General features: G+C 33.1%; 2 protein-coding genes and 1 long non-coding RNA gene across 8 annotated transcripts; 2 read left to right on the forward strand and 1 right to left on the reverse strand.

Moving 5' to 3' along the window:
• Positions 1–7,505: 7,505 nt before the first annotated feature.
• LOC8286637 (copper-transporting ATPase PAA1, chloroplastic) lies at positions 7,506–32,741 on the forward strand. 3 transcript variants are annotated; one of them, XM_048372074.1, is made up of 19 exons: positions 7,506–8,070; positions 8,194–8,247; positions 9,056–9,209; positions 13,159–13,233; positions 13,414–13,691; positions 14,807–15,040; positions 15,282–15,380; positions 15,540–15,689; positions 15,819–15,965; positions 16,840–16,890; positions 17,009–17,181; positions 17,979–18,111; positions 19,584–19,681; positions 21,354–21,594; positions 22,560–22,763; positions 28,918–28,998; positions 30,823–31,091; positions 31,421–31,465; positions 32,348–32,741. In XM_048372074.1, exons 1-17 carry the CDS (start codon positions 7,666–7,668, stop codon positions 31,087–31,089), a joined length of 2,844 nt encoding a protein of 947 aa, XP_048228031.1. In that variant the 5' UTR covers positions 7,506–7,665; the 3' UTR covers positions 31,090–31,091; positions 31,421–31,465; positions 32,348–32,741. The 3 variants fall into 3 exon arrangements, with proteins under 3 accessions (XP_048228031.1, XP_048228030.1, XP_015582290.2); XM_048372073.1 differs by lacking the exon at positions 32,348–32,741 and adding an exon at positions 31,979–32,326; XM_015726804.3 differs by lacking the exon at positions 32,348–32,741 and having other exon boundaries at positions 31,421–31,628.
• A 458-nt stretch (positions 32,742–33,199) lies between these two features.
• Positions 33,200–44,252, reverse strand: LOC8286636 (potassium transporter 7). The gene is made up of 10 exons (XM_002531443.3): positions 43,780–44,252; positions 43,391–43,619; positions 43,061–43,309; positions 42,871–42,921; positions 41,485–41,745; positions 39,143–39,195; positions 38,892–39,012; positions 35,773–36,027; positions 34,661–35,183; positions 33,200–34,102 (listed from the first exon to the last, which is right to left on the reverse strand). Exons 1-10 carry the CDS (start codon positions 44,080–44,082, stop codon positions 33,565–33,567), a joined length of 2,583 nt encoding a protein of 860 aa, XP_002531489.1. The 5' UTR covers positions 44,083–44,252; the 3' UTR covers positions 33,200–33,564.
• A 7,322-nt stretch (positions 44,253–51,574) lies between these two features.
• Positions 51,575–54,265, forward strand: LOC112536690. 4 transcript variants are annotated; one of them, XR_007214995.1, is made up of 9 exons: positions 51,575–51,820; positions 52,119–52,335; positions 52,431–52,561; positions 52,667–52,778; positions 52,855–53,016; positions 53,084–53,431; positions 53,508–53,650; positions 53,843–53,926; positions 54,007–54,265. It is a non-coding gene; the product is annotated as an uncharacterized LOC112536690 (long non-coding RNA). The 4 variants fall into 4 exon arrangements; XR_007214996.1 differs by having other exon boundaries at positions 52,491–52,561; XR_003080666.2 differs by having other exon boundaries at positions 52,119–52,561.
• The last annotated feature ends 17,824 nt before the right edge of the window (positions 54,266–72,089 follow it).

Raw genomic sequence — 72,089 nt, forward strand, 5'->3', positions numbered from 1 at the left:
TTACTCATAGCCTTAACCAGGATTTTGACTTTCCTTAACTCCGTGAGATTCGAAAGGAACAATAACTTTCATCACCGAGTTTTTTTTATAATTCTCTCGATATCTAGATTCAAAAAATAGATGCTTACAGTTTTCCCATGGTTTGATGAGATTTATAAATATATTAATGATTAAATAAATCAAGGATAAATAAGTTGTAGAAGTTACACTTCGTAGGCTCATGACATCTCGAAGACCACCCTCCAAGATAGATGTATGTATAAACTTCTTTCTATTTTTGATTTAAGGACAATGCCCGTTACAACTTGAAGACCACCCCTCAAGATAAATACACACATTGATTTGGGGACTACACTGGTCACATCTTGAAGACTAGCCCTCAAGATAAATACATGCCTTGATCTAGAGACTATGCCGGTCATATCTTAAAGACCATCCCTCAAGATAAATACATGCCTTGATTTAAGGACTATGCCCATCACATCTTGAAGACTACCCCCTAAGATAAATACACGCCTTGATTTAGGGGATACACCCATCACATCTTGAATATCACCCCTCAAGATAAATATACGCCTTGATCTAGAGACTACACTCGTCACATCTTGAAGACCACCCTTCAAAGTAAATATAGAAACTTCCCTTTGTCTTTTGATTTAAGGACTGCACCCGCTGATTTTATGGAGTTTATATGGGTCGATTTCCACTACGGGAAGCAAAGAACTGTGATTTTCGCTTCAGGATGAAAAATAATGATTTTCTAGCTCTAAGGACCAAATTGGTAATTTTTCACTTCCAAGTGTTGAACTAGTATATGCTTAACTCTCTTGGATAACTTCTACTTTGGGATGTGTGTTGATTCTTCAAAACTTAAACTGATTCTGTACTTTCAAAAAATAAATATGTTGGTGAGCTTTCGCTTCGGAAAGTAAACTGATGATATTTCATTATTTGTATTCCACTTCGGGATGATGATATTCCACTGATGATTTTCTACTTCAAAAAGTAAATTCGATAATCTCCACTTCGGGCAGTAAGTTTGAGTATAAATCAAGTATTTTCTGAAGTAAGTTTGAGTGTAAATCAAGTATTTTCTTTCTTTTGAATTTTTCTTCATTTTTCTATTATAAGTTAGTGGCATATACAAGTACATAGATATCGCATCAAGTGAATGTGCATGATATGCATGTTATGTATAACATATAATGCATTCCTAAAAATCATCCTTTAGTTAGGATAGAGACATTCTAATGCTCAGCAGCAAAAGATTGATGCTTTGACAAGTCAGTTGTCTACTCTTTGATCACATGGTATATGGAGTCTGATAGGTTGATAAAAAGAGATGAAGACGATGATGCATATTATAGACCTAAAGTTCAAGGTGACCATAGGAAGCATGGATCTACAAATAACGCAAGCATGCAACGACTAAATCATTTTGCCTTAGGTTATACTCACAATTGTGCTTTTTCCATAATTTCATGTAGATAACAACAAAATCTTTTCTTTTCTTGTACTTTGATTTTTGTCTAAGCTGTTTTTTCAAGTTTTTGACTTAAAATGCCTTTTTTTTTTTGTTAAATTTTTGTCTAAGCCACCTTTTCAGGGTTTTGACTTAGCAGGGTTTTTATTTTTTATTTTTTACTTTTTTCTTTACTTTTTCCTTTCTTTTTTGCCTTAACTTTTGTCTGAGCTGTCTTTTTAGATTTTCGACCTAGTAGGCTTTTTATCTTTCTTTTTTCTAGATTTGGTTGCATGAGAAATGTGAACTGGAGTACTCATATTCTTTTTTGTCAATGCTTGCAGATGATTTTACTGATTTTTAAGACTTTTCCTGAGAAAAAATCTCTTGAATAAAAGTTGAAAGACTTTGGCTCCACCGATTCATTGTACATGATGTCAATATTGATAAAAACTTGAATGCTACAAATCTTTGAATGTTTTTACAATAGACACAATGATCTTACCTTTATTAAATTTTATTAGATTCTGCTTCTTATTTTGTTTTTCTTTCTGGTAGTGTGCAAGCAATGAAAACTAATATGTAAGTTTAATAAAAACTCTAATCAAATTTTATTCATTTAATAAGGGCACAAACAAGTACGTTTTCTATTTCATATAATAGCACTCATGTTACTAACCAGTCTCTTTAGATTTTCTAATCGACTATTTTTTTCTCATTTTATTTTCTTAACTTTTGCTTGACTAGCCCATACATGTCTTCTAATTAGCAAGATTTGTCTTTCTATTTTCTTATTTTTTTAAAGATAATATATGAGATGGTCCAGTTTGACTTGTGAACTTATTGCTCCTGAGATTCAAACATCTTTGAGCATAATTTTTTCTTTCTTTGATATGGAAGTTTGCAACTTGATCTAAATTTCTTTTGGGAGTCAAATGCAATTGGCCTTGCATGTTTCAAGATTAGAGCACTCATCTTTAATCTCTTCTTTCTTCAGAAGTCCTTGTTATCCTCAAGGTTGTCATGTGGTGAGGAATAAACTCGGCCTTCTTGACTTGCCCCCAATATGGTTAATAATCCTATTACTTTGAATTCAATCTTGTACATAAAATACTATCTCCTTTTTTCTTTTTCTTTTTTTTTTCTCTGACTTGCCCCCAATATGATTTTTCTCTCTTTAAGAGTTATATCAGGTGCCATAAAAATGTACTTAGGATTATCATTTATGCCCAAATTAAATAAATCAATTCAAATAGAATTAATATAAAACATCCTCATTTAGTAGTCATTATAATGCAAAATACCATTAAGATAAACATTATAAAGTAAGCAAAACCGGATTATATTGTTGATCCTAGAAGCAAGATCATGTCATTATCTTAAAACAAATAAAAAAATTGACTCTTGTGAAGTTTCTTCATCTTCAGATGGTAGGTTTTCAATCCCTCTATCTTCATAGTTTCCCATGTACCCTCCAGCTCTAGCATTTTTAATTTTCTCATTCTTGTAAGCCATCATCATACGAGCTCGCAATGGTTTTAAGGATAATCATTTGTATCTTTTCCACCAAAGATGGGAGAGTATTTTAAATTACTATTTGAACTTGATCCTTTTTAGAAGGGTTGTTAACCCTGCTTTGTTTCTCCATTTAGTCAAGAAGTCGGAAAAACACTTATCAGGCTTTTTCTTTATTGATTCTAAATTCCTTATAGAGACATCTAGTCATATTGCTGCAAAAAAGCATCACAAATCTTTTTTCAATAAGATTTGATAGACCTTTCTAACTTATGGTACCTGTCACAACTAACCCTTCTAATTAAAGTACAAACATAATTTGGATCCTAGCCAAATGAGTAGCACTCATGATAATAGCATATTGCTTCGTGTGCACATTTAAATCTCCAGTCCTATTGAACTTTTGCATTTTAAGCATGTGAAATTTGAGAGGCAATGTGTTTTCTCCAATCAACATTAGTTCATCGAAATTATAGGTTGAATATAAACCTTGATCTTTCAATATATCCTGCATCTTGTTAAGCCTTTAGTCAAACTATGCACAATCTTGGATTCCATAACATCTTTTGCAGCAAGACTAAACTCATTCTTAGCTGCTTCTAGTATGTAGTCATCTAAGTTCCAAAGGTGCTTACCATGTGCTTCGACATCATGGGTAGTAGTTATAGGGCAATAATAGTCTTTTGGATAGTATGTTTTCCAAGAATCTCAACCAAAGCTTGTTCAAGTTTCTCTCGGATCATAATCCTTAGGTCGACTATTATTGTGGTCTTAATAGCATCAATATCTTGTGCTTGGGCCATCTTTATTTCAACTTATGAAATGCTACTTCTTGAGCTCTTGGTTTGGTTGCTGGTGAAATAGGTCTCTTGATATCCTTTTTGTCTTATCTAAACTAAGGATAATCTAAAATGGCTTTGAAACAAGGAGTTAGTATGATGCATCACATGCTTGATGCATGATATGCATATAATGTACGTGAATGCACAGGTTAGTAAACACAACAAAGACAAAAAAATATATAAGGCATCATACAATCATTCCTCCCAAACTTATTACTTTCACACACGGCTCGAGATGAGTCATTCTTTCCTAGAATTTTTAGTCTAGGCTTACTATTAACAAGGGATAGTACATACCGATGCACATGCCAATAACTCTCAAAGAAATAAACAAACAAGATGATATTTTTCAATATAAAGGCAAAGCTTACATATTTTGGGCCAAGGCCTTCCAAGATGTGAGCTTCAACCTCTTATAAAGGAGAACATCTCAAACAACAAATAGTTGGATACCTAGAGAAGATTTCTATTATCATTACCATTGGCCGAGCCTCAAAGAAAAAAGGCTCCCAAAAATAAAACATCATTCCTTTGCTCGTCTCCCCACTCAAGGGTCCATGCGAAGATAGTTAGCCAATGTCGTAATTCCAAAGTTCGAGTGGAGCTAAAGAACTACTAATTGACATCATCGGGACTATAAGGATCAATGTGCATAGTGTGTAAAAATGGTGAAATGATGCAAGAATGGACTATTAAGTGAGAAATAAAGGTAAGAATACATTGAAATCAACTTCTCTTATCCCTAGCGGAGTTGCCACTATAGGTGGCGGTTTTGGGCAAGCACCTAACTGTCCTTAGTAACTACGGCATTGCAAGCTTTTCAACATAATTAGAAATATGCTAACTAGTCATAAAGACTAGCACTAAAAAGGAGAGTCGCCACTGGGTAAATTACTAAGACAGTTTTACTACTTATGTGGCATGACTAAATTCCTTAAGGAAGTATCGTCACATCTAGAGATGGATCCAAAAATCAACTTTCTTAATTGTGTATTTCTACCTTGAATTTTATTATTTAATAATCCATTCTCTATAAATATGATAAGATATTTCTATACATAATAAATACAACATGGCAGCAATACAACATGGCAATAGTACAACATGGAAGGGGTCTAGCTAGTTCTAGCTTAATTTTATTTAAAGCCTTGCCCAAGCCTTACCTGTTATTTACTCTAATTTTCTACTCAATTACATGAATCAAAGCCCACTTATTCTAGTCCAATTTTAAAAAATATTTTTTTTAATAAAAGAACACTTACCAACAAGAGGGAAGGAGGCATGACGACATTGGGGAGACATGAGGCGCTGGGGGAGGAGGAGGGGGGAGAAGAGGACAAAGAGGAGAGGGAGAGGGAGAGGAAAGGAGAGAAAATGAGGGGATGAAGGCTGTAATATAGCCTAAAATTTAGCAACGGCCGCAATCTATTGTTAAATTTTAGAGTTACATATAAACAAAAGAAAATGACATCGTTTCAATAAAATGATTTAGGATGGATGTGTATCCGTCGCTAAATTTTAGGGTTATGAAGTTATAATTTTAGGCTTACTTTGATGATAGAGTGTGTCATCGTAATTTGGTTAGATTAGCGACAACGGTCAATTTGTTGCTATTCTAGCCAGTTTAGCAACAGTAAAGGATGTCATTAAACTGGCTGGAAATGTGCTAAACATTCGCGCCACTTTGGCACTAAGATTGAGCGCCAAAATTTGGCGTTACAAATAGCGACAGCTGTTGCGCCGTCGATAAACAATCGTTGCTAATCTATTGTTGTATTGTTGCCAACTTCAGCACCAAAAAAGACATCACTACTCTGTCATAATTACGTCGCTATCTAGTGACGACCATTATCGTCGCTAATAGCCGTCATTAAATGCATGAATCCTTATAGTGATCTATCCACTTTAGTACAAATATGTTTTAACGTAGTATAGAAAAATTTGTTAATAGAATTTATTATCATCCTAATAGTAACATCATCATGTACTAAAAAAAGGCCCATATTAAAATCCTTTCCAAAGTTTAAAGATAAAAAATATGTTTAATAATAATTACACCTACACCAACTTTATATTTTTTTTCACAAGGTTTATATATGTTAAATAGTGAGGATTATAATCTCCAACTACCTCAACCTCACCATGCATATATTGCAAACCAAGGGTATACCTTCATTCACCACCATAAATAAACCTCAAATCCATAGTATTATCCATGCTCATAATAAAATAGAAAACACAATTAACACATATCTTTTCCATATTTAATATTAAATCCATAAGTGTTAAATTAATCAATTACAAAAGTTATTTCTCAAATCCCTAATGAACTTACTTTTTCCATTAATGCCATTTTAGTGGTATAAACTCATCGAGTTATTGAATAGTTTATTGTACCTAAAGCAAAACCCTAACTAATGAAACCTAAACTTAGGACCACTTCTCAAGTTTGACCAAATACAGACACAAATTTTTTTTTTAATAATAAAAAGACCAATATGCAAGTAAATCATCAAGCTTTTACGAGTAACCTGGACTATAGATTCTTCTCCTTTCCATAAAGGATTCTTTACTTTGCTAATATCAGACCTACACATGTAATTCTAGTTTCCACTCTCTGAAGGTCTTTTGTCTACATCCAGTATTGAAGCTTTTCAATTGTAAACTTGTAATTGCTTCCTTACTTAAGGTTAAAAAGAGAAAGCACAAAAAACCGAGGATCTTAATTTTGTATAAAATAGTAGTTGAAAAGGAAAAAATGGATTTTTTAATTATGGAGGTAAAATTCCCTCCTAAACATTCTAGGTTATTAGAGACACGCTAGCTAATATAAGCGGTCATATAATTCATAGTTAATCACCATGAACGAAGGGGCTAATATTATTCTTTTTAAGTCAAATGTCCCAAAATTTAGTTTAGGGGTTTATTTGTACTCGAGGGCTAACATTAAGGGGTGAAAATATACCTTCTCTCAACAAAAATTGGAACGACAAAGGGTCAATTTGCCCTCGAACTTATGTCCAATAGTCAAATACATTCAATTTAAATTCTTTCAACAAATAACCCTTAAATTTATGTCTAAAGGTCAAATATATTCAATTTAAGCCTTTTTCACTAAATAGCTGCTTGAAACTTGTATTCAAGGGTCAAATATACCCACTTAATTTTTTTATAAAAAGTAAAAATAATATTAGATTTTTAAGGTTTTAATTGAATCATAAAAATAAAAAATAATATCTATTTAATTAATTTACTGATACAATATATAATGACGTACTATATAAGAGCGTGTTTGGTAAAATTTAAAATTTAAATTTAATTAATTTAAAAATAATAAGTTATAAGCCTATTTATTAAGAAAGCTGAAATTCGAATTTATTTAATTTTTAAAAAATTGAAATTTGATTTATTTAATATTTATCATAATTAAATCTAAAATTTAAAGTTTTTTAAATTTACTTTTATACAATACATTATTAGATATTTGTCTTAATAAATTAATAAAATAAATATTATTTTTAATTTTCATAATTTAATTAAAATTTAAAATTTTTATAAAAAATTTAAATTAGATGTATTTAATTTTTAAACATTTACTAAAAACTTAAATTCAAAAATTATTTATTAAAATATTTAAATTAGATGTATTTAATATTTTAAATGAAACGGAGCTGGCAAACTGAACCTTTGTCCAAATTGGAACCATGCTCCCGCTCCCGCTCCGAGTCGGTTCAGTAAATCGAAAGGCTGACATAACAGCAACTGGATATACTGATAGATACTCTTCTCTAACAATAGAAACAGATAAAATATATACGCTCTGTCTCTGTTCTCTCTTCTTCATCAATGGAGTCAACATTATGTATCTCAACAACCGCAGCTTCATTCACTCTCTTCAAATTATCCAAAGCCCTCAACCGTCATTTCACTCTCACCAAAGCTGCTGCTTCTTCTTCTTCTTCTTCGTCGCTCTTCACTCGCCGATTCACTTCCTTTCACTCTTCTTCTTCCTCTTTAAGGTCATTATGCGCTCTGTCGCCTCTTATACGACACCGTTTAGCGTGCGTCTCTAACTCTGCTTCTTCATCGTTTTCTGCCGGTGGAAACGGCTCTGGCGGTCCATTTGGTGGTGATGGAGGTGGAGGTGGAGGTGATCGATCGGACGCCGGAGATTCGAAGTCGAATTTGGCTGCCGGTGGGACAGAGGATGTATCGGCGCTGTCTCCTGATGTTATTATACTCGATGTTGGAGTATGCACCTCTTCTTTTTTCTTAAAATAAATTAATGTGTATTTATTTGTTTTAGTTTTTGATATGATAAATTATTATTTATTTTTTAATTTAATCTTTTATTTATCTGGCTGTGTATTGCAGGGAATGACATGCGGTGGATGTGCTGCTAGTGTAAAGAGAATACTAGAAAGCCAAGTATGACTTTATTTATTTACTCTATTTGAACTTTAATGTTGTAAATTTGTTCTGTATATATATCTTGTTTCGTTGCTTCATTTAATGCTCGGAAAGTGAAAAAGAAAATGCAAGATCTCAATCCACTTGAACTCTATTGTCCATTCTCATGTTTGGAGACTTCATAAATGCTAAAAGTTAATTCGCTCAACTTGAAATATTTTTTTTTTTGAAAGAAATGATATCATGCCTGAATTGACATGATATTGCAAGAGCTTTCAATTGAATTGAGTTTAGCATTTATGAAAATTATAACTAAATTAATTTTTAAATTGTATTTTCTTTCCAGCTCATATAAAATGTAACAAGTAATGAAAATTAATGCTCATCGTGCATTTTTCACTTCATTTATGAACACAAGAGAAGAGACATCTACTCCTTGTTGGAAGTTGTATTGGTCCCACATCACTAAGTTATTGGACTGTTATAATGTGTATTAGCCACTCCCTCCTTTGAGCTAGCTTTTGGAAATGAATTCTACTCAAGCCCGTTTATCACTCCTTTTGATAAATTTAAATTTATTTAGGAACCAACTAATTTGTTTATTGGTTATATGTTTTTGGTTTTAAAAGTAGTATTAGATCTTGAGGTATATTTGGTCAAATACTAAGATATTTTTGTTAAGAGTAATATTATCTTGTACACATAGTACCTAAGAGACGATTACCAATGACATTGATGCTGTACTTTTTCTAGATTTCTATGTATTTTGTATGATTTGTCTTGTTTCTGCATCTTGATGTTCTTATGTGATCATATTTATGTACAGCCACAAGTCTCATCTGCTACTGTCAATCTCACGACAGAGACTGCAGTAGTTTGGCCTGTATCTGAGGCAACAGTTATACCGAATTGGAAAAAAGAGTTGGGAGAGGCACTTGCAAAGCATCTGACTACTTGTGGCTTCAGTTCTAACCCTCGAGGTAAACATGTTACCATCACTGTTTTTTTAAAAGAAGAAAATTGGTTGCGACATACCTGTTTTATCATTGACACATTTAAATATGCTGACTGAGACTCTACTGTTGGTAGTATCCTAAAATTGATTTCCAGATTATTTTTCATATCTTAGTATAACATAAATGTACAAGAATTGTGGAAGACGGACCATCTTAGGTGGGGAAGAAAGAGTAGAACTATGGACTTTTTTGTATCTTTCTTCTATGTGGATAAAATTACACAGTAACTAGGCTATTATCTTTAGCACTGAGTGTTTGTGGCTTTCAGACATCCCCTGGTTCCTACTATCCTCAAACATTACTTTGAATGCTAGTGGTAGCTTATAAAAGTGCAGATGAGCCAAATCCTGCAACTTGCATACTGCTATAGCATTCTTGAATATGAGCACTGGATAAAGTAGAAAAGCAACTGGATATTTGACTTGGCACCCAAATGAAGGCTTCTTTTATATTGAACTTTTCAGGGAATTGCATTTATATATTTCTATCCAGTCTAGCTGACATTCATTTCTACATTTATAAGAGTTATTCTATAGTCTGCAGTGCCTAAAAACAATTTTGCTTGTGGGTCCTTCAATAGTCACAACTCACAAGTGTTGGTGCCATGCACATGGAACATTACTCACTGTCCGTTGATGATTTACAGGCACTGGCTCATAAATGGTCCATTCATCTGTTGTCAGATTTTTTTTTTCTCCATTATCTGATTATCTTCATTGCCCTTTGAATCTGTTCTTAAGATGTATATACAATTTAAATTATAGGGAACTGAGGTTTATTCTGAATATTGAGGTTCACTTGGTTATTTGGTAATGTAATTATAATTAATTTGCTAAATTTAATCCATATAGGCTATCAAGTATCCATTTTGGAAGAAGTTGGAATTTGGAAAAATTAATCCTCTGGAAATTATGATGCTATTTATGTAAGTTAGATCAAACAATATGTACGCTCAGGGTATCCATAATTCATTTAAAATTTGGTGGATTAGTGGCAGGTCAGGGAGCTACTGAAGGGGATATTTGACTGTAGAAATGCAAAAGATTTCTTATGAGCAACAATAATTATTTATGGTATGTCACTAATCCATTAAGTTCTCATGTGACTTGTTTACATGAGTGAATCTTATAGCTATCATCTTTATTCTATTAGATGCCAAATGACAAGTTTGTTAGTAATTGTTAATCATATGATTTCTCCCTCCAATAGGTGAGTGTCAGCGGCTACTTGTGGTGGATTAATTGGAGAGAGATTCTTCAGGCTGAGGAGCCCTTTTCTTTTTTGAGAATGTTGCTATTGTCCAATCTGAACTTACCATGTCTATAGTTTATTATAAGGAGGTTTAGGATGTTCATCTGTTATGGTTAATGTGAACAAGTGCAAGCTAGTTGCTCTTCTATTTCAAGTGCTAATGTATTATTTTGGGCACGTTTGACCTTGCTATTATATGGAAGAAGAAGAAGAGTTTAGTACCCTCTGTTCTTTCTGAGGTAGTTCCCGCAGACAATCTAGAAAGCCTTATTGTGTATCTTGCAAAGAGTTCAGAATTCATATTTGTGAAATCTGGTTTCCAGTTCTTCACAAATGTTATCCACCTTATATAAAGCCACAAGTTGTAAAAATCTCATTGGTTTAGATATTCTGGCCCGACTTTATTTTTTATGTCAGCTCTCTTATGACAATCATGTTATATAGTCGGTACTGGAAAAAAAAATTGCTGGAGTAATTTTATTTTTTGTTGGATTTTTTTATTTAATTAGTAAAAGAAGTTATTCATTTATATCCCATTGTTTGGAAGAAATGAAAAGTAAAGATGAAAGCATTCACTTCCAATTTTGCCCTTGTTTGATAAGAAGGAATTTACTTTAAGTAGGGGCATTTTGGGGTTTCAATTGGAAGTCTCATTAATGGGTGTAATTGATATAAAGTAATGCCGCTTTTGGCATGATTTTATTTCTTTGTAATGACATCCTATAGTTGAGGTGAAAGAACTGAATTCTAGTAATTATGAACTTCCCAAACATGAGAATTAACTCAGTAAAATTGAATAGAATTGAGTTCTTGCACTTCTCTTGCACTTTTAGACTTTCTGAAAACAGTCTTCAAGGAATTAAGTTAATTACGTTCTGATTATCAGTGTTCATGGTAACACATGTAGATTTCCAAAAAGTGGTGTCTTTACAACAAGAATGCCAACTTTGACATTTTTTCTAGATCTTTCGATTATATGTATTGCCACTATTTTTCAGTTTGAAATGTGCAAAAACATCGTTGGTATATATAATTTTTCGATGCACTATGCATGAACTGAAATTGACCATGGGTTGCCTTTGTTTCTGTATGTCCCTACTGCATCAACATTTTCTAGCCAGAGGGATCATCCTGGCATCTATTAGAAATGATTTTCCCCCCTCGTTTTTACAGTCATGATAGTGGCTTTTTTTATTAGGCATGATAACTCCAAGGGCAGTATATATTTTTCCATACTTCTCAAGAATGTATATGGTGAATATTGACTTTTGAGTCTATCTCTTCTTTCACTTGGATTTATTAACTTGTAGACTCGTGATTTTTCTTGTAATGTGGGATTCTATGATACTTGAGTGATGAAACAGAGTGAAATTTGACAGTAACAATTTTTTAATGCTTGCTAGTTACTAATAAACATGTGTTTTGTTCTTATTATGCTTAGAGCATTAATTTCTACTAACTAATATGGAAGTTGCTGCCATATATATCATGTTTTCAGTTTTTTATCTTCATGATATTGGACTTGGTTTTTTGTGAAAAGAGGGTGGAAGTAATTTAATGTCTGGATAGTTTTTGACCTAGAATATCACACCTTTGATATCATAAGTCATTCAAGATATGTCCCTCTGGAGTCTTGAAGAGAGCCATATTATTTGCATGATTTTGGTCTTAATCTCTGAAAGAGGATGGTAATACTCTCTTATCTCTAGCCGAGAAGTGATGGACATGACAAGAAACAAAGCTCTTGTGGTAGGGAGAGTTAAATATGAACTTGTCAGTAGCTTCTGCCAGATTTTCTTGTTTGGTGTAGAACATAGGTCCTTTCTCATGTTGCATTTTTTTTGAGTTTGTCCTAGTGGGAGAATTTTAATATTAGCTTTTATTATCTGTTTAGGAAATTAATTCGTTTGATTGTTTATTTCATGTGGGAGTAAAGAGATGAGGAACACTCTTCCTCTGTGTCTTTATAGTTTGCCACTGTCGTAGAGAGAGGTCTGCAAAGCTTGTGGTTAGAGATATGCCAGAGCTTAGTGAAGGAGTTAACTATAAACATATACTTAACTGGTTCTTGGGTTTTCTACTTCTAAAGGAAAATGTTTGGATTCATTTCAACATCTAATTGATTCTATTTTTAATTATATAAACATTAAAAAATGGTTTTTAGTTTCTATGTATTTTTAGTGCTCTCTTGTATATTTCTTGCATTGTGATGCAAAGGAATGAATATTTATACACGCATTAATTTACATATGAATACAGACAGATATATATACATTGATATATCTTTAATATGTATATTATCTTATATTTATTTATGCATGTGTATGATCCTACATTCCATATACCATATCTGTGTTTTTTTTGCTTCTGATAAGTTTGAACTTCCAACTAGATTTTCTTTTGGGTCCCAATTTGAATGAACTTCTACGTAATATAGATATGTTTCAAGTGAATAAATATTTCAATGAACTTTGATTTCCACACATAAAACTTGGTTCATGTTGGTTGTCTGTAGTCTAGAATAGAAGGATCCCTCTCTCTCTCTCTCTGCGTGTTGTGTGTCTATCTTTCTTTTTCCTTTTTCCATTTTCATACATAAATTATACCCTGAGTATCTGATCTCTGCAACACCTTGACAGTTCAACTTCTTGCTTGTATTCAGATGCAGGGAGACAAAAATTTTTTGATGTTTTTGAGAAGAAAATGGATGAAAAGCGTGCTCGCTTAAAAGAAAGTGGTATATCTTCTTACATCTTGCAGTTTAAAGTAGTTAGTTTTGGTCTATGCTGCAGTAGTTTGCTTTTCTTCTTACTTGTTAGATTGAAGTAGGAAATTGTAGTTATATGGTTGTATGGCTTTTCTGAATGATGATACATTGATCAAGAAACATGGTGCTAATTGCTTGTTTATTTTCCAGGTCGCGAGCTTGCTGTCTCTTGGGCTCTCTGTGCTGTATGCCTCCTTGGACATCTTTCACATATATTTCCACTGAAGGCTTCATGGATCCATTTATTTCATTCCACAGGATTCCATCTGTCCATGTCTTTGTTTACATTGCTTGGTCCTGGACGTCAACTTATCCTTGATGGCTTGAAAAGCCTTTTTAAGGGGGCTCCTAATATGAACACTTTAGTTGGTCTTGGGGCATTATCTTCATTTGCTGTTAGTTCATTAGCTGCCTTAATACCAAGGCTGGTAACTGATATTTCCTATTCCTCGCGAGTTTAGTTTCAGTTTTTGCTGCTTGACTACAAATGAAGGAATATTGACATAATGATATAGAAGTTGGTTTTGTTTTCTCTTTGGATTCCTGTCATCTTGGATATAATATGTATTTGCAGTCTTTTGTCTAGCTGCAAAGCTACTTTGGTCTGATATGATGCTTTGGATTGATGTATTACATATCATGATTGTTTGTTTGTACTTACAAGTGTCTGCCTGTGCTTGATTAGTTTGTGCGTGAAGCTGAACTGCAAAATAATAGGCTGTTAGGTGTTTGAATTTTTACATGCATTTGTAGGTAGAGAGGTGCCCTTTTGTGCTTGACCTAAGTGAAACGGAATTTTAGAAAATTTTAGAGTTGGACTTTATTGAATGGGACCATACACTCTAAAGTTGGTCTATTACATGTTAAAAAGCAGGAGGAGAAAGAAATAGCTAAATTAGGATTACAACTCTATTTTAATGCAATGGTCAATCGCTCAAAAATACAATTACTGCTACAATTTTCTTACTATCTTTAATATCGCATGGTATATATCTTTTTTATGTGAATATGCTGTAAAGATGTGTGCCTAACATTGGCTAGGCTTGCGCCTAGGCTCCACAGGACTTTGACGATTAAGCATGCTTAGTGCTTTGGACAATACTGTCTGCAACTGATTAGGATAGTGCCAATTGTTCAAAGAATGGGATAAATCAGCTTTCTGCATTTGTATGCACAATTGTAAATGTTGCCGCGCATAGAGAAAAGCTTGACATTTTAAGGAATAATCAAGTCTTCTGTTGATATATGTGTTAATCTAATCTAGCTATGGTTTTAGATGAAAGTGATTATATGATTGACTACTTCTTGAAGGAATTGTCATTGATTAATTATCCAAATGTTAAATACAGGTTTAAGTCATATGGGTTTTTCTTTCTTGAATGAAGCAATCCATTTACATATCCCAGTGCTTAATTTGATTCTGTTGTTCATTTTATTTTCTTATGAATGGCATATTTGTTGCTTTTAAAAGGTTGATTAGGCCAGCAATGCTAATGGCATACTTGACTGATTGATTATTGTTGAATGGGTGCTGTGTGAACAGGGTTGGAAGGCGTTCTTTGAGGAGCCAATAATGTTAATAGCTTTTGTCTTGCTGGGAAGGAATCTAGAACAAAGAGCAAAAATTAAAGCAGCCAGTGACATGACTGGACTTCTAAGTATTTTACCTTCAAAAGCCCGTCTTCTGGTTCAAAGTAATATAGAAGATCCAGGCTCAATTGTTGAGGTTCCTTGTACCAGTCTCTCTGTGGGTGACCAAATTGTTGTATTACCTGGAGTGAGTAATGGACCCTTGCTTTCTTCCTGTAATATTTTGTATCTTCTGTTTATTCAAATTTTTATTGGATGAATTAGACCTCCTTAGGTTCTTCTTTTGTTCAATTTTAATTTGATATGCTTTCCTTTTATTCCCCTTCTGCATCCTAATTTATGATGCCATAGCTGAGAATCTGGCTGCTTTCTGCCAAAGATATGGTCACTTTCAAGCCCTTAACATCTAATTGATTCTTGTATTTTAGGATCGTGTTCCAGCAGATGGGATAGTTAGAGCTGGTCGAAGCACCATTGATGAGTCAAGTTTCACAGGGGAGCCATTGCCAGTGACTAAACTACCTGGGGTATTACTGTCTAGTCACATTTAACTAATTTTAACATTACATTTTTGCATATCTGCTTCTGTCAGTGTTATATATTATAAATAAATAAATAATTAGGTAGTAGTCAGGCTTGTGCCTCCCTCTGAAATAATCAAGACACTGAATTTATTCCTCTGCCAGAGTAAAGTAGCAGCTGGAAGTATAAACCTGAATGGAACTCTAACTGTTGAAGTCCAGAGACCAGGTGGCGAGACTGCCATAGGAGACATTGTCCGTTTGGTAGAAGAAGCACAGGGCAGAGAGGCTCCAGTACAACGATTAGCCGACAAGGTTTCCTTTTTATGTCTTTCTTGCTTGTGATGTTATTTTATATAATCATGTCCCAAGTTTCTGGATAGTTGTGTCATTCTATTGATTTTGATTTCATTAATTCATACTTCTTCTCTCCTGCATCACCAGGTATCTGGGCATTTTACTTACGGAGTGATGGCACTTTCAGCTGCTACTTTTATGTTCTGGAAGTTGTTTGGAACACATATGCTCCCTCCTGCTGTTTACCATGGGAATCCTGTTTCACTGGCTCTGCAGCTCTCTTGCAGTGTTTTGGTATGGCACTGTGCATTCAGTGGTATCTGATTCTTTAGGGATCCTGCGCTATTTTCCTTTAGAAGAACTCAGATATGTGCTTATTGTCATTCCTTTGATAATTTTGAAGTGACACTGTTATTTGAGTCATTCAGCTTGCTTGAGCCGTATAAGTTCTAACTATTAACTATCTTTTGTGTGATTTAAGAAATCTTCCACTTCTCTCTCTCTCTCTCTCTCTCTCTATATATATATATATATATATATATAGGGTTTGATTTTTGAGATTTATTTGGTCTCTGTTTTCCTTGTGGCATCATTTGGCAAAAACCTTTTCCTTGAATTTGCATATAATTCTTCTTGTTTAGGGCTGGAGCACTAAATTTGGACTGGATACATCATTATGCCATTAGACACACTGGAACGATGCACCATAGATTAAAGAGTTAGTTTTAATTTGGTCGCTTGTCCTTGCTATGATGATGGTAGTGTTTAAGCATAATGCCTTCAAGGATGGCGGCACCACTCAAGTTTCAATTTGGGAAAGATGAAAAGGCCATGTTTCTCACATTTTGCATAAGATGAACCCAGCAATGTGATACCTTTGTAATTATATCAATGAATTGCTGATGGTTCTGTAACTATAGCAATGAATTGCAGTGGAGATTAATGTCACGATGGCACATTTCTACTTGTTGTGGTTGATTTAAGAATCTTGACTGCAAACTTTGTTATTTACCTCATCATCCAATCTTGACAAAGAATTTCTGGATTTACAAAAATAAAAGAACGATCATTTGTAATACTCAATTTTTATTTGGTACTTTTTGAGAATGCGTAGATTTTCCATTTGTTCTTTTAAAAGTAGTACTAAATATTTATTCTCTGAATGCAGGTTATTGCTTGTCCATGTGCACTTGGCTTGGCCACACCTACTGCTGTGCTGGTATCCTCTCTGTACACACAGTTCCAATTTAATTAATAGATTTTGATTGATTATAACCTCTCTCTCTCTTCTTTTTTATGTTCTTTTTAATCATGTACTAGAATTGCTTTATTTTAAGGTTGGAACCTCATTGGGTGCAACAAGAGGATTGCTTTTGCGTGGTGGAAATGTTTTAGAGAAATTTTCAATGGTAAAGACCATTGTATTTGACAAAACAGGAACCCTGACAATTGGCAGACCTGTTGTGACAAAGGTTGTTACACTTGGAGATATAAAAATTACAGATACACAGTTGAGTGGTCTCTGTATCTACCTTATACTGTTCCTATTTTCTGTGTTTCAAAGTTTTTCATAATGAAACTTTACTAAAAACTTATATTCCTATGAGAATGAAATTTATCTTTGTAGGTTCTTTATTTTTTTTCACTCCTATAACATCAGTTTTTATTTTATCCTCCAACTTACATTTTTTGTCTCTTCACTATTTTATTTTTTTTGTTCTTTTATATAATAGAAAGAGAATTTCAATGCAGCTTTGTATGAGGATGCAATGTTGTTAGCTATGACTATCTTTAAGCATTATCAGTTGTTGGTTTATGGAAACACCAAACAGCATGTGCACTTATTTATTCTTAGGAGAAAAAAACTATTTGCTCAGTCATCCACCTAAAGTAGGTAGAGTTGAAAAATGAAATGATTTTTTTAATTGTATGCTCAATTGGATTAAAGTTCTTTTTTAGTTTACTGTTACTGGGTCATGTGCTTATGGTCTCTTCATGTTCTCTTTTCAGTCAAATGCTCATTTTTATCAGTCATTTCCACATGCTTCTTGTTTGTTATCTTTGAAACGAGCACACTAAGTAATTAATCAATGCATAGACTTAATGATAAAAATCTTAAATTGAGGGCCTCGAGAAGCTTCAGCCCTAATAACTTGCAGAAAAGATCTAAACGCGCTTGTACTATCATTTACCACTACGAAAGTTGAGATATTTGAAATCAGTTGATTGTTCACGGAAGAAATGTAATCTAACATATATGCTTGTTTTACTGCATATTAAATGGGAAATGATGTGCTTCTGATGCAGAATGAATGCAAATCATAAATGGTCAGAAGTTGAAGTTCTAAGGTTAGCTGCTGCTGTAGAATCAAATACTCTTCATCCAGTTGGAAAAGCTATAGTACAAGCTGCTCAGGCTGTCACTTATCAAAACATGAAGGTAATTGATAAGCTTGAAGAATTTGTATCTTCTTGTCACCTTTTGTTTTCAATTTCTGTTTCGAATGTGCAAGACATATGGCCAATGCAATCAACATTTGTTACTTATCAGTCTAGTGTTATTTGCATGTAAAGCTTTCATTGTAAATAACTGGACCTGCATAAGATATTTTATGGGGTTTGTCAAAATTAAAGCTCTGAATGGAACCATGTGACTTGCTTGTCGAAAGTTCTATTCATTAGTATTGGTATTGAGTGTATTATTGCCAATTGTGCCATTTATCTCTCCCTTAATGTAAATTGTTTTGTTATTAGGTAATATTTTTTGCTACCAAAATTTGCTTTTGCTGGATTTGTAGTGCATCAACTAGTCATTGAACTAATTTTTCCCCTTTGTTAGAAGGTATATTTGTCCCACATCATTGACTTACCGGGTCATTACCATGTACATATGTGAATTGGGTGTCCTATTCCTGTGAGCTTTTGGAAATGAGTTCTACCTAAGCCCATTTATCATTGTATGAGAGCGAGACCTTGTCTGCAATAATGTGTTTAATTTGGACCCTGACCCATTTGCATGGTCGCACTAAGCGTGAGAATGGTGTTAGAAGTTGTATTTGTCTCAAATTACTAAATTACTAGGTTGTTATCGTGTATGTTTGTGTTAGAGGTTGTATTTGTCTCACATCTAGGTCGCTATCGTGCATTTATGTGGACTGGATACCCTATTTGTTTGAGCTAGCTTTTGGAAATGAATTCTACCTAGGCCCATCTATCACCCTTGAAAGAATAGGAAAAGGCTACAAGTATTGAATAAAGTATATGATACATTGAGGATACAATAACAATTAAATATTATTATTAACATACAAATATCTCTTCCATTTTCATTATGTTAATCTACATTATTATCTACTAAATATACTCTATGGAATTATGCATAAAAATATAATTTTTTGAATTTGCTGTCAGTTTTTGAATGGTTTCTCAGCTATTTTAACTATTGCCTATTCTTGAGGAGGATGAAAGCTCAACAAAGCTAAATCTGATGTTGGTATCTGAATCTATGTATATGCTTCTCTCTCTTCTATTGGAAGCTGTACTGCTGTAGTTTCTTAGATAGTTAGAAAGATGCACAATAATCATTGAAGAGATTAGGAATTAGATAGAAGTATGGGAAGAGAAGAAATATCCACAATCTTTTTCTTTAAAGATTATATCTTTTGATCCCCAGAAATTTTACAAGAAACTTTAGCCATGAATTTTTGGGAGGATAGTATGCTAATCTGATTCTTGATTGGCTCTTACACTAGATACCAACAAATAAAAGATACAACTCTCTCATTTTGGGGATAGAATCTGACCTGGTCAAGACGCTGGTATCTGGTGCAAATATGAGATGGATACTGAGATGGGATTTGGAATATCTTTGATTCATGTCCAATTTATCACATGAAAGTTAATTTCTAGCAGGTGACAGATGGAACATTCATGGAGGAACCTGGGTCTGGTGCTGTAGCTACCGTTGACAACAAGCAAGTTTCTGTTGGAACACTTGACTGGGTTCAGAGGTATTTTACTTGTTGGTGTTATTATAGCAGATGTATTTGGATCTGGATAAATGATTGCAGCAAATTTTATTAGCTTATTGCTCTGACCTGTCATTTTGGCCATGCAATTCAATCCCTAAATTTTTATTTTCTATTCAAATTCATGTGGCATCATCAAATGATAAAAGTCTTGGATAAGAATCCATAATGCACTATTTACTACAACACTTCTTATCTTATTTGCAATCAAGGTAGATTCTAACAGAACAGCAATTTTCAATTATCTTTAATTGGCATGTGCTGCAGAGAGGATACAAATCAATGTGATGGGGGTTTTGGTTTATTTTTCTTCTATACTGCCTTTGGTTTACAAATCACAGGACTCATTGTGATGTGAGTGTTCCGTGCACCATAGAAAATGGCATATTCCAGTTATATATCACGTCACTCGTATCAAAACAAATGTAGGACAGATTTAGATAACCTGTTCTAAAAGCTTTGATAGGCTAAAATCTGAAACCATAAGGGTTTCAAATCTCAAAGTATATAAAGAAATAAGAAGAGACAAAATCATCTTCTAAGAATCCTTGGACATTACACCCAAGGGTCCTTAGGAGTCCCATCTAAGGAGAGAATTGAATCATACAAATCTAAATAACAAACCTGCCATAGTGTTGTTATTAAACTGAAATCTGAAAACTTAAGTCAAAATGAAGTATTACAAAGTTAGTTATATATATAGACTAAACTAATTTTAATTAGGAAATATTGAACTAACTAAGACTCCTAAATCAGACAAAATAAAATAAGGACTTCCGAAATAAATTTTAACTACTGTTCCAGAGAAGCTGGAAGTACAGAAATACCCCTTGGGTAATGAGGTAGTAAATACTAGACCAAAGATGCAAGTTGATTGATTCTTTGAAATTTGTTTTTCTTGACTTCTTCCTTGATTGCATTGTCATTATCTTTGTTAATGAAGTACCACTACGATATCCATGTTGCATTATCAATATCTATGCTCAACGTATCTGTTATGTTAGTATTGGCTAAAGTTACTCTTATATAATGAATACATGCTCACAAGTTTAATGCAGTTTATAATGACTCTTCTCTGGATTCTATATCTCTACTTATTGTTATGGGGGTATCACTATGATATGGTATCCCCATTGCAGATCCATTTCCATGCTGTACAGCAGTCTATAGTGTGAAACCTTTATCCATATCCATGCTGTATCCCCATTATAGGGGTATCAAAATGATTTATTCTCGTGTGAGAATAAACATCAGTCTATTCCTATTACAGGCCGTCATCAATGCTGCAGTGACACCTTTGTCGTGATTTTTATTTGTGTTTGCATTGATCTTGAATAGTTGTATATGGGATTAGGGGCAAGATATTTGCAGTCTCTGCTGCAGATAAAGACATTTAATCAGTTATAGCCATTGTTAAAAGACTTAGGAACTTGTTCACCGAAGTTAGTAAGCCACAGCCTTTCAGATTTTTATGTAACAGCTTTTGTATATATGCACTACAAGTGGTGCATATTAGTAAGAAATTATTATATCCAACACAGCCAAGGCGAATGGGGAATGAGCAGCAATAGCAGTAAATATAATTGAAAGTCTTCGGCTATCACTTTGGGAATAGAATTCAGCTGTCTGACATCTTAAGTTTCCTCTTTTACAGGAATGGAGTTGATGGGATTCTATTTCAAGAAGTAGAGGATCTTAAGAATCAATCAATTGTCTATGTTGGAGTAGAGAATACCCTTGCTGGTATTATATACTTAGAAGATCAAATTAGAGAAGATGCTAGACAAGTTGTTGAATCCTTGTGTAGACAGGGAATTGATGTATACATGCTGTCTGGTGATAAAAGGACAACCGCTGAGCATGTTGCATCTGTTGTTGGTATCCAAAAAGAGAAGGTAACAAATTTATACTTATTGTAAAGCTAAGGATTGTAAAGATCACTTGTTAGAGGTTCTTAATAGTAAATAGTGGTGTGGATGCATCAGGGGAAACTAGTATCAGAGTTGGATGAGTTGGAAAAAAACTGTAATTCTTCGGCAGCCCCAGCCAAAGCTAGCTAGACTTTTAGACAGATTATAATCACTTCATGACCCTCAAATAAGTGTGTAAGAAAACGAACGAATCAGAAGGAAGAAGAAAAAACTTCTCACCGGATAATTGCTGGGGTATGAAGTCCAACAAAGTGTTCAACGAACCTTGAGCTACTAGTGCTAGAAGCAGCATTATTGATGTTGAAGTGTGCTTCTAGGATGCACACAAATCGTTCTGACCTGACTTTGACCACTTTCTGATCGCTGGTCAATGTAATCCTGGATCCTTAGCCCTGTCGCACGGGCATCGACCCAGGAAGAATCAATTCCAGACTTATTAAGAATCCATGATCAACTTCCTTTCGTAATACCCTACCCCCAGGGGAAGTCGAATCCCCGCTGCCTCCTTGAAAGAGAGATGTCCTATGTTATTCTTTGATACCATTGGGTTGTGAACTGATTCTGTTTTTGATATCCCAATTCCATTTGGTTTGGAATTATTTTTCAAATTGTACTTACAGTTTGTTTGTTGCTTTCATCTACTTAAGACTGAATATTTCATCAGTCTTTAATGTTTAACCTATTGCCAGGCATCATTTCAAATGTGCAATTCACTAGCAGTGCTTTTGCAGTCATATAATTTGGTATAGCGTGTTGATTCAAAGTTGCAAATCATAAATCTGGTTCCTTTTAATTGCTTAATCTGGAAGTTGATAGTCTGCAGTTAAACTTGTAGCATTTTTGTATTTATCATGCGTCAAACATTACATCTTTCATGCTCTAATATTTGCTGTTGACGGTAGGTGTTATTTAATATTTTCTGATGATAGGTCTTAGCTGGAGTTAAACCAGATGAAAAGAAGAAGTTCATTTCTGAACTTCAGAAGCATCAGAACATAGTAGCTATGGTTGGTGATGGAATCAATGATGCTGCTGCCTTGGCATTGTCACACGTGGGAGTTGCAATGGGTGGAGGTGTCGGAGCTGCAAGTGAGGTGTCTTCTGTTGTGTTGACTGGCAATAGATTGTCGCAGGTATTTGAAAATATGGATAATATTTATTCATGTTGCATTTGATGTTACCATTGCTAATACGAATGCCTTTTTGGCTGCATGAACTGCAAATCTTCAATTTGTCTTGGAAAATTATGCAACAATAACATTTGATGATAATATCTCCCATGTAACATTAATTATGAAACTTATTGCTCATGTTAAGTGTTAGTGGTGGACACTAAAGCACAAAAATGCTAAGAGGGCACATTAAAAGTCCCTCGAGTGATCAAGATGAGAAGTGATAATTAGGCAGCTTAAGACCATTCATTTTTTCATGTGCTCTTTTCAAGCCATTTATGACCAGCTTTTTTGTCCTGCATGCAAGTTTTCTTTCTTAGTTCTATTATTGCCATTTCAAATAAACCTCATATTTTTAATTCTTGAGCAAAATTCTGTCATAGGCTTTTTTATGTGGTTGAATCAAATGCATTTTTTTTTTGTCTCTAGTGCTTTTAGGGCCTGGAGATTATGCCCTGGCTTTATTTTAAGGGAAAACTTAGCATCTCTCAGCTACCTTGAGATTCTATAAATTAGCCTTCGTACATGTTCATTTATGTGCCAATGTTTCTGTGATAAAGACTTTGTTGAGTAACATTCTCAAATGATCGGGACAAATATTTGGGCCTTACTTTCCTACTTGCCTTGACAATTGGTACCAAAAGTTTAGCTCTAAAGGAACATAGTTTCTTGTTTTCTCTATGTGATTTTGGTTTATGGACTTGGCCACTCCCTGCCCACCCTCCTTTTGTTTTTTCTCTTACTTCCTTTCAAATTAAAGTGTTAATAGAAGAATCCGCCTGCACTTAGGAACTAGGATGGGCGACCAATACGTTATCAAAATGTCCTCTTCCAGCTACCATTTTGTAGTTTTCTAAGTGATATATTGTCCTTCGCAAAATTAACCATTTACCAAAAACTACCTTTGAGTAAGAACATATACTTTTATATATGTTAAATGGGAAAATTACTATTACCCTCCTGACGTATGTCAGAATTTACAAGTAAAACCCTGCGTTCTTAAAAGTGAATTAGTACCTCTTGACATCTGTTTCTGTTATCTATTTTTACCCCCTTCTGTCTATTTTTTTTGTTAGTCAACTGGTCAAAGGATTTAATTGACTAAAAGAAAGTTCAATTTAGTCCTTGAACTTTTTATTAAATACCAAGATCGTCCAAATTAAATTTTTATAAAATTAATATTTAAAATTAATTTTTTTAGAATAATATAAGTATCAAACTGATCCAAAATAATGTAATTTTATTTTTAGTATAATATCTATAATTCTAATTTTTTAACATAATTCTTTTTAAAGATAAAAATATAAAATCTTAACATGATTTAACCTTTGGGCATAATAAGTTATGTAAAACTTTATAATTCAAGCATACTAAGTAATCAAGTGGACATAATGAAATTACTTTGAGGTTCTAATTGACATAATAATTTAGGACACATTTATACTCAAATTTAATTATTCTAAAACAACAGCACTAATCAAGTTAGACAATTTGAGCATACAAAGGCATCATACTTGAAATCCAACTTTGAATTTATAACGAGCATAAAAAATAATAGAGAATATGCAACTTTCAAATTTTCCAAAATAATTAAATACTTTATTTTTATTCTTCATCATAATTATCAAATTCTAATGTATATATTCAACTCATATTATATTAAATCAAATTAGAGAATTGTAACTCCCATCAAAATATTAAGATGTGGATAATAGTTTAGGTTATTCAAATTCAGAAAATTTTAGGATGTTACACATGGATAAAATTTGCAACTAAAAGAATACTAAACTGTTATATCAATTAAAAAATACTAATCTTTTAGAAAATAAGATTAAATTGTTTTGCGAGAAAAAGAATATTTCATTGAAATCTAATAATAACTTAATTTTGAACGAATTTGATATTTCATAATAAGTTGAAGGATTAAATTGTACTTCTTTTAGCCAATTAAGCCCTTTGACCCACTAATAGAAAAAATAGACAGAGTGGGGTAATAGTTAACGGAAACAAACATCAAAGGGGTGATAATTAACTTTTAAAATTACATAGTTGGACTTGTAAATTTTGACAAACCTTAGGGGGGTAATAGAAATTTTCCTACATTAAATTCATCAATTTCGTAAAATTTCCAAAAACTGACTCATAACATGTAAACTTACCCTTGATACACCTTGCAATTTCGTTCTTAAACTTGATAAGAGCATCTTCGATATACTTTTTATATATGTTAAATTCTTTAAATATAAAATAAAGAGTTGGTTTGACTCTTCATATTTGGAGAGTGGAATTTCATTTTTTTATTTTGATTTTAACAAATACAATACAAGTACCTATGTCTTTTATTGATTTATATTCTTAAATTTTTTTTTTCTATTAGCAGAATTTTTTATTTTTTTTTTAAAAGAGAGAAATTGGAAGCATTAATACTCAGAAAAAAAAAGTACAATACAGAGCAAAATATAAAAAGTTTGTTGGACTTGAGTTAATTTTCTCTTTATATTTGAATATTTCTTAAGATGCTCTTTATTATAGAAATGGTGCACTTTAAATTGAAGAGTGTCATTAGGGATGCTTTAGTAGTCACTCTTCCATTTTTCATGATTCTACTTACTGGAATCAACATTTCAATGATACGGGAGAGAATATACCCTTGTCTTAGAGATCTCAAGTTTCTTAGATGATATATTGGGCAGTCACTGCCAAGAATCTAAAATAGAGAATAAAAGTAGTTCTTTTCCCGTGAAACTAGATCTCAAAAGAAAGGGCACAAAATATCCATTTTACATGGTCATGTATGCTGCTTACATATTAAAAAGTTAATAAACTCTGATATTGAAAGTGATAAATATTTTCTATTTGTTTCTATTAATGATTGTTACATATATATATATACAAACTACCTCTCTAATATAGGAATCCAAATCAAATAGTGATTCCTAATTAAGTCTCTAATTTTTCTCCTATTTTGTATAGTTGTACATACCTAATTAATATACAATAGCTGTAACATTCTCCCTCAATCTGAAGCATAGATATTAATCATGCGCAGCTTGTTACAAAAATAATCAATCCTAACCCCATTCAGAGCTTTTGTAAAGATATCTCCCAACTGTTCTCTTGTTTTCACATATCCTGTAGAAACCAATCCTTACTAGATTTTTTCGTGAACGAAATGACAATCAATCTCAATATGCTTAGTTCGTTTATGAAAGACTGGATTAGATGCAATATAAAGCGCAGCTTGGTTGTCACACCATAACTTAGTCAGTACTGAGATCTTAAGACCCACTTCAGTAAGGAGCTGATATATCCACATTATCTCACACATAGACTTGGCCATGGCCTTATATTCCGATTCTGCACTCAAACATGAGACAACGTTTTGCTTCTTTCTTTTCCATGAACAAATTTCCTCCAACAAACACATGATTGCCTGAAGTAGATCTTCGATATTCCGTGCACCTCGCCCAATCAGCATCAGAAAAACATTCAGTCCTAGTATGACCATGGTTGCTATACAAGATTCCTCGCCCAGGTGCTCCTTTCAAATAGCACAAAATTTGCTCTACAACTTTCTAGTGATTGTCAGATGGAGAATACATACACTGACCAGAGTCCAAGTACTATTATCATCTAAGGCATTCATCTCTTCAATTATAGCATTATGCCATCCAGGATGAGATAGAGCTTCATGAACAATTTTAGGAATAGATACAGAATCAAGAGAATCAATAAAAGAACAAGAGAATGGTGACAAATGGTTAGATGAGATAAAATAGGATGTTGGATAAGTGCATTGATGTTTACCTTTACGAAGGGCAATAGGAAGATCATCATTAGAAGTAAGGGCCGGATCTGATGATGTAAGAAACTGGCGCAAGACATGGAGCAGGAGGACTAGGGACAGGAGGAGCAAGGTCATGAGCAGAAACAGGATCAAGAGGTTGTTGACAGAAAGAATAAACTTGTGTTATAGGAGGCTTAACCGGAGCAAAGGGAGGAAGATCAGTAACAGTATAGATTAGTAAATTATCATCCTCCCCTGACGAATAGAACCTGAAAATGAAGCAAATGGTGTTTGCTCTAGAAAGATAACATCAACAAACACAATATTTATTAAAACTAGGACAGTAACTTCTATAACCTTTTTGCACATGAGAGTACCCAAGAAAGATTCTAGGTTCAATAGGAAATAATGACTTGTTAGGAAAGAGAACATGAACAGGAGTCTTGCCAGAAAGGAAACTAGAAGCTTACTATCACATCACTTTTAGTTGATACCATTAGATCTAAGCTGTGGATATGGTTGGTGCTATAAATTTGGATGAGAGGAGCAAGCTTTACACAAGTGTTTGTTATAATTTGTTAGCTCTGTTGTTTCTGAATGGATATGAACACCCCAATATTGTTTCATATTCTAAGACACCATATTGTTTCCTGGTCTAGAATATGTTTTTTGGCATGTTTATGGCCTTCTGCTTGTTGGCTCTTTTTGGGATTTGTACATTTAACTTCTTTAGGGCCGAAATGCTCTTTCTGTTGTATTTTTCTATATTGTCTTTCCCCCCCTAATCAATCAAAATGTCTCCTTTTTCTAATTGGATTTTCTATTAGCAATACTTTGTGGCTAGTTTCTTGGTATGTTTGCTATGTGATGTAGTAATCCAACCTTGTTGTTTGATATATAGTACTATTCTTGGAAATTTATCTAACAGCTTAAGCTGTTGAGTGAAATAGTTCCGTTGACATGATATAGAGCATCTATGATCAAAAGGTCCTTGGCTATCATAATATTATCATTAATGTTTAAGCACAAGGTAAAGTAGGTTTATACCTGTCCACATTTCAACTTTTACGTGTACGCGAGTGTTAAAGATATAAGATTTGTTGGGGCCTCACCTAACAGCTTAAGCTTTTGGGTGGAATGGTTGTTTGACACTTGTTAAAGACTGTTCAAAACGGCTTTTAAGTGTCAAATGCTGTTCCATAATCCAGTCTAAGCATGTCTATTAATAATAGCTAACAACTACTAGTTTAGCTTTTATGATGTCATTTTCTGAGGTTTGTATATTTAACTTTGCTAACTTTTCTTTAGGGCCAGAAATCTTTTGTCAAATTTTTCTATGCTGTAACTCCCCCCTATTTATACTCAATTTCTCCTTTTCCTGAATAGTTTTTCTTGGGAAACATCCTACCCTTAAGTGGGTAGGTTCTTGGTATATTTGACATGCGATGTAGTCCAACCTTGTTAATACACGTTTGCTTTTCTTTTCTCTTATCCAGTTTTTTGTGTTGGCTTGTACTATACTTGAGCAAGCCACAGTTAAATATCACATGCTGTTCAATCATCCAGTCTAAACCAGTCTGCGCATAATAGTTAATTATTACTAGTTTCTCATTCTGAGTGCACATTTTGTCCCCATATGTGGGATTGAAATCTGCAGCAACATAAGAATGCGAAGACCAGAAAATGACTAGCAAATAAAAGGAAAAAGAGGTGCATGTATAAGTATTGGCTGTGTCATTGACCACTTCCTCAGTTTAATGGATGGTGTTTATAGACTTTGGAATTCAGTATTAGGTAACAGAAAGTCATTTCGTCCCCTATTCCAGTAGCTATTATAATTTCAAATTTGGTTATCATTAGTTCAACCTTGTCATACTGAGTCGATGTAATATATGCTTGACTACATTGCTTACTCTCGAGTCATCTGCATCAACCCTTGAAAGCATTCGTCAATTGCCCATGGGACCTCTAGAAAACCAAAAAGCATCTTTTCTATTTAGTTTTACTTTGAATCATCTGTGTCATCCCTTAAAAGCATTCTTGGATAGCCCGTGGGACCTCTAGAAAACCAAAAATTATATTTCCTTTGGATTCTTTGATATTAGTTTAGAGTTAAGCAGTTGACTTTCATGCTATTTTAAAGTTTACTTTTTTGTTTCCTATGCTCTTGTTTTCACTGTTTTAAATACTATGCTGGTTAATTTTACTTGATTTGAAATGGCAAGAAAGATTTTGGGGTGGCGGGACCAGACTTGGGATTGATAATGCCTTTTGATATCATGTTTTGGCTTCATGAACAGCATGATTGACATGATTAATTCTATGCAGCTGCTTGACGCACTGGAGCTAAGCAGACTGACCATGAAGACTGTGAAGCAAAATCTCTGGTGGGCTTTTGCGTATAACATTGTAAGTTTTGGTCATAAGCACTAATTGAAAAAAGTTTCATGTTGCATTTCCTGGATTATTCTCTGCAGAAGCAACTTCCTCATATCAACAAAGGACTATGTATTCTCTGGAATTGCTTTTATTAATAGAGTACCATTAAATGATTTTGAAGTTGTGTGGGATAGTTGAGAAAGAAAGAGGGGAAATAATTTGATTTTGCAAGGTGATATCTCCAATCTGAAAGGTCGGATGTCACCAAATTTAATTTAGCTGGCAAATAGGGTTGCTGTGTCGTAAACATGTGTGTTAATATGTAGAATTCAGAACATGTCTTTACTTAATATGACATGTATAAATTAATTTGGACATATTTAACCGCACAGTAGTTTACCTATAAATATATAACTAAAGTATAAAATAAAATAAAATAATTAATAATTTGTGTGGTTTTGAATCTTTTATAACTAGAATTTTTAAATATTAATTATTTTCAAAATAAAAAAATATTTATACTAGAAGATCTTCTTGTGAAAAAAGAAAATAACTTTTATTAATAGGTCTAAATGGAATTTTGTATATCTAATTATTTTAGGTTACACAAGTTAATCCGCTTAATCCTAAATTTTAATGTTATGAAGGAGTTGGCTTATTTATAACCCGAACCTTATTATGTTCAATTCTAACTTGCCTAATTATGTGTAGTTTTGTATCATGTAAACAGGTTGTGTCAAAAATTGCTAGCCCTGCTTGCAGATTCTTACCAACCTCAATATAATTAAACTACCAAAACCCATTGCATTTTGTATCGTTGAAACTATGAAGAGGCATAAGTTGTATCATATAGTTTAAAATTGTTGCTATAATCACTGTCGCACTTAATCCATGTTGTATGTCATCAAGTCGCTCTTTCTGTGAATTACATGAGAATCCATCATGCTTGTTGAAAACTGTTTTTATCAGTCAATCTGTTACTTTCTTCTTTTCCACTTTCCATCCTTCCACCTGTCGATATTATTTAGAAAAATAATCAACTTAACTTAAAGAGAGCTAGTTAGAGTATTTCAGTCCAGTTTACATCCCAACTCAGATACTTACTGGAAGCGACTCGTCAATTTATTAGTCTTTCAGATTGAATGGAGACTCAAGTTCCTCCCTTCCATATTGCCTAAATATCTGATGGTTACAACATAGCAGTACCATGTCTGTAAGTAGAATATTGGTGCTTGCACATTTAGGTCAATTGATTTCTATCTTTTCCTTGCACTCTGTCCTTGCAACAGCTTTCTTTTGCCTTTGAAAATAAATGAATTCATGATACAATTCTTTGCATTATCAAGGCTTCAAAGTTTGGCATTAACCTTTGTCTTTTATTTTTCAACGTTTTTATCCTCCTGAAAAGTCCCTATTCTCTGAAGTTACGTGATTTGAACCTTTAACTACCCGAGTAGTTAAATGGATTCCCCGAAGCATTAATTCATTTTGGAGTGTATAGTAGGTTTTTTTTTTTCTTCTCTTTGTAGTAAGGGTATTCGGCCATTGGCACCTGACTATCGCCTCCTTAAGTGACTTTTAGAGCACACATCCTTCCCTCATTAAAATTCTCAGTCAAAGGCTCTCATCTTTTCTCGACTGCCTTTTCATTGTCACAGTTCCTTATTTTGCAGCAAATTAATGTAAACCATATCCATTTTGCTGCTCATTTTTTCACTTACCCTAGCATTTGTGTTTATGCTGTCTTTGCAGATTAGCAGTCCCTTACTTTGCAGCAAATTAACATAAAACATACTTATTTTGCTGCTTTTCTTTTCACTTACCCTAGCACTTGTGTTTATGCTGTCTTTGCAGATTGGAATCCCGATTGCAGCTGGCATGCTGCTACCACTAACCGGGACCATGCTGACTCCATCAATTGCTGGAGCTCTCATGGGCTTAAGTTCCATTGGAGTGATGACAAATTCATTGCTACTGAGATTCAAATTTTCCTCAAAGCAGACACAGGACAGCAAAGCATCTCCAAGCACCAATGTCTCTTTTGGTTCTGATCATCTCATAGACCAAACAAAGAAAATGAAGCTATCTTCATCGGGTGCTAAATGGAGAGAAGCACGATAATGGTCAGTTTGCATTACATATTGATTTGGATGATTTGTAGGGCGCAGAACTTTTACAACATCGAAGAGGGATCAAATTGCTAAGTTGCAATTACGAATTTTTGTAAAGATTACCGTGTTAAGCTGCTATTCGATAGGATATATCCACAAGATCTTTTTCAAGGCTAGAGACATTTCTTTTTGTTGGAATCGGAGATATTTCATGATTTCTGATTTCTGATTCTTATTTGAATGCCAAGTTTAGCTCCTTTATAGATATAGAACCGCATCACTGACTGTTCGATATTCTTGCTAAGTGTCTTCTGATACAACTGATACTTTCCCGTGTTCAGATGCAGGCTTAGGCAACAAACTTCATATTGATATTGAAGGAAAAGGTACGACTAATATGCACGTGGTTTGGTATTTTTCTTGAAGTAGATGTTTTCTTCTTTTACAAAGAGTCTACTTTTGGTTTGTTTTGTTAACTACCTAAATGTATTATCATATTAGGGAAAACCCATTATCAAGCTCCTGAATTAATAGTTTTGTTCTATTGAATTTCTCGAGATCTATTATGTTTCCTTAAGCTCTTGAACTATTATTTTTCATCACATTAAGGATTAATTTGACAGATTTAATATTATATTAATATAATTGATAAAGAGCGATAAATATAATAATTAAAAGAATAGTTAATAAAATTCACAAAGGAATTGATATGGAAAAATTGAATTGAAATTAGGAATGTAGGATTTATAAAAGAAGTTCAGTTTCCTCCTTTACTGGACAAGCCTTCTCATTGTCCAAACTTGAGTTTGCTGCTGCCTATCATAGATTAAAAGGTGTCAACATTTGCTTTCCATTGTACTGGTATGCCTATAAAGGCTTATGCAGATAAGTTTCGTCAGGAAATTCCCAGAATGGTTATCCGTCTATACTTGTCAAAGAAAAGGATAAAGTTGAAACACAAACAGAGCAGCTTAATAATAATACTGATGCAAGTGTTCTTTGATAAGTTCAAGGGCAAAGCGTCTAAGGCTGCACCAAAATCAGGAGAGAAATGCATAAGATATCAAAGTTTCAAAATCCATACAAATGGTTGAGACTTTTTCCTTTATTAGCCATGGACGATTTTTAAGGCTTTTGGCTTGGGTTGTGACCGAAGACGTTCATTTGTCACTACAGCTATAGACCTCTACTTTGATTCTTTTGTGCAATGGCCCATGAGGAAATTAAAATCCATGGATAAGATTGTTACACAATTTTCTGTCCCTTAGATGACATGACATGACAAGTGGAGTGCAGCCTCAAGAATAGACTATAATCAAGATGGAGGTGTTGCCAGCCATTATGTCTCCTTTTTCTCAGCTGTACAGTGATTTGTTAAGAGAAAGTAACGAGTTGATGGAGAAAAGCGAGGTTATCAGTTTCAGCTGCACAATTCGATTTAGGGTTACTTTTTTCCGATTTAATTTTCCTTTTTTTCTTTAATTTTTTAAAATTCAATTACATAAACCATCTTTATTCTTTTAGTCATATTAATTTATATTTTTTTCTTATAAAGTGTCATTAAACGCCCCTTTAACTGTGCTTACAAAACATTCATTTAAATTTGTCAAATTAGTCTTTAACATGATAATAATAGTTCGAGAGAGGCTCCATTTCATTCCATATTTGAGCTTTGGCTTGGTTGTATTTGGCAATGGGTATCTGTATGCACTAATTTAGAGGACTTAATGATAAATTTTACCGTCATAATTAATTTTTACTTACGGTATCACAATATCACTAATTTTTTACAGATATGATACATGGTGTGCTAACATAATATATTTATTTATTAATATGGCATATTCTTTTGCAAACTTTTTAATTTTTAATATAATAATTTTCATTTATTTATTACTATGGCCTTTATTTTTTGCTATATAAGTACCATACCAACAAACTAATATTGTTATGATTACTATACACTAATAAGTTAGTAAAAGAGATTATATACTTAAGAATTGAAAATTGACAAAACCATATTCATGATCTCTTGTACTTGTACAAAATTATAGCTATGGAGCATATACAGTGAATTGACAAAGGATTAAAAAAGATAAAAGCTTTTTGGGGAATGGACATTTCGAAGTGGAATTTCTTTATGATGAATCACATTCACGTCACTTTTCAAATGTTAATTACAAGGGTTGATTGATTGCATTTGCATCTGTAACACCAATAAAATCAATGTATATTAAAAGGCAACCCAAGATCAAGACTACAAAACTTCCTGATTTAAGAATGAACCGTTTGAAGGTTGGCACCTTTGAATGGCAAGACAGTTAAGAAATTGGCTTAAGCATAAGTTAACTCACATGCGCATCTCGCATCAAGAAACTGATATTCGCTTTGTGTGAACTCATGGATGCAACTTCTAATTGCCCTCAGTTGCAGGAACAAAAGTGAGGAGGTTAAGGCGCCTTCTTTTTGGTAGCAAAATTAATTGTCAAACCATGTATGTCATGCCAACCTGCATAAGATGCGAGTGGGGAACACTCAAATTTGCAATTCCTCTTCTGCAGTTCTTTCTCAGAAAAGCATAGAAGTAGTTTATGACCAACTTCTTTATAAACCATGAGTCTTTCCTTGCTCTAATATCTCCATGACCAAGAAGATAAACAACCCCAGATTCTTTAGCCTTGCGAATAAAAGATAGCTCCCTTTCAAGGCTCTGTTCTGCATCTGACATATTTGGGTCTGTTTCTGCCTCTACCTTCACCTCTTCAGAGGTACTTGCTTCAGAAGTAGGTTTAGATGTATTCTTATACTCAGCTAGGAGAGGCACACCAAGTGAGTAAACACTTCCGTTGGGAGCTATTAGAAGCCTTGTGCTAGAGGACTCATCCCCAGAGTCTGTATCATCATCCCCGTCGCTCTCCAATGACCTCTCCTGAGCTTCTCGTCGAATAAACTTCTCTAGGCTCTCAATTAAAAGCTGTTCAAACGTCTGGTGATTTTCTTTGCGGACATCCTTGTAGCCATACCTGGTAAGTAATTAATCTCATATTTTAATACAACATGAATATGACCAAGTAGGCTGTACGCAAATTATATAAATCAATGAAACAAGATTAATTTCCTTAAATACTCCACAATTTTGCAAAGTCCTAATGCAGTATTTCTAAATGAACAAAAGATGTCTCCAAGAGTCTGCAATTGCTAGGAGGGATAATTGTTTGGGGCAATTCTCTATGCAAGGACCATGTATTTCTAGTGAAGCAAGGTCTGTGAGATTAAATTACCAATTTCATTAAATAATGAATATCATATTTTCTGGGTGCCAGCTGACATAGATGCTGAAATCACTTCAGATCAGATATGTAGAATCAAATCTTTCCTGCACCAACTAATTCAAAAATTGGGTGTACTCAGCTAAAAGACAATGAGGGTTTTTAAAATTAGAATTCCTGAAATGGCAGGGGGCAGTGATGATTTTCCTATAATGTAGCTCAGCCATGACATCAAGAAATGAATAAGGAACACAGGTATCATAATTCCTTCATACCAAGACAGATTCCAACTTGGAGAAGATGAGAAGTTACCTGGCAATACAGCGAAAAATGTGGTAGCTTTTAGGACAGACTCGTCGGAAAAGGAACCTTTCATTTTGAGGCACTACAGGAACTGGAACATACTTTATACACACAAATATGATCATGGAGTGGATTGCAGGGAGTGTCGTCAGAAAATGGCCAAAAATTGCTGGTATTCCCTTCACCAGCTCATTATAAAGCAAGCCAATGCCTGGGGCTCTGATTGTCCCAAGGTTAGAGCCTAATTCTCGCATCAAATCCATCGAAAGCTTCTGCTTAACTTCAGTTTCATACTTTAGCTTGCTCCCATAATTCCAGATGTACATTATAAGAAACATTATCGCAGCAAAAACCAATATAATCCAACTGCCATCTCCCACGAGTGCTAAAACTGACGATAGAAAAGTCAATTCCATCCCTAGGAAAATAACCGCAAAACTCAGCACAATTATGATGTTTATCTGCCATATGAGAAGCATGACAATAGTTACTAAAATAGTTGTCATCATCATCACCCCCAGCTCAGCAATTCCTGTAATAACCAGTCAGTATGAGAAAACTTAATTTTTCACATAAATAGCAACAGAAATTTGGTGACAAGAATTCTCAAGTACAAACTTTCAACTCAGTATATATTATGCAGCCAGTTTCAGTATGTTGTAACTAAACAATCAACAAATCAATTTTCCCTCAATTCAATTTAAATAAAATAAGAGCAGTTAACCACTATCTATACTTTGCGTATGCACAATTCAAGTTGACATAAAATTGGGACTTCAGGCTTTTTGAAGGAGAGAAAGTTCATTAGACAACCAGAATTTTATACAGTTCTTTTTTGCACATAGGAGAAAATTATAATAGAATTGGAGAATACAAAGTGGAAGGTATCCTCCCACCAATGCTTTTCAGAGTTTGTCTGAGTACCAAAGCATCTATGCTTCTACATTCCTCTATGCCATTTTCTTGAGATATTTGTTATTCATTGATACAGTAAAAATAAATTTTAAATAGATAATACATATATATATAAGATTACTTTTCATTGTCTTATCTGATAAAGAAGAGAATAGCTGAGAAATACAAACAAAAAAAATAAATTAATTCCAGGAACAAGATATTACCATATGCATTTCCCATTTCAGTAATGCTTGATATAGAGCGGACAAACACCAGGCAGACTACTAGTAAAAACCAGTTTATGACAGGAATATAAATTTGACCCATGAATTTCCGTGATGTATGAATGATTTTTAGACGGGGGAAACAACCAAGTGCAGTTGATTGTTTTATACACGAAAATGTGGCTGTTGTCATTGCTCGGCTGGCAATCAGTGCAGCTATGTTAGCAATAAGGAAGACAGGCCAGAAAACACCACCTGCAGACAACATAATCATTGGTTTAACAGAATGAATGAAGCAAAGGATGCAAAATGCAAAAGAGTGTTTCATTCAACTCCATAACACAATAAATGAACAAGGAAATTTCTTTCAGGAAGAATTACTATTTTCCCTTTGAGTTTTAGTGAAAATCATTAGTACGCCTTTGCTGTTTCAAATTTGAATTTAAATACCCTTTACATTTTGATTCCATCAGCTAACCCTTCCATTAGATTTAGTTCACTAGTCTGCCAGTCAAAGAATGGAAAAATACTTTCAAAAGAAAATTATTAATCCCGCTCATGTCACTTCTTTCTTTCTGCCTCTCTTACTCTTGCGCCACCATAAAAATAATAACAAAAGAATCAAACCCAGTGACAACCCAGTCATTTCTCGTATTGATAAGAGCAAAAAAGTTTAAGTCCAGTTTGTTGTTTGGTTAATTATTATTTAAGAGTATGAAAAGAAGGTTTTCTTAGAAATGATGAGTATTAGTTTTTCTTCAGTGGAATACTTGTGTTCATATGAAGTTTTCTTAAACAAAGAGGGGGGAGAAAAGCCAAAAGACAAATTGATTGATGTGTGCAACATTTGCTGTTGATCCATTGATAAGAATGAAACCAAGCATATAATACTTGCTGTGTTCATCCAAAAACCATCGCCTCTTCCCAAATCCCAAACCCAATCATCCACATTAAACAAATAAATTATTGTTGTTTGGTGATGTCTGAACTTCCAGAGAAGAGAGGCTGATTCCAGTTACTTCTTAATTTCATCAATCTCCACCTTTTCTTTCATTTATTTCATTTTTGATAGTTTTTATTAACTGATGGTTTCAGTATAGTATTAATGCATTGAAAAGACCTTGTTTGATAAGTTCGATTTTAATGGATTTTCCATTGGTGACTTAAATGATTCAAGGGTTGTATGATTGCTGCAGACTCAAAATAAGCCAATAGTCCCTAAAAGCTAGGGTTTGAAGATGGGTAAGTTTAACCATTTTTGAGTTTGCCTAACAACCAAAATAATCCAAACCTTTTCACTTCTATTTAAACTTTTAAAATTTTGTTAAGTTTACCCTAACCTATGCTATTTGGTAGCAAACTTGGTCAATTTAGCTAGGGAATAAGAAAGGAGGAAGGTTCAAATAGGGCCCTAAACTTTGCAAGGCAGGGCCAAATAGGCCCTTTTTTACCTTTTTGGACCATTTTAACCCAAAACTTACCCTTTTTAGTTCAATTCAGCCCTTCTTTGGGAGAGTGAATTCACTCTCTATATTAAGAGAGTGATAAAAAAATCAATTTTAAAATTAAATTTAACAAACAAGTAATTAACTATTAATAATAACATTAAAAAGTAATGAATCTTTAATAAAAGTTAACAATTTCTTGAATTATTTTTCAAATCCATCATCACACCCCCTGCCACCACTAAGCTACAGACACCACCAACCCACCGCCATATAGCTACCTTCAGTAACAAATTCTGCCGCAATGATTAATTGTTGGCGATGGCAGAGGCTGGATTCCTCCCGATGCCATTCAAAGTGATTCTAGCGATGGCAAAGGCTGGAACAGTCATGAACGATTCCTCTCGACGGGCAAAACATCTGGGTGACTTGAACGGCTGGATCTGGATTTTTACTGCTTGTTGCAGTTGTAATTGACTATTGCTGAAGCTGATGTTGCTTCTGCTATTGTTGGGTCTGATTTTCTTAGGATAGATCTCAGTAATGAATTAGAGGAGAAAAGATGTGTCATTGTTCTTATTGTTGGTTACTATTTTTATTGATGTTGTTATTCTTGTTGCTTTTTTTTTCGATTATGGTGGTGGTGAGTAGTGGTGGCAGAGGTGGCAATGATGATGGCGGCAGCAGTGGCTGTGGTGATGGGGATGGCCAATGGAGTTTTCTTTTTAGGAGTTATCTTTTAGTTATGTATTTCAATTGTTTTTAAATTATAAATCACTTTTTAAAGATATTACACTATTTTTTTATTTTAACTTTTTCTTTTACTCGTAAAGGAGAGTGGCTCTCACTCTCTCATCTAGGGGTAAATTGAGCTAAAACATTAAAGTTCTGGGTTAAATGGCCCAAAGAAATCCAAAGTGTCTATTTGGCCCCGCCCACAAAGTTAGAGGCCTATTTGAACCTTATTCCCATAAGAAAATGTACCTACAAATCCTACTAAGCTATAGGAAATGCGAGAAAAAGGAAAATTATCTTTTCACTTATTAAAGGCTTTAATAAATATAAATGATTATTTTTTAATTTAAGAATATTAATATCAATTTTTTTATACAAAATTAATCAATTTAATTATTAGCTTTTACTAATAAATAAAAAATAAGAAAAATAAAAAAAATTCTATTACAGACATTTCAAACAAGAAGAATTTTAAATATTAAGGTAATTATATACCTATTAGACATACATTTTGGTCCGCACTACATTGGCAAGTTTGTTATGGGATGTTGTATATGTTAAGCTAACTAAACTTAATAAAACTAAAAGGTGTGGATGTGCAAGGGTTTGATTTGTTTGGTCATTTAGCCTTTTTTTGGTAGATAATGCAAATTAAGCACTTCTATGGGTAGTTTGGCCATTTTCATTGCCATTAACAGCAGATAATTGAGTTTTCAACAAACAGGTTTCTGTTAACATAACAAAAATATGAGGGTTTTCATTTAATTATAAAATGAGGACCTACCGGTGATTTTGATCTAACCTCAAGGGGAATTAGTAATTCTGAATCACCCTTTCTATTCTAAGCATAAAAGAGCATAAAAGGATATACGAGAAATATGTCCAGTAGTATAGCCTATATTAAATGGACTTTATTTACAGATGCAGAACACATCTTACTTGGAACTGATGAGAAAAATGCTTGCTCAGCCACAGATCCACTATGGTTTTCCATAAGGTACGCAGCTTGACCCAAATAACCCAACAAGAGGCAAGGCAGAACAAGCAATAAAAATGTAAGCTGCAAATTTACCACCATTAAATAAATAAAACTGTAGCAATCAGAACAATGAGAACATACACACCAAGTGCTTATGAACATTATGAAAATAATAACAAAAGTGCAGCAGAATAGTGTCTTCTTGCTTTACCTGAATTGATCTGACAGAAAAGTAGCAAAGATCTGCAAACATTGCCTCAGAACCTACAAAACCATAGCAACAATCATAAAAGAGAAGGCAAAATGATATCCATATATGCTGACCATAAAACAAAGAATCAGCAGCAAGAGATGAAATAAAGTGGTTCACAAGTCTCATTCATATCATATTACATAAGATTATTTCTCTACTTAAAAAATACATCTATACACAGAGGACAAAGCTAAATGAAAAACCCTTTCTTTTGGAATGTATGGCTCCTTCCTTGCTGAGAACACCTCAGGACAAACTCTAGATCAGTCCCTCCCCAATGTACATAAAAGATGTTTATGTTCCTCCGTTTATGAACCTTAGTACCAAATATGAAAATCAGATTGAAAGCATCTTCCTAACCATGACAATGAGTTACTTACGGGTGGTATGAGCAAAATCTTAATTTTTTTCCTGAAAATGAAAACCTTGGGTCCAGCCAGGTTACTAGCAACCCCAAAGCCAAGTTTTGGGACTTCACCTGTAACTAATTTAGTTAATGGGCATGTGCTATTCGCGTTTATGGTGAATTCACCATGTACTTTCAGTTCTCGCTTGCTTTCTTGGATAAAATCATGGTTCTGCACAGAAGCATCCATGAAAACTCAAAATGTATGAAGTTTATACCTACTCATATCTTGGTTCAAGTGAACTAAAACTACAGTCGTAATTACTAAATGTGCAATATCAACCAGTTGGTCAAACCAGCAAACCAACTAGGAGATATCATAAGTTTAACTCCTAGTTTTCACCCTCACCCCCTCCTCTTCTGTCCAAAACACATATGACCATCACCAAGTTGAACAAAAGATGCCAAATCTGATCACCATTTTCCTTGGAAGGAAGCAGCTCGTGTAAGAATCAGCCAAAGCCCTGGACCTAGCGCAAGGGTATGCCTTTGACAAATGAAGTGTGGCATGAAAACCTTAGAATAGGCAGAAAAGAAATAAAGGTTGCTAGAAATTTAGAATCAATACCATTCATCACTAAATAATAAAACAACTAGTCAGTGGTCAACAAATCCCTCTTTAGATTTACTAAAAACACGGTCATCTTAGGATCTCTTCTAGATTAAATATGCTTAGCATTAGTCGATTTCATATACCATGTGGAGGACAGGGAGAGGGAAAAAAATGAAAAAGGAAAACAAATGATCACCTCTAAATCCCTTATGACTGTAGGAAAACCAAAAGGCATGTATGTCCAATTCAGTTTTCAAAAAGGCAAGAAACAAAGAAAAAGAAAAAGAAAGATAACAAGATGAAAGAAATGAAAAAAGAAAAAAAGAGAAAGAAGCTCAATATACAAATGATAAAATGAAATTAGCTGCTATTTTGATAACATCTAAATCTTAAAATGAGGCTTTTTTTACATAGAACTATCACTTGACCTGCAACCGAAGCAATGCTACATTAATTCATTACTAACTTTCGGTTGTCATATTAGTTAAGGGTATATGCGTAGTTAAGCTTTATCTATCTTTCTATGAAATACAAATAATTTCATATTTTAAATAAAGTCATCTTTTATTTCTTTGACTTAAAACTCGTATTTTGGAGTTTATTTTGTAACTTTTTCCAACTAGGATTTGTATTCCTAGTAAGCTATTTCCATATTGTGTTAGTGCTAAGTTGGGTGCCCAACTCAACTATGTTTTACTTTAAACCAGTTGGCTTGAACCTTAAATCATTTTCCCCCAATTCACTGGCTTTAAAGCTATTCTTCTAGAAAGAGCCTGCAATCACTATTTCACTCCAAATCAGGATAGCTCTGCCACTCATTTCTTTTACCCTGCATTGTGTTTGTCCAGAACACATGACTCCAAACCCTCTATAATACCCCTCCAGAATTTATGCCTGCATAACTGCTTTAAATATTAATTTGCATTAGGAAGAGAGGTGACAAAATTAACACGCATTGCTTTCTGAAAAATTCCTTGCTCCTTCCTAATTACACAATTCCCTTCTTCTAAGTCCAAAAAACCCTATTGTTCTCTACCAGCCACTACTGTGAGATCACTACATGAACATTAAGCATGACCATCCTACACCCTTAGGTTATACAGCCTAAAGAATTATTTGGAGTTGAACCATGGTGTCTAACATCCACTTCCTAAAGCAGAAAATATAATTTGTTAACAGAAGGGAAAAATTACATTTATTGTGGAGTAAAATTAGAAAGGCAGCTCAACCAGAGATACTAAGGAAGTAAACCGCTTCCCAATAGTACCAAAAATAAAAATTTAAAAACTCTAGAAAAATTGCATCCCTGAGTTTAAATATTTCCAGAATTACTCTGTTTACCTGTTGCACAAAGCAGGCAACCTCCAAGGGCTCGCCAAGCCTTAGTAGAATTCCGCTTGAAGAAGTAATAAATGTGAACAGGATTAAATGCTCTCAAGACAGTGCTGTCGTATTTGACAAGGTTGTAAATTCCCATGCCCGCAAGAGAACAAAACCATATGAATAAAGCAGGGCCCACAGCAAGTCCCACTTTACTTGTTCCAAACTTTTGTACACTGAACAAAATTACAAGAAAGGCAACTGAAATCATCACCACTTGCTCTGCACGAAAAAAGTTATAATGATAATTAATTTAACAATACAAACTGGTTTACCTTGATTGAAAAGAAAAACTGCAAATGGAAAGGATACTTAGATAAGCAAAAGAACAGAAAGAATGCAGGATTTAGCTAATTCGGTTTATCAGAAGAAATTAATTGAACTTGGAAGGCATCAACCATGTGCACTAGAAGATGAACAAAGAAAAGAAATTAAAACTTCTAATGTGGGTGCATCTAGACTGACACATTTTAAACAACACTTGCAATCATGGACCTCACCGCACTGTGGCAAAAGAATTCTTCCCTATTTTTCTTTTTTAAAGCAAGGCATGTGAAGACACTTAACTATGATTAGACATAGAGATTGTTACATTCTTGGAGTCTATGCAACTTCAGTTGCTAATTTAGTGGCCAAACTTTACTGTTTTGCAGTAACAATTGAGTGTATAAACAACTATTTTTGTTCTAATCAAGTGCATTTGTCCAGATCTATTTTTCGGATTGCTAAACCAATTATCCTAAGAAAACCGCTCCTATCTCTCTGACTTTCTGCCTTTCTCTCTCATTTACCTAGTAAAAATCTACTTCTCCTCTTTCTATCCCTACAATAAAAACATCCAAAAATAAGGAAAACAAACAAACAAAGTGCCAAATCCACAAAATTCAGAGTTGTCATGATGCCTGTTCTAAAAACAAGGTTCAAACTTTCAGCATTGCTGCAATGTTTGTGGAAAGATCAATTGCATGTGATATGCATAAATGTGATTAGTTAGTAGTCAGATCTAATCCTAATTGTCAAAGCCTGGTCTAGCTATTTGTCTTCTATTTTTATTAATATTCAAATCATGTCTAGATTTTATCTAGTCTGCTAGCAATACAACACCCTGCTACCCAACCCACATCCTAGAAACACTCATGCAAGTCCACCAACCGTGTGGGGATGCCTGGCTAACAAATCAATATATAAATTGCTTTCTAGACATCAGACCTTAAAGAAAATACCGAAATCAGAAGTTATGCAAATTCTTTCTGATTAAAGGACAATAAAACAAACAAAAGAAAAAAAAAATTAATAGAAGAAACAAATGCTTATACAATGGATTAACAGGGTATACTCAAGGCTTACCTTGTTCAATTGCAGCCACACCAACCTTCAGACCACCAACAGCTGACATTACTGCATCAAGATTAACAAAGCCAAATCATCAAGGTAAATCCAAAACCAACAAAAAAATGCTCAGTTATAACAATTCACAACATAAAATACCCATATTGAAGCAACTTTTTTGCTTAAGAAAGCAAGGCATAATAAAAACCTGACATTGCTGGCGTAACAACCCCATCAGCTATAACCATAGCTGTACCAGCAAGTACTAATATGAGAAGCAGCTTTTTAAGAGTCTGTGAAGTCTCAAGTCTTTCCTTGATTTTCAATGATCTCTCAAGTTCGGGTGATGGCACCTTGAGCCTGAAGCTCGATATACGGGCATCTGAAGGAAGTTGATTCGGGAGAAGACTGACCTTAGCGTGCCTACAAATCAGCGAGTACAAGGCAAAAGTACCTCCTGCAATATTTAATTTTAACAATTAAAAATGGTTCATAAGTGAACACTGTTATTATTGGTTATAAAGATTGATCAACATACCTTCACCATCATCATTAGCCCAAAGAACAACAAGAACATATTTAATCAAGGGAATCAAAATTAAGGTGTAAAGAACTAGTGATAACGCGCCAAGAACATCTTCTTCTCCCTTTATAGGTGCTTTAGTAAACATCACATCAAATGCATATAATGGACTTGTCCCAACATCACCAAATACAATTCCAAGTGTCTGACAAGCTAGTATAATTTTCCTTCCCAATGTGAAATCCTGCAAATTCAAGTTATTGCAATTCCATTTTTTATTTTTTCATTATTTAAATAACCCATAAACATTTAAGCCTTTAAATTAGCATAAAGTTCAGATCTTGCTCTATTTGCAAAAATAACTAACAGCTTATAATAACTAAGCTAACAAATAAAATGGCGACCTCATAATCGTTACGTTGAGCACCAGGTATCTCAAGGGCTTCAACATCAAAAGAGTCGATGCGAGGTCCAGTACGGATCAGCCGTTGCTCAGCATTATCATCTTCATCTTCTGAATCAACTACACCACCTGTAAGGCGGTGATTATCATCCTCATCCCCATCATCATCATCATCTTCGTCGTCTACAACGGAATCGTCGTCGTCGTCTTGGAAAACCCAGCGGGATTCTATGGAGTCCATTGAACCTAATCTATCTGATCCACCTCCAATGCTACCACTGCCTACCCCATTCTCCTCCGCCATGGTCCGTACGTGCGGCAGAACCTTTTAATTTTCTAGGGTTTGGTGATATTTCTGAGACATGGGCGGACAAATCTGATGGGATTTGAGATTTTTCACGGGATGAACAAAAGAAAATGAAAAAGGAAAAATTTTGGGAGCTTCCTTATGCTTAAACTAAACAGTTAACTCTAATATCTGTTTAACTAATTAATATCCCAATTAGTGCTTTAATGACCTATTCGATTTCAGTAAACATAATTTTCAATTAAATTAAGTTATTGCTCATACACTAAGTATTAATTATTTAGTTTTAATGATATTATTTGCATAACTTTTGTTTATGATATTATTGAAGAAAATTAAATATACTTATATTCAAATATTTATATTTTACATATATCTTTTTTAAAATATACATTTTTATAAATAATGATTAACTAAATATTACTCTTACTTCTTTTAAATTTATATTTTTAAAATTTTTTTCAATTAACTAAAAGATTATATCTAGGAAATTATTATTTAATTAATTAAAATTAATAGTTAACCGAATATTTTTTATAAATGATTTTAAAGATTTTTATCATTAACTAAAATATGGGTGAACAAAACCTACTCTTTCTATTTTCTTTTTATATTAATGTTAATAATTGAATTCATTATTTATTTAGATTTATAAGAAAATAATTAAATTTGGTGTGATAAATAATTTTAATATTAAAAAATACATAATTTCTATATTACCAATTCATTTAAATTTTAGTTTTTAAAATTAATTAATCATTTGTAGCCTCTGTCTCTTTGTATTTGCATGCGATTCATTATATTTAGAAATATATTAATTAAAACAAAAAAATATTGCTAAACTAAAATTAATAAAATTATTATTAATAGAATAATTCATTACTCATCACAACAATTACCCTTGAAATTTTATCTTACCAAATATACCAATACATATTAAGTATATTGGCAAAGTTTTAATTTAATTCGATTTTATGCAACCATATGCACTGAAAGGATCACCATATCATGTTTTTGTAATGCTTGAGTAGAAAAAGTATATTTGATGTTAATTCACCATAAAAATACATATCGCTTGAAGGAATTTTTATTCTTCACTTGTCTTATATATTTAGTTCACTGGATACTAATTCCTAATATATAAATTGAAATAATTTCCATTGATGAAATTAAAGAAATTATTAATTATTAAAAAATAACGTACATTACGTATAGTATTATTGGATAAATAAATTTTAATAATGAGGTTTCAATTCAATTTTATTAGAATTAAATTGAATTCTAGTAATTTGCTATGTGCACAAATAGAAATACTAGAAGTAATAGAATCAGTAGTAGATATTGATCTAATTCAAGATAGATTACAATAAGAACTTGCGTATAGAATTGGAACTAGTAGAAGAAAAAGGAGGAATAAAAGAAAGAAGCAGTGGTGAAGCACCGAGACCAAATAGAGGAGAGAAATATAGGTTTATATAGCAATTTATCCCCCTAAATTCACAACCAATGTCCAAATCATTCCAAAATTAACTTTGTTGTTCAATTACTTAATTTATATGTAAAAGTGCTCGTTATACTCCTCAATCGTTTCTTCGGCTCACTCATGAGTATAATGCACAAGTTTAATAATAAAAAATATTCAATATTTAATATTAATGAATTTTAAAAGATAAAAAAATAAATCCTTATTATTGATTATACTCCATTTTTATCACAATCACAACTCAAAACTTTAATTTTATTTCTGCCTCTTCCTTCTACTATCTTTTATCTCTTATTGTAAAAATCAATTTTTGATAGAATGAAAATGTATATATAGGAGAATATTAATAATATATTATGACCCTGGTCAAAATGCAGGTCTCATACATTATAGGGATGGTGAGAAGAAATATTCTTAGATCAAGAAAACCTCTATGAATGTATCAGCTACACAACAAAAGCTTATGATAGTCGATATGAGTCCTAACCACCCATCAATTCATGGTGTTCTTCTATCATCATTACTTTATACATGTTATAGATTACAAACCAATATTAAGTTATCTACATAGAGGGATGGAAACAATTGCCAAAAATCTCACAATTTTACAATATTTATCCTATGTAATATGCGGAATTATTTGGGCACAATTGCCAAAAATCAATATTAAGTTATCTACATAGAAGAATGGAAACAATACCAAAAATCCCACAATTTTACAATATTTGCCCTATGTAATATGCCAGATTATTTAGCTACTACGTCCACATAGGCAAATCATTACTTCAAAATGATATTTGTCCTTGATTTCATCAGGAAATTTGGAAGTAAATTCTAAAATTCTTGAAATTAGTGAAACATTATTTTCAAAAATTTCATGTCCAAGAAATCTAATTTTTGTTTGACATAATCATTTTAGGTGCAGAAACAACTAAACCATTTTGCTTAATTATATTGTAAAACTTATGCAAATGAGAAAAATGTTGTGCTAATGAACTTGAAAAAACTAACACGTCATCAATGTAAACAATGGTAAATGATTGATGATCATGAAAAATATCATTCATAATTCTTTGGAATTCAGATGGTGCATTTTTTAATCCAAACGGCATGACATTCCATTCATAATGACCAAAAAGGACATTAAAACCAGTTTTGTAACTATCTTTTTTATTAATTTGAATTTGCCAAAAACCAGATTTCATGTCGAACTTGGAATAAATTTTTGAATCATAAAGTTTTTTCAACAAATCTCTTTTATTAGGTAAAGTTATCTACGTAGAAGAATGGAAACAATTATCAAAAATCCCACAATTTTACAATATTTGCCCTATGTAATATGCCAGATTATTTGGCTACTACGTCCACATAGGCAAATAAATGGCCTAGAACTATTAGGGAAATGCTGCTTTCTTTTTTCTAAAGATTCTGCTTTTATAAATTCTTGTTTTATCTTTTTTCTATCTTAAATTGGTAAAGATTTGTTGAGTTTCAAATGAAGTGTGAAACTTTTTATTTTTCCATTTTTGCAGTGGACAAAAAAAATTAATAAGTTGTTACTTTGAATTCTTTTACCTCAAATAAATAAGTTTTGATTTACACCATTATTAATGAGAAATTCCTTCCTTATAAAAAGAAAGAATGAAATAACATTAACTTAAGAACCAAAACGAATTTCTTCACCATTATCTCTCATCTAAATTAATATTGTCACTGCTCACATAATCATTCACTAACATTACCATTTCTAATCTACACCACTATCGCCGTTCACAACATTCAATTCCTTATCACAAATTCCCTAATCTACTAGTCGCTTTAACTCTTAATCATTCTCGACTTGAATTTTAGCTTTTTTATAGATTTCATGATCTCACTAGCTTTTTTTTTTTGTTTAATAGATGAAATTTCATTAGTCTAGCACTTGGCCAAAAACAGAAGATACATCTCTAATAAAAACAGCTTCCAATATAAGTTGTTTGATTAGCTTCAAATAAAATTGTTTCATTTATTGTTAAAGAATGTTTTGCTCTTGGATCTATAGTTGTCGTCATTACTTTGTAATAAATTCTATAAATGACAGCTATAAATCTGGAATTTTCAGCAAAATCCATATTTTTGGTTTTAACAGTTAAAATTAATGTATCTAAAATATTTGAGTCAAATAAAGAAACTGAAAAATTTGGATAACAATTAAAATAAACATGACCATTTGCTAAATTTGATTCAGCCATTGCCAATAGTGAATTTGAAAAATTCAAATGTTGTGCATCTCTTAAACAGAGAAAAATAGATATGTCTAAATCAATTCTAAATAAAGGTTTAACAGCAATTTGAACCATACCTATATGCAAAAATTTTAATCTTTTTACTTATTTAATTCTCTTATTATTTCTCTAGTTGAAACTTCATAGACAAAACATCATCAATCATTGCTTTAATATTCTAGCTAATATCACACACTCTATTTAATAGGTTTGTGTTAAGGAATGACTTTTGAAATAAATTTTTAGCCTTTTTTGGCTTTACTTCTTGAATTGTAATGAAATAATAAAGACAACAAAAACAATCAAATAAGGAGAAATAAATATTTGATTTTATGTTTTTGTATTTCAATGTAAAATAAATAGTCAAGTATTATAGTAAAAAAAGAAAAAAAATCAAATTAATATTTTAATTATTCCTAATACAACTCACTTGCTTTAGAAGGTGCAGATAACACATTTTATTAATTTAGCCAAGATAGTTAATTAAGGCGATTTAGACCTCAGTTATAAATTCATGGGGCAATTTACTATTTAAACCAAAAGATATAGTAGAATAAGTAATAAGTAGAAATTTGATAGGCAATAAAAGAAAAATTCATTAAAGATAAATATACAACTTCCCCAACCCTTGTGATTGTGACTATTAGCTTATAAGATGACATTCCTAAAAATATATCATTTAAATATCTAGTTTCTTTTTGGATTAAAGTCATTTATATATTAAATTGCTATCTTTCTAGATTGTTATATGCATTTCTCAAGGAAAATTGTATATAATTGGATACCTTTTCTCTTATTAAAAAGAAAAATTTCATGTAAAAGTCATTTTTAAAATCTCCAAAATAATTTTAAAAGATTAAAAAAAATTATATTTCTACTTCTGGAAACTACACAAAACGGAGCTGTATAGTTTGTTGGTGAATTCTAGGATGTCGTAGTTTATAATAAGGTAACTCTTTTTTAATGCTTTCATGTATTTATTCAATAAAAAATTATAAAATTCAAATTAAATTTATATAAAAATAGCAATATGCACCTTTTGTGTAAAATCTTACCCGCTAAATTTTTTTTTATGTACATTGCTTAAAGAAACTTTTTATATAAATATATTTTATAAATTTTCCTTGGAGAAAATTTATAAAATATAAAGATAAAATTAAATCATTATGAACTGTGTTATCTTATAATTGACCTAGTTTGTCTAGAAGCTTTCTATTTCACTTTTATTTTTTTAGGAGATTTATTGGTTGGTGAAGATCAAACCAAATAGATGGATTTCAAGCCAACCTTACCTTTATTTTTAGAGGAAATTACATCATATATTTTTTTAAATCATTTATACTATTGTTTTCTTTTATCTTAATTTTTTTAGCTACTTTGATTTTTTTTTGTTTTCTTTATACAATATAGTTATAGCTGAAGCAAAAATAATTTCATGGTAGATGGCAAGGCTCATTCACCACTGCCGTAAGGGAAAATGGCAGGGAGAAGTCAGGTTTAAGGTTTTTGATGGTGAGGAACACAATAGCGGCATCAGAATGAAGAAATGATGCTAGTAGGAGGCTGAACCAGTGACGACAGTAACAAAGCGACTTCTTCCTTCTCACTTGACAATTTTCGATTTGTTTATGGTCAAATGGAACTCGCTAGACAACTACAGAGGAGGGGAAGGAGATTTGGTTAGTGTTATGGTGGTGAAAAGGGTAGTGAATGGCAGAAATGGGGGAGTGGCGCTGTCGAGGAAGAGAAGGGAGATGGGAAGCTGCTTTTCATTATTTTCTGAGAGGAAAAACTTCTTTTTCAGTCCTTCAAAAATCAAGCCCGTTACAGCAGAACTCGATTTTTTATTTTATTTTATCCATTCCTTTTTTTAATTTTATTTTACCCAATTAATCATAATCAAGGCCAATTAACCCTAATTGACTCATTAATAATAATATTGCAAATACTAATTATATACCAAATATATAATAAATATATATTAAATAGACACTAAAAATATTAAATAGATATTAAAAGATAATTTGATATATCAGTTTCGGATAATAGTATTATGACAAATGTATATAAAATAAATACTAAAATCGTGAAATTGATACTAAAAATTCGAAATAGATGATAAAAAATAGTTTCAAATAATATTTATATACCAAATATCCTAAAAATATGATATAAAACTTTTCAACTAATTATAATTATATATATACAAAAAAATAGAGAAATAGCAACGAACATAGAGGGGTTAAATCCATCAGTAAGGCACTTTAGTGAGAGACATACAATAGATAATATTTGTTCGGTAAAGTGATCATTGCTAATCACTTACTGAAAGAAATTTCAAACCCGTCGCTAATATAGCAATAGATATGGTGATGGATAATCGTCGCTAAATGGTGGAAAAGACTTGTAATCTCAGCGATGAAATTGGAGTAGCAACAACGTAGTGAGGGATAAGCCGTCGCTAAGGAAATCCAGTTAGCAACGGATAATATCCCTCACTAGTATTGTAGCAGACTGTCCCTTGTTGTTTAGGGACGGATATTGTCTGTTGCTAATGCCATACAAATAGCAACGAACTATCCCTCTCCTAAACGTATAGTGACAGATTTGGTTTATCGTTAAGTTGCAACGGATAATGTCCCTTGCCTTTTGCTTTTATTAGCGATAGATTATGTGTCCGTCGCTGATTTATTTATTTAAAATAATATTTAATTATTATCCGTCGTTAATCCATCACTAAATTGTTGATTTTTAATATTAAAATATTATTTGTTTATTTATTCACATATTATAGAAAAATAAAATGGAAAAATGAGAGAAATTATGTATAAATCAATAAAAAGATTGAATAACAAAATATAATATCATAAAGTATATAAAATGTATAAAATTGTAAAAGAATAAAAATACATAAAAAAGTCAATGATCAAGATCAGAGGCAGACGAAGGAGGATTCTATGAAGGTGCAAGCTGGTTGGAACGTGCCATCTCTGTAATGAAGCGTCGCATGTCTTCCATTTACTTTTGCATCTGCCATTCCATTACGACTCGTTGTGCCTCCATGGTTGCCCGCTGCTCCTCTTTTACCGCTGCTCGCCGCTCAATCTATTGTTATAGCTCCTATTACAACTCTTAGCGAATAGTGTCTCACAAACCATGCCTATTGACTTGAAAACTATGCTCGCTGATTTGGGAATAATGCCAATTGATATAGTATCATGCTCGTCAATGTGGGAGCCACGCCCGTTGATTTGGGAATCACGCCCGTTGAAATGGGAACCATGCCCTTTGTTATGGGTACCACACTTGTCGATTTGGAAGGCACGCCTGTTGATTTTATTTTTGCAGAGACTTCCTTCTGGCTATTTTTCATAATTTACCACTTCGAGTTAATTCGATAATTTTCCATTTTTGGGTGCTTTTGATTAGAAATTCTCATCCCAAGGTGCAGTCTGACTCAATTGATATCCTTCGAAAGCTATGTTGGTATTTAGCCCGCTTAGGGACTAAAATTGTTGATGGGTTAGGGACCAAACTCATAATTTTTTGACAATTTCGCCTCAGAATGCAAATTAGCCCTTAATGTGCCTTTTTTTGGAGCTCGTGTTGGTTTTCAGTTTATTTAGGGACTAAAATGTAATTTCAAATGGCCAAGGGCCTAAATGACATTTGTACCCTCTTTAAGGCTTATATATACCCTCGTTCTTATTCATACACCATCTTATTCCATTTTCTCTTTTGCTTTCTCTTAAATATTTTCTTGCTTTTTCTTCGATTTCTCACCCAATTCACAACCGAATTCTACAAAATTGGTCTAAAAATGTCGGCCTCAACTTCTAGATTCTCCGAGCATACTCCGATTGCACCCAACTAGGAGTTCTCACCACTTATTTCCCACCAAAATGATTTAGGACTTGTAAAAGAAGAAGAAATTCCTTTCTTAACGAAATTGAACACTCACTGGGCGTTTTCGATCGTCGGAGAGGTATTTTTATGGTTTTAGACTTTATCTCTTGTCACTTGTATACTAGATACATGCGTTATTTACTCAAAATGCATGATAAATTTATGAAAAAGTTGAAAAAATCATGTGCCCTAACCTACAAAGCTGATTCAGCTGTGCGCACAACAGATCAACTCTGAACAATCCAATTGTCCATGGGCTGAAATGGGTTTTTGGGGCATTTTAACATAAAACATCAATAGATAAATACTATACTTACCTGTTTGAAGTCTTTTTTATGCATGAATTATATTTAATACCTGTGTCTGTGCTTTTTCAGAGTGGTGATGTATCGATTAGATTCATCAGAAATTTCTATAAAGGCCATGAGTGCTTTGACAAGCTCCCAAGCTCTGTCTAGGCTAGGATCAGCGATACTAGCTTTCGTCGAGTTGTGGCTACGCTTCCATTCGTTACTATGAGGATGGATCATACTTTTGTATACGCATTAATCGAGAGGTGGATAGACACCACTTATACCTTCCACACCCCGACCGGTGAGTTGACAATGTCTCCTCTCCCTTTTGATGCTATCACAGATATATACTTCTTGGGTATCCGTATCTCCTTTAATGATGCCATTCTCGATCAGCGCCCTGATATCTATGAGTGCTATATTACGAACCTACTTGGGTTTTTATTGGCATGCCAGAACACCTGCTGCATTGCCTACTAGAGCATTCATCTCCATACAGAGGTTTCGTGCCTCAAAATGCTTGAGAGGTAAATGGCCTAGACCTTCTTGGTATATCTTTTCAAGACCACTTTGTTCAGTGACTCAGAAAATTTATTGAACTTCTATTTATTTGGCACCTCTATGGGATTTAGACTAGGTCTCCTCCTAAATTAGGGATCTGCAGCTCTCGCTTATTTGTATCATCAGATGGACATTACCATCCTCAGGAATAAGAAGATTTACGGCTTTTAGCATGTCGTACACGTAAGTTATGCTCTATCTTTGTTTTTGTCCCCTTCCTCTTTTATTTGCATCACGACTACTGACTTTTATTTTATAGGTTTGGGCTTTCGAGTTCGGCCTTCTGGGGGGCTCATAACCCATTTGTACGTCATGGGTCTTCCTTCGCTTAAGTCGTTAGGGCTCGAGCCGGAGTGTTCCATTAGAGTGGGCCTAAATTCACATGCACTACATGTGGATCATCTTCCTAACCTGGGATAAGGTAAATTAAAATTTATTAATCATATTTACAATTTATGCATAAAGTTACTTACCTTTGCAGTTTACAGGTCCAAAGCAATTGGCTAGGGGAGTGCCATCACTAGGATCCCCACATACTCTCTGTTGCTAACCTCGAGCATAGGAGGATTTTGTTATCCGGACCTGCCTGTCGGGCATGGTATTCAGCCAAAAGGATTTATGGGTAGGAGCGAGGCCTTAATAGACATCGAGTTCCCTCGCCTCCACCTCTCTCTATGTTCTAGATTGTGGATCTCGCTAGAGAGGAGCTAGCGACATGTTTTGCAAGATATTATGAGCCCGAGGATCTCACTATCCGGTCCCGAAGGACAGACTATGCTTCCTTTATTCCTCAATTATTGGGGACTGTGCTGTTCGACAATGACACCATGATTCATGTACTTTTTTTAACTTGCTTTGTTGAATCTTCTATTTTTTTTATTCTGCTTATTTACACAACTATTTTGTCTATAGTTCATCATCCATTGTGCCCCTGCTACTCCTGAACCAAGCGAGGGGCAATTTGCCCGATGCTCCAGGCCATCCCATATCTCAGGTTCCTCTACTAATGTTGCCTCCGAAGCACCTCCTACAGCCATAACGGACGTGATTCTAAGGTGCGTCCCATTCCTCCCAGACTCGATGGTCTCATACTGGAGCCCTCATGGTGCAATAGACCACCGACTTACTATGGAGCACTGCCTCCCGTTGAAGACTATTCTGCATACTTATACATATATAAGTAACATTTTGCTTTGCGTTTTCATGTCTCTTTTCCTGAAAAGTAACACATAATGATAATCACACAGGTTCAATGAGACCAATTTAAGCATGTACACTAATTGGTCGGTGCTGCGAGGAGACAATTCTTTATCCTTGGTGAGGATTGACGAGTAAGAAAAATATATTATGAAATGCAGCATGTATGCATGTATTAAACATATTGATTAATCTCCTTTTCGATTTTCCTCAGAGAGACCATGAGAGCTTGTAATGGCAGGTGGATGAGTGATAACATCAGATTGATGCTAAAAAATGCAGGATCGAGACTCTGATGCTTTAGTTGTATACCTTGTGGACTTAAGGGATGGACACCAATTTAGACGATATGATGAGGGATTCAAGAGAGAACCCTAGCTTCTTATTGCTTCTACCCGTTTTTACCATTTTTCTTTATATAGACCTTGAATCTTTTGAAGATGTATAAAAATTTTATGCTTTTGGTGTTGAAATCCCTTCTTTACTTTTAATCGCTTCACTATATTGCATATCTTAGATTTACACACAACTGAGGATCGAGAAAATGCCTAAAAAGCCCTTAAAAGCCAAAAAGATGCATGATGACGTCATACATCCAATTGGTTATGTGCTTAGCTGATTCGGCTCTGCACATAACCGATCAGCTATGCATTCATTCGATTCAGCTCTGCGATTGCAGAGTCTAAATTTAACTCTGATTTTACGCCTATAAATACACATGCACCCCTCATACTTCCCTATACTCGATTTTCATCTTTAAAAGTGAAAAAAACATGTCTAAGAAAAGTGCCAAGAGACTACAAACTCTTCTCAGAACCCTAACTGATAATGATTGGATTAAACTTAGGCGATTTCGTCTTTCGTCCTTTAAAGCCATGCAACATACCAAACTTAATTATGGATTTCTTCATTCTACCGATAACTTTTGGTATCTAAGAGACCATGTTTTTAGATTCAATAGGCAAGAATTGTGCTCTATGATTGAGGAGTTTTCTACAATTCTTGGAAGCCCTATGTATTCTTCTCATCTGATTGCTTTGTTAAAGCTTGATGATCCCTTTCTTGGCGAATTAGTGGAGCTATTTAACATGCCACCAACTGAAGTTTTTTTTTTCATTCTATTGGTGAGCATATTATCCTTACTTACCTAATCTTTTGTTGTGAGAAGAAAGAAAGAGAGACACCTACTTGGATTCAGATGCTAGAATTTTACTTTTATGCCCAATCCACGCTAATTTCACTTTAGGAAGGGGGAGATATTGAGATTGTTAGCGTCACTAATCAAGTAGAGCATTGAGCAGATCTTATACCCGTCATCTTGGCTGAAACCATTATTAGGTTAGATATGTAAAAAAGATCAAGGGTTTGGAGGCAACATTATATAACCATATCTCCTTTTCCTTTATTATTTTTTTCCTTAACTTTTGCCTAAGCCGCCCTTTCAGGTTTTCAACTTAGTAAGCTTTTTATCTTAATTTTTCCTAAGTTTCCCTTTTGGATTTTCAACTTAGCTTTCTTATTTTATTTTATTTTCCTTTTTCTTTTTCGTTCATAGATTTGGTTGCGTGAGAAGCTCCAAATACTAACCATCCCAAGGAACATTGATAAGTATAAGTTGAAGCACGTGCGAGTTCGATGAGTTGTTATCCAGCGGGACCATGATGGTTGGATTTCTTAGATGAAGGGCATTTCAGATATGCTTATTTGTTAATCCTACCCTGGTGGAAAATCAGGCATGTCACACTTAAAGTATACAACGATTGTGTACCTTTACTTAGATTACGGGCATCCACTTTTTACACACTCTCAAGACTTTGCCATTAGTATGGGTAGAAGCAACGGATCTTGGAATTTTCCCATGAATTTGAAGGCTTCCCACTCAGACAGGATTTCCTAGACAAGATGGAGAGACTCTAGCCTAGCTGAGACATAGAGCGCAACCTTTACTTCGAATACGACCTGATCACATATATAACTACAAAGCTTAGGTCGAATTTCATATTACCATTTCTCCTAGGTTTACAAGATTCAAGAGGACTTGAGAGCTAGTTGTTGATTTTAAAGATGTAGGTGCAAATGCAAAGAGAAGAAAATGAAAAATATATTTCTTATTAGATCTCATTCATTTTGCTTAGTACTTTAGTTTCGTTTTTCTTTTCAGTTAATATATAAAGTAAAAAACAGACATATGTATGTTTGATAAGAATTTCAAACACTCTATTCATTTAATGGAGGCCCAAATCGGTATATTTTAATTTCTCATGATACAACTCATGTCATCAGTTAGTCTTTTCAGATTTTATAACTGATTATTTTCTCTTATTACTCTGATTTTTTGCATGACCAGCCCTTGTTAGGGTTTTTTAGTCAGCATGTTTTTCTTTCTATTATATATTTATTTTTTATACATAGTATCTTTTGAGACGACCCAGGTTGATTGGCTCAAAAAACTCATTTCCCTCCAAATCTAAGATCTTAACGATATCTTTTGGTAAGATTTTCTTTACCAAGTATGACCTTCCTAATTAGGCTTAAATTTCCCTCTTGGGTCGAACACGGTAAGCCTTGCATGTTTCAATACTATATCCCCAACCTTGATCTTCCCTTGCTTCTCTTTCTTATCGAATGCCCTGGTTATACGTTTATGGTACAACTGCATGTGATGTAAGGCTTTCATCATTCTTTTCTTTTTTCATTATTTTCTCTAGTTCTCTCATTCCCTCAAGAGTTATATCATGAGCTATAGCAATATTCCTTAGATTTTCATCTGTGTCTAAATTAAATGAATCAATTTGTATAAAATTGATGTCAAACATACACATATCAAGATTATCAAAATGCACACTACCATTAGGAAAAATATTGCACAAGTAAGCAAAATTATCATTCATATCATTGACCTTTGAAAGAAAAGAAACATCATCCTTCTAAAGATAGGATGTTATTACATTATCATAAAATACATCAATGATTTACCCCTTTATTAGGGTAGCTAGCTCACATTGATTCGACTTCTCAAATGGAGCGGCGCATTCTTCTAGCTTTAACTCTTCAATCTTGGTGGCGATCTTCTCATGGACTTTTTTGATGCTCAACTCGACCATACCATCGACGATCAAACTCTTGAATATCTAAAACATCGGCACCTCAATCCTTTGGTTTGCCTTCGTCTTCATCCCCGTGTAACTCAATCCTTGTCGAGTATGCTGACCTTTGAAAATTGACAGCTCCGCAATATCCTACTGGTTCTTTCCTAGCCTTATTCTAGGCATGAAATCTATCTTTTTAAATATGTTGGCCACTTTGGGATCAACATAACTCTTATAGAGAACATCAAATTGGAGTCCAATAGGGGCTTTCAGTTCATTTGCAACTTCTTGAATAGCCGAGACAATCTTACCACCTTTGACGTTAATAGTCATTATTTTGCCTTCATGAGGAAACTTCACCTTCTGATGTACAATGGAAGACACTCCTCCTAGGGCATGGAACCATGGCCTACCTAATAATAGTGTAAAAGTTATTAGAATGTCCAAGATAGTGAATTTTACTCAGGATTTGATAGGACTCGTCTTCACTAGAGTTGAGAATGTTCCTTCCACATCTTTTTTTGTCGTGTTATAAGCTCTTATCACCATATGTGATGATTTTAGGTCTTTTGCAGTTATCCCTAGCTTAGGGAGTATGCAAGAAGGACACATATTGATGGCTGATCTATCATCAACCATCACATAGGGTCTTTTTTCCCTTAACTTTTATTGTTCTATAGAGAACCTTATTATGGTCTCTTCCCTCAAGTAGTAAGTCTTCATCCGAGAAAGTGCATTATGATGGTTTTGTCAATTACGATTTTGATCATTTCCTTGGAGGTAGCCATTGTTCTAATGCTTATATTGGATAAGGCTTGGATTAGAGCCTTTCTATGATCCGATGAGTGTATCAATAGCTCCCAAATGTCGGCTGTCTTCTTTTTTTTTTTAGCTGCTCTAGTAATCCATTATCCCCTTTAGGAGCTTTTATCAACATGCTTCAGTTATTGTATCCCCATGTCTTTGCTCTTACCCACTAACTCTGCTTCTTTATTAAAGTCATTGTCTTCCCAAATATCCTTTGTCCCAGTGTCTTGGACCTTATATTCATCCCCAAAACTGTACCAGCTGTTAATGGCTATGACTGGCTTGTTTTCTCCTTCATTTCAAACCTCTAAAAGACAAGGCTCACATGTTGCTTATCATCTATCCCCTATCTACTTGGCACAATATTCTCAATTTGATGTCAATCGAAGGACACTTTGAATAATGGATCTTAAAATCAAATTTGCACGAGGGCTATCCCAATAAATATTCACATTCAGACTGAGAAAGTTTCTTAACCTGCTAATCTCCATAATCAATCAAGTTTTGGATGTCATGCTTAAGACAGTTGCACTAGTCTGTCACATGCTCGAAAGCCTAGTGATACTCACAATACTAACCATTATGAGTTTTAGGACTATTTTAAAGCAATTGTAATTTAAGTTCCCTCCATTTTAGGTGACGGAACATCGCAGATAGTGGTGCCCCCAAGTGGATTAAGGTTCTTTGTGGGTTAATCGATTTGCTTTATAGTTTTGGCTCAACTCGAGGCATCCTTAAAAGAATCCATGACCACCTGTTCACTAAATCACGGGTGGACATAGATATTTGGTTTGATGGTAGTGTGTTATTAGAGTTTGGTAAGGGCTTCTTATAGTATTTGGCTAGTTTCGGTCGATCAGTTTTTTGACATCAATAAGGTCTTGAATTTTGTGTTTCAGCCGAATGCAGTTATTTGTGTAGTGGCCAGGTGCTTGGTGGAACTTGCAGTAGGTGTTGGGTTTGTAATCAACTGCATTTGGGTTTGGTAGGTTTTCGAGGGTGGTTGGTTAGAGCATGCCACTCTACACTGACCTTTCAAAATTTTTTGAGAGAGCTTGCTTGAAATTATAGAACTTCCTCGGTTGTCGGACAACATTCACATCTAGAGTTCTACTCTCTCCTGCTTGATAATTCAGCCTTATGCCGGTTTCTCACAGTCTTCTCTTTGTCATTCTTGATTTCCTCAACCTGAAGCCCATCAACATACAGGTCCATGAAAGTTTTCAAGTTCATCATGTGAAGCCTTTCAACCTAACCAAGAAGAACATTTAAGACCACTATACGAAATTGGTCCTTTTCAAAAGGTTTGTTCTTCATTAATCCAACTATATTTCTCCTTTTAGTTAAGAAATCGAAGGACTCATTTGGATTATGTTTGGTAGACTTAAAATCTTTAATTGAGACTTCCAACTAAGTATTATAGTCATATTATTTAACAAATGAATTATAAAAATCGCGTCATTTAGCTTTGGCGGATTTTTCTAGACAATGATATCAGTTCATAGCAGGTTTTCTCGTGATAGTACAAATAACTTGACAATTTGGATCCTACTCAGCTGTATGGTTCCCATGATGATGACATATTGCTTTAAATGGACTTTCGGATTACCAGTCCCGTTGAACTTGTTCATCTAAGGCATCCTAAACTTTGCAAATAGCTTGTCCTCACTAGTCAACATTAATTCCTCAAAATTATAGGTCGGATCCAACCTTTTGATTTCCATCATGCCTTGCATCTTGTCAAGCCTAGTACTTAACCCACTTACAACTTCATTAGTGGCAAATGTAGTTTTTCTTCTTGGCTTGGTCCAACACCTATTCATCAAAACCTTAAAAATTTCGAGGCATTCCGCTTCTAGCAAGATCTTCGGCATTAGGATTGGTAGCGGCCCCGCCATAACCGCAATCGGGTCAATAACAAGAGGGGATCATTGTGTAATCGTGAGGCGGCGGTGGGGCTTGATTCAGAGCCATCCCGACTAATAGCTGTTAGAGTTCTTCTCGGATAACACCTTTTGGATCGCCGATAATGGTATTCTTGAGGATCTCAACATCTCGCTCATTAGCTCATTCATTAGTCATTTCAGATATGGCTTTGATTTCTATTCTGGAAGCTTGATATCTTGGCTTTTCAAGGAGCTCTAAAACGGTCCAGGTTCTCGATGAGAATGGTATCCTCTCTAGGCTTCCACTATCTTGTCTCCTCCAACCCAAAGGAGTGTCTATATGGCTAAAAATAAAGGGGTTAATATAATGCATGTAATGCATGATGCACGTGCTATACACAAAGACAAAAAGAAAGGGTTAGCACATACATTATATACAACGCATCCTTCCAACCTTATTAATCCTGCACATAGCTCATGGTGAATCTTTCTTTACTAGGATTTTGGGCCTAGGCTTTCTATTAGTAAGGAATAGTAAGTCCGACGTGCATATAATAAACTCTTAAAGTAGATAAAACAGACAAGGGAATCTTTCCAATATTAGTATAAAGACTACATATTTTAGGCCCGAAGCCTGATTTCGTATTTTTTGGGCTAAGGCTTTTCAATAGGCGGGGCTTAAGTACGTATAAGGAGAAATATTTCAAAGAATTAGGGTTCCTAAGGGAGGCTACTACTGTCATTACCATGAGCTGAGTCTTGGGTCAGGATAAAAGGCTCCCACATGTACAAAGTATTTTTCCTTGGCTCGTCTCCCCACTCAAGGATCCATGCGACGAAGGAAATTCACTCATTACATCTTGGTGATGGTTAGCCAATGTTGCAATTCTAGGGTTTGAATGAAACCAAAGAACCGGTAACCGACGCCATCGAGACTATAGGAAAAAAATGCGCAATGTGTGAAAATGGTGTAGTGATGCAAGAACCACTCGTTAAATAATAAAATTAAAGAAAAAATATGTTGGAATCAGCTTCTTTTGTCCCTAGTGGAGTCGCCACTATGGGTGGCAGTTTCAGGCGCGCACCCAAGTGTCTTTAGTGACTATGACACTATAGGCTTTTCAACCTAACTGGAAATACGCTAACTAGTCATAGAGACTAGTGCAGATATAGGAGTCGCCACCCGGGTAATCGGGACACTTTTATTAATGAGTGATGTTTTTTGATTCTATAAAGAAGCTTACATCACAGGTTCAGAGATGAATCTAAAAGCCAACTTCCTTATTTTGTGTATAGTTGTCTTTAATTTTATTGTTTAACGGGCTATTTCCTATAAATATAACATAAATATTTTTACGCATCAAGCACTATAATATGTGAGGTCCACCTAAATATAACCCATTTTATTAAAGCCTAATCCATATAATCAAAGTTATTAGCCTAACTTACTAATTGATTATATACAAGGCCGTACCTAGTCTTGACCAATTATAGATTATGCTTTTAGTTTTTAGCCTTTAGGCCTAATTGACTACTTTTTATGAAGAGGCGCAATTCAGTGATCCTAAATATAATATGGCCCAATTTAGCCTAATTAAGTATGACAAAGCCCATTAAGTCTGTATGGATTTTAAGTTAAAGTCTAATTACCATCTTAATTAAGCTAATGGACTACAATTTTCATGCCAAGTCTAATTTTAGAGCCTAAGTCTATCTGACCAATTTTAATTAGGCAATTATACAACATATATTTAGTATCCATCATGGATAAAAGTAAAAATAAAGAAGAGAAAATAAATCTAGCTATTACAATCCAGCTATAACTAAAAAGAATGTAAAGAAACCCTAAAACTGAGTTACACTACAAGAAACTATCAAAATACGTAAAGAAAATCGAGAATCAGCCTAATAATGTACACAACCGATCGGCTCAATGCAAAGCAAAATCGGCTCTGTATTGAGCTGATCGGCTTTAGAGGCTTAGAGTGTTTTCTACGGTCTTTTCTCAATTTTTGCGCCCATAACCGAAAATGGAAACATAACCTAATTATATCTATTATTAACCAATCAAATTCAAAACTCTAATTAAATCAAATTTTAAAACCTTGAGTGCTCTTTTTATCAGATTCAAAACTCAATGAAATAGTATCCTAAATAAAATGGAATTCTAATCTAATCGTGTGAATTATATAAAATAAATATTAAAGAAAACATTCCTAATATATTTTTTATAAATAAAAATAAAATTAGAAGCAATGAACGAAGAGATGTTGATGATGTTGATGTAGAGAACCTTTATGTAATCACTGTTAGTTGTCGCTTTGTGAGTCCTAAGGATTAGGAAGCTATTGAATCAAAGAGGGGATCAGAATCCAATTCTGCCTTTTTCTTAGGTTTTCTGAAAAAAAATCTTTGGTGTTCTTCAATGGGTTTCCTAATTTGGGAGTTCTATCTTAGTGGCTTGCTATTGGTTTCCTCTCTATATATCATTGCAACTTTCTTTTTGCTCTTGTTTTTCAGCTTTATTGCTTAAATGAGTGTGGCTAACCTTAGATCTAGGGCATACTATTCTATTTATAGGAGTAGGTTTAGGAAACTCTAGGAGATGTTGATAATCATTTAATTATTAAAAAGATAGGCTATAAGTATCATTCCTCTTTATTTGATTAATATTAAATAAAAAGGGATCTATTGTTAATTTCAAACAATTATTATTAATAAATATTAAATAAATCCCAATAATTATCATAGATAGCTTCTAGAAACTTACTTTTATTAATTTTAGGTCGAAAATACACATAAAACAACGTGAAAATTTGAAAAATAGGCAGTCAGTCCGCTTAGAGCCAATCGACTCTCCACAGAGCTGATTCGGCTCTATGGTCAGCCGATCAACTCTACATAGAGCTAATTTAGTTGTGCACAGAGCTGATTGGCTCTAAGGAGCAAAAGTTTTAAATCTCTTAACAATTTAGTCCATGAACTTATGAAAATCGTTGTTTTACCCCTCAAATTTTATTTTTTCTATCAATTAAGTCCAAATTGATTCTAGAAAAGTAAATTTAAGTCCAATTAATCCCATCATTCTCTCAGATTCGCTCTTTCTCAATCTTTGAGACTCGAGAAAGGCAATAACTTTTATCATTTGATTTTTCATAATTTTCTCGATATCTAGATTCGAAAACTGGATATTGACACTAACAATTATTATTTTTTAAAGATTATGGTTATTTATAATTGTCACGAGCACAATTTTATGTGTTGCGAGTATGAAGGATGCAAACGCTATAACTTTTTCACTCTAACGGCTATAAAAACTGATTTCTTGAGTTATCACGACTGTGATAAATTCTTCATGAGCATGACACATCTTTTAGCGGTCGTAAATATAAGTTATGAGCGCTTATATCATTTTTTGCTCTTTTTTTTTATAAATATGACAATATTTATTTTATTATTTTTAATTAAGATCACGCTTTTGTTATATAGAGTATAATTCATTTTTTCAAATCTTTAATAAAAAATAATATGAACTTGAAATCTAGGAGAGTGTATTGCATTAGGAGAATAAAAGATCTTGAGATTGAAAAGTCATGGTGTATTCAATAATGATCTTAAAAGATTGTAAAAATTAGAGAATATTCAACGCTTACTTTTAACTTTAGAAAGTCTATATACATCATGAGGTATTCAATTACAACTTTTATAAAGTCTATATAGATTAACATTCAAAAAGGCTTTGATCTTTATAAACAATAGATTTTTGTATATTTTAGTGGTGATATAAATACACAATCTTAAGAATTTTCCCTCATTCTCTCTTATAATTTCAATAGACTTTTTCGTTTCAAATTTATTTTTTTATTTTCAAATTCTCTTACATTATTGTAACTATTATTTTTTACTATACTCTCCATCTTAAAAAGAAAATAAGAGATTGTTGGAAACCTAGAAGCTCAAATTATTCACTAATATTATATTGAATTTGATAAAAAAATTGATTAGTACCAAAAGCCTTCAATTTAATTTTAAGACGGGTCCTAATAAAATAAATAAATTTTAAGTGAAGAGTCTAACAGATATTTTTTGAATGATTATTTTGAGTAAACAATTCCACCATATGGCTTTTAAGTTTTAATAGAAAGACTATTTGAATAATTGGTATTAGTAAGATATAATTATTATTGGTTCAGATATTTTATCAAACAACAAGTACAAAATATAATGAGTATGATATAAGTTTAATAATTTAATTAGAATAAGTCATGTTATAACCATTTTCCTTGATAAAAAGATACTATTTTGGATAAAGTAATAATATTGATGTTGTATGTTACGGACTTTAAATGGATTTGAATTTGATATAATAATGAAATCAAGTCTGTTAATTATGTATGAAGTTATAGACAATATTACATGTAAAAGGGACTCAAGTAAAAGTAGAAAAAAGAAAAAAAAAGTAAGAACATAATAATTTTTTAATGATTGAATAATATAAAATAATAATATATGAAAATCAATAAATAAAAGTCAGGAAAAGCCTATCAATGTCTATAATTATTTTTTTATAAAAACATTTATATATCTATAATATTTGCCAAAGTTATTAAAAGATCGTAAAAAGACTAAGTCGAATATGCTATTTTTAGACTAAATTGTTCTAAAAGGTAAAAATAACAAAAATTGAACCTTACTGATAAGTTAGAGGGCGAATTCAACCTCATTCCTTTGTATGTCTTCATATATATATATATATATATATATATATATATATATATATATATTGAAAAGTTCTAACTTCTTTCTTCTTTTGAGTTTTTCAATGAATTTTAAGATGTCTCTTTTTTTTTAGTGAGTGAACCAATTATAAAAGACATTTAAATAAGTAAATAGATTTCATTAAGTAATAGTTAATTTTTTAATTAAATATTTGATGATTTAAATTGTAGTGGTAAGCTATAAATCTTTCTACAAATAATCATTCAATACTTAAAACAATTAATCATTAAATATTTTTTATATTTCTTAAATAGATTTCAAATTAATTTAAAAACCATTGTTAAACTCTTTGCTTGAATTTTTTTTTAGGATCCATCTTAAAATTAAGTTAAATATTTTTTGTTACTTGATTTTTATTTATGAGTTTAAGAAAATTTTAGTTCTTAATAATTTGAACTTCTAGATTTTTTCTATTTCTTTTTAAGACAAAGAGTACAATGAAAATAAATGATAAAAATGTTGCAAGAGAATTTGAAAAAGAAATATATGATTTGAAAATAAATCGATTGAAATACTAAAAGAAAGTGAAGGAAAATTCTTAAAATTTTGTTTATATTTTATTACATAAAAGTCATCTCAAATATATAAATATTTCTATAAAAAAAGTCAATGACTTTATGAATATCGATTTATTTAAATAGAATTTATAAAAAATGTGTTTGAATAATTCCTGATTTCTATAGATTTTTAAAGTTTATTAGTATTGAATACCCATTTGTTTTTATAAAGGCTTTTAATGTTATTATTATTGAATACATGTTAGTATTGAATACCCATTTATTTTTATAAAGCCTTTTAAGGTTGTTAGTATTGAATATAATGTGACCTTTAAATTCCATCAAAGTTTTTACTTTTCTTAGGGCCTGTTTGGTTCGGCAGACCAATACAGTTGTTAGCTGCTGACTGATAATTGGTAACTGATGACTAATAGTTAGTAGTTGATGGCTGATAAATTAAATCATTTAGTAAAAGTTTATTAGCAGTTGCTGTTAATATGTTAAATGACAATTAATGGTATAATCTATCTTTAAATATATTTTATTTGATTATACTATATTCAATAATACAAATTAATAAAAATAACTTATAATTAAAAATGTTATAGTTAAGCTCAATTCCTTTTATTATTAATAATATATACAAAAGTTATTTTAAAAGTAGAAATTTAAATTTAAATTTTGTTAATAAAAATTTCTAATTAAAAAAACCATAATTATAAATATTATAATTATTTAACTATTAAGAATAATTTTAAAATAATATTTATTTACTATAAAATATAATTATATAATTATATGAGTTCAATTTAAAGTAAATATTATTAATAAATTTTAATAAGAATAATAGTGTCCAATAAATAAATAAAAATCAGCTATCAGCTAATAAGAAAAAGCTCTAAAATGGAGCTTATTAAGACTAAGGGCATGTTTGATTTGGTTGATCAATGCAACTTGTAGTTTGTGGCTGATAGATGATAGCTAATGGTTGATAAATTAGACAGTTTGATAAAATTTTATTAGTAGTTGTTGTTAATATGTTAAATGACTATTGAAGATATCATTTATAGTTAAATATATTTTATTTTATCATATTATATTCATGATACAAATTAATAAAAATAGTTTTTAATAATTGAACATACTACAGTTAATTTTTTTAGCTTAATTGTATTTATTATTAAAATATTTATAAAAATTATCTTAAATTTAAATATTATAATTATTTTAAATAGAAATTTGAATTTAAATTTTACTAATAAGCTTTTTAATTTCAAATACCGTAATTATAAATATTATAATTATTTAACTAATAAAATTAATTTTAAAATAATAATTATGTATCTTTCCAGCGCTTGGAATCCAGAGAAGCTTAAGCAAACACTGCTTATTTTTATAAATAAAATAGAAGTATTTTAAAATACAATATTGTGCCAAGTCCTGCAAAGAAACTTATTAAGGTATTTCACTATTGGACATGCACATTAAATGCCGAGTCTAGTATACCGTAAGCACCATAACTCATTTTTAGGACATGCATCATATACCTTGCATTTTATGTTAATGCATATTGCATAAGAATCATGCATTATATTCCTTTGGTGATGAGGGGTATCATTACCTTGGTGCACAATATTGTAGAATTTTATAAAAATAAAATGACTAGAGATTTTATGATTTTATAAAAGTGTTAATAATTTTTATTAATAATGATTATAAATAAATAAATAATTCAAAGTAAGTTGTGTTAGCTTGAGGCTCTTTGGATGACGAGCTTAGTTGCTGTGAGAATGGATTCGTGGCTCAAGATGCGCCATTTTGGAGTGTAGAGAAACAGAGGAGACTTTTCAGATTCCAGTCGAGGTGGAGTTCTGTTTTGGGATGACAGGATTTTAACATCCATATCATCTTATATCGCTATCACAACGAGATGGATGATACAATGTGGATGTTAGGGATATCCAATATGTGTAAGAGACACGTCATCAAAGAAAAGTGTAGTGGAGAATTTTCATGTTGACTTCCCAAAGGAGTTTTCAGTATTATCATCGATCAAGAGATTAAGTGCTGCATCGATACTGTACCTAGTACAACTCACATTTCTCTAACACCTTACAAGATGACACTAACAGAGTTAAATGAGCTTAAGGAGTAATTGTTGGACCTCTTGGATAAGGGTCTCGTCAGACCTAGTAAATCTCCTTGGGGCGCTCGAATATTGTTTGTAAAGAAGAATGATGGTTCCTTGCACCTTTGCATGTAATTGAATAAAACGACTGTTGGTAACAAGTGTTTGTTTACCTGCATAGATGATTTGTACGATTAGCTTCAGGGTGCAACATGTTTCCCCTAAGAGTGACTTTAGATATGGATATCAACAGTTAAAGATGCGTGATGGGGATGTACCCCAAGGTAGCATTAAGGATTCGCTATGGCAGTTATGAGTCCTTAATGATGTTTGGACTCATTAATGGGCCTCTGGCCTTTATGGATTTGATGAGCAGGGTGTTTAAGCCGTTCCTAGAATGCTTTGGAATGGTGTTTATTGATGTTATGTTAATGCATGTTAGAAGTGAAGATAAGCATGCATGGGATTTGGGTTCAGTATTGTAGACTTTGGGAGAGGATCAATATATGCTAAATTCTCCAAATGCGAGGTTTGGTTGGAAAATGTAGCTTTTCTAAGACACATGGTGTCTAGAGAGGGTACTCAAGTATATTCCAAGAAAGTGAAGGCAGTAACTGATTGGCAGAGACCGACTATAGTGATAAAAGTTTACAGCTTTCTAGGTTTGGCAGGCTACTATCGCCGATTCATGCAGGATTTCTCAATGATAACAACGTCTTTAACTAGGTTGACTTAGAAGAATGTCAGATTCTAGTGAACTTATGCTTACGGAAAGAGCTTTTAGAGATTAAAAGATTGTTTGACTTCAGCTCTAGTGTTAACCTTACTATCTAGAACTAGTGGTTTCATCGTATATCGTGATGCTTCTAGAGTGGGATCGAGTTATGTTTTGATGCAACACAGTAAGGTAGTGGCTTATACATCTAGGCAGTTAAAGAGGAATGAACAGAATTATCCCACTCATGACTTGGAAACGGCAGTGGTATTTTTTGCTCTTAAGATCTGTAGGCACTATCTCTACAGAGAGACATGCAAAATATATACAAATCACAAAAGTCTAAAGTATATATTCTAGAAAAAGAAGTTGAATCTAAGGTAGAAAAAATGGTTAGAACTTCTAAAGGATTATGATTGTACTATTCTTTACCATCTGAGTGAAGCAAACGTTATGACAGATGCTTAAGTACAAAGTTAGCAAGTAGTCTTGCTCACATCAGCATAAAGAAAAGACCTCTGACTAAAGAGTTGTAGAGTTATACGATCAAGGGTTACAATTGGAGGTACTAGAATCAAGAATATTTTTGGCACATTTCAAGGTTCAATCCATACTTGTTGACAGGATTAAGTTAGCTTAGAGTCATGACCCACAATTAAGGAAACTCTAGGAAGAGATACAGTAAGGTCAAGCCAATGATGTTATTATAGATGACGATGGTAGTCTTAGGATGGGCATTTAGTAGTGGGTTCTCGATGTGGATAATCTTAAGAAAGAGATTTTAGAAGATGCTCACTATACAGCTTATAGTGTTCAACCATGTTCTATCGAGAAGTACCATGATTATGAAGGGTATTTATTGGTGGATCGGAATGAAAAAGGATGCAGCAGAATTTGTTTCTAAGTGTTGGCATGTCAATAAGTTCAGATAAAGCACCAGAAGCTGTCAGGGTTATTGCAGCCACTTCATATACCAGAGTGGAAATATGAAAGGATTACTATGGATTTTGTGTCGGGTTTGCCTAAGATTTCAGCAGGGTATGACTCTATCTGGGTTATTATAGACCGATTGACTAAGTCAGCGCACTTTCTACCCATGAAGACTATTTATTCAGTAGCTAAGTATGCAAGGGTATATCTGAAAAGGATTATAAGTCTTTATGGAGTTCCTATTTCTATAGCGTTTGAAAAAGGACTACAATTCACCTCAAGATTTTGAAAAAAGCTACAAGAAGAGCTTGATACCAGATTGGACTTCAGAATAGCTTTTCATCCCCCAGATTGATGGTCAGTTAGAAAGGACAATTCGGATTTTGGAAGATATACTTCGGATGTGTGTTATGAATTTTGGTGGTTAGTGGATTGGTACTTGCCATTGATTGAGTTTGCTTATAATAACAGTTATCATGCGAGCATCGAGATGGTTTCTTATGAGGCGTTATATGGCAGAAAATGCAAGATCTCTTGTGTGTTGGGAAGTACTAGGTGAGCGGAGTTAGTAGGACCAAATTGGTTTAAATTACTTTGGAAAAGATTCCAGTTAACCGTGCAAGACTGAAGATAATTTTTAGTAGGTAGAAAAGTTATGTGGATCCGAAGTGGACGCACGTGAAGTTCATATTAGGGAGTATATGTTCCTAAAGGTATCTCCTACGTGATGTGTGATGTGGTTTGGTAAGAAGGCCAAGTTAGCCCTATATTACATGGGACCCTTCGAGATTATCAATAGAAGTTGAGAGGTAGCATATAAGTTGGATTTACAACCAAATTTCTCGTATGTGCATAAGGTAGTTCATATATCTATATTGAGGAAGCATATTCCGGATTCTTCACATGTGTTACAACCTCAGTGTGTGGAATCGAGTGAAAATTTGACTTATGAGGAGCAACCAGTCATGATCGTAGATACTCAAGTTTGCCAGCTTTGCTCTAAAATTATACCGATGGTGAAGGTTCTGTGCCGGAATCATTCCACGAAGGAATGTACCTGGAAGACCGAGAAAAAGATGAGAGAATTCCACCTTTCATTTATTTCAGTATTGAGGTAAGCTTTATTTCTTTTTAAATTCGAGGACGAATTTTCTTAAGGGGGGAAAAATGTAATACTCGTAATTTATTTTTATTTTAAATTTAATTTATTTAATTTACGGGGAGCATTTTAGTAAATAAATACTCCGATGAGTAATCTAGCATTTAAGAAAATACTTTCAAACAATAATCGATTATTATAAGTAATATTTAAATTTGATAGTGTCATAAATAATTTTACTGTATCGATTTTGTTGAAATTAAAGTATAGTTTTATGATTTTGAATAAATGAGTTAAGTTCTATTTAAATTAACTTTAATACGTGTTCATATCTCAAAAAAATACAAAGAAAGGATTTAAGTTATGTTAAATATCGTCTATTTAGCATTGAGAGTATTTTGATAAGCTTAAAATTCATACTAACTTAATTAACTATAACTAATTAGTATATATATATATATATATATATATATACATGTGTGTTTAAATAAATGAATAAATAAAACAAGGGGTTACTGTAGCAATTTCTTTTTAAGGGGGCTCAAAAGCACTTTTCCCTTCCCAAAAAAATTTGAGTTAGGTCCCTCTGTATATCCCAAATTCTCCCCCTTCTCCTTCCTGTTGCTGTCGATTTCCCCTTCTTCAACTTCCATTTTTTATCGCTGCTAGATGTCGAGCTTCGACCAAGGAAACCTTACAACATCGCTAGTACCATGTCGTCTTCATTCTTTCCGCCTAAAGTCGTCGTTAACCTTGAGGAAGGAGGAAAGAAGCTACCCTCCGTTGCCAACGTTGAATCACCTTGCTGGCGTCGTTCTCCAGCCAATCCGACGCCGGAAACAACTTCCCCGCCCCCTAAAACCCCAACCTAGATAGTTACTGCCTTTGACGCTGCCGTTAGACTGGTGATCGAAGTAAGTGTGGCTTCGCCAGAATTTTTATGTTTTTGGCGATTTTGGTGGACTTCCGGTGGTCATTTGAGAATATAACAACATATCCAGATTTTCAACATCTTTATCTATAATTTGGCATCCCCAGATTCCATTTTTACTTTCGTCGAAAAATTTCAACGAACGGACTTCGGTGACCTCGTGACGTGTGTTGGTAAGCAGAAAATTCATTTCGGCTTCTCGATTTATCGGGTGCTAGTTTGCGAATTTTAGCTCGTCTTGGTAAACTATTTTAGATTCGAAGACTTAATTTAATTTAATTTAATATTTATCTATAGGTATACAATTTTATTAATTAATAGTTTTAATAGAGTAAACTTTGTAAATTAATTATTAGTCTTATTTTGACTTAATTTTGAGTAATTTAAAATATTAGTTGGTTGGATACGTTCTATGTTGGCTTGTGATTAAACTAAAAAAATCTTAAAAAATTAATCGAGAGTTGGTTGTAAATAAATATTTATATGATAGAAAGATCCATGGTCGAGTGTTGCTCTCTAGGCGTTGTTTAAGTGACCATACTAGATTTAAGGACTCTGGTCGAGCTTTACTCTTTGGGCGCCAGTCTTATTGGAATAAGAGAGCCAAAAGGCTGCTAGAATTAGAATTTAGGATTTTGTTGAAGTACTCGTCCCGTATGTGTTAAAAATTGCATATTTTTAAATTATAATATGACACGTATTTATTATTCTGTGATGTTCTATACTATTTAAATAATTGTATATACATGGTTACTTAATTCAGATATATGATTTTAACTTACTCCCGATACTGACAATCTCAACTTAAAACTAGATCTTCCGTAGTTCTTCTCCTTTAGCAACCCGACTTCCTTATTGTTCAGATTTTAATGAAATAAATTTTATTTGCATGACTAACTATTAAAAATCTAGATTCTTCGCAGTTATAATTCTGAAGCTTATTATTTGTTTTAGTATGTTAAACCCACTGTGGAGGTAATACCCAATGGTGACGACGAACCTATTAAATGGTAGTATTTGTGTGGTTGAATTTTAGTAATGAAATATTGACAATAATGGATAAATGTTATATTTAATTGAATTGGTGATCTGTCAGGCTTTCTACGGGTTTTAGTGATTTTAAGTCTATCCATCCCTAGCGCCAATCACAGACCAACAGATTGAATCGTGACAACTATCACCTGCATAAATTTTTTAAAGCAAACACCTTCTAAATCAGTTATCATTGTTGTTTTTTAAATTTTTACCAAAAATTTTAATATATATATTCAGTGAAAAACAACTATTAACTGTATCAAACTTATCAAAACTAAATACTTTTCTAATTTAATCCTCTCTTTTTAACATTTTTCTATATTTATATATAACATAAAATTAATTCTAGTAATTTTTTTAATTTATTATTAAACCGATGGACCGGATTCTAACACAGTACA

Source organism: Ricinus communis, chromosome 3 (genome assembly GCF_019578655.1).
Source record: "Ricinus communis isolate WT05 ecotype wild-type chromosome 3, ASM1957865v1, whole genome shotgun sequence".
NCBI classification, from domain to species: Eukaryota; Viridiplantae; Streptophyta; class Magnoliopsida; order Malpighiales; family Euphorbiaceae; genus Ricinus; species Ricinus communis.

Excerpts from the sequence above, each read along its gene's own strand:
- LOC8286637 (XM_048372074.1), top strand. The coding sequence starts at position 7,666 with ATGGAGTCAACATTATGTATCTCAACAACCGCAGCTTCATTCACTCTC. Across the intron at positions 8,071-8,193 it reads TTATTATACTCGATGTTGGA|GGAATGACATGCGGTGGATG; the intron begins GTATGCACCTCT and ends TGTGTATTGCAG. Across the intron at positions 15,966-16,839 it reads AGCTCTCTTGCAGTGTTTTG|GTTATTGCTTGTCCATGTGC; the intron begins GTATGGCACTGT and ends CTCTGAATGCAG.
- LOC8286636 (XM_002531443.3), bottom strand. The coding sequence starts at position 44,082 with ATGGCGGAGGAGAATGGGGTAGGCAGTGGTAGCATTGGAGGTGGATCA. Across the intron at positions 41,746-42,870 it reads TGTGGCTGCAATTGAACAAG|AGCAAGTGGTGATGATTTCA; the intron begins GTAAGCCTTGAG and ends TTTTTCGTGCAG. Across the intron at positions 35,184-35,772 it reads TGAAATGGGAAATGCATATG|GAATTGCTGAGCTGGGGGTG; the intron begins GTAATATCTTGT and ends TGGTTATTACAG.